Genomic DNA, 72,089 nt, shown 5'->3' with positions numbered 1-72,089 from the left:
GTGAGCCACACGTAGTCCGGAAAATAGGAAAACATGCTCTGAGCACTGGATGAGAAATGAGACTGACATCACAAATCGGCAACTACGAGATGGATCAAGTCGTCCTGGACTTAGGCTTGGATACGAATGTGTTTCCTAAGCATACATGGGAGCGCATGGGCAAGCCCGCACTACAATGGTCCCTGATTCAACCAAGAAAGGCCAACCAACAAAAGATCTTACCAATGGGCTGACTACAAGGAGTGACTATGGACATCGAAGGCATAAGTACACAGACCGACTTCGAAGTCATAGAGATTGTTGATGACAATAATCCTTACCCTGCATTGCTTGGAATTGATTGGGCCATGGACATGAAAGGGATCATTAATTTAAAGAGGATGAAAATGACGTTCGAAAATAAGTCACTGCAGGTAGTAGTTTCGTTGGCCCTGGTGGAAGGAGAGCGCTACACCGAACCCATGCACGACGAGGAAAGTGACGACGAACTAGATTGCATCTATCAGATAATAGTGCAAGACCAAGATCAGGTGCATTCCACAGACGATGGGAGAATCTCATGGAAGTGCGATAGCATCTTGACAGTGGACACCGATGAAGAAACTGAGTGATGGTAGATCCAATTGCAGGAAGTTATGAAACTTAACTGTAATACGATGATTCGATCATTGTGATGCGTAAACACAAAGGAAAGACAGCGACCAGAGAACGACGCAACGAATGAGGGGCAGCTCGTCCAGCTTGGCACTTTATGCATAGCACAAGAATAGCCTAATGAGTCAAAAGATGTGCCGCACGCACCCAGGGGGCACAGAAGCTGAGATGTAGGAGGCAGTTCCAAGTACGGATTGGAGGACGTGCGTGGCAGCCAGGTTGGTGTAGAGCGATCGTTCATCAACAACAAAGGGTACGGATGCACATCGGGTGACCATCAATCCAACCGAATCTGTGCAAAAAGAAGGCTCGCGCGGCTGGGTAGGGAAGTCTCTCTACGACCGGATGAACCAGCACAGATACAGCTCACCCTACTGGTGACAACATCCACGAAAGGATTCAATAGCTCTGGGCAGCCATTTTGCGTGGCAAAATGCAACTTGGTAAGTTAGAAGAAACAGGGGCCAGACTCCGAGCACAAAGTGCGAAGCTAGATGAAGCAATTGATAAGTTGCAATTAGAAGTCACCTACATAGACTATGTGAAGGAACTAACGAAGGGAATAGACATGGCTGGCTCTCCTACACTGCTACAAGCAGCGACCCCACTAGCATGGTTGTGATTGCACCCGGGAGTACAAGGACGCACAAACTGCAATCCGTTAGTAGAATCGAGGGAACGCAAAGGGTGCCTACAGCCCAGGCTAGGTAGGAAACGGAAGACCTGAATGGTGGGCTCCAGTAGTGCAGCAATGATGTTGCAACTCTTGGGACTCCCTTCTTTACTTTTATCAACCCGGTAGTTCGTAACAAACTCGGAAGCGACGGTGCTGTATGCACAAGTACTAGCTCTTACTGTAGGCTGTCACTTGATCAGTTGGCACAAGTTCGCTAGGAGCTTAAGCCAACTTCTATGAGTTCTTAGAAGAATATTTTAAATGTGATGGACAAAAGCTAACTCAAAAGAGGCTAGTCTACTTGCAGAAAGAAGATGAAAGCTGAAAGGAAATGCAAACCCTAATTTTACCGACTAACCCTACTTGTGCAAGAAAAGAGATGAAAGTTGTTGAAATGGATGCCATTGACTCTGGAAAAGGTAAAATGCATGTGTTTAGGCTACTTATGAAGGAAAATATGGAACAATCATCTTTTTGTATTTTTGAGTGATTTTATGCAGAATTATTATGCATGTGTTTTAGCTATTTTTTTACTGTGCAGAGGTTTACTGGATAAAGGAAATGGAGTGGGTGTTTGCAGGAGGTTGGGAAGGTGAGAAGAGGACCTAAGGAGTCCCTAGAACCCTTCTGAAGAATTACATGGTGATCAGATCTTGAAAAATTGCTCGCATGAACTTCTACAGGAAGTCTGCAGGGGATCTACAGGAAATTCTACAGGAAGTTCTACAGGGACAGGCCGAAAGTGGTTTTTAGAGGGTTGATGGTGGAAAAACGGTGGGAAAGTGGGAATGAAGGATGAATAAGGATGTTAAGGGGTCTATTATATGGTATATGAATCTCAGGAGTGATGAATATTGTTGGATCTGTTCAAGGATGAAGGAAGAAATGTTGCACAAAAATGTAGAAATTAGGGCATGTTGGGAAAGTATGGCGAATGGGTGGGGGGAATCTTGAGAGATAGACTACAGTAGGTTGTATGATGGAGGAAGAGTAGGTTGGAGTGTCTTACAGGTGTTCTGCACACTTCTTTCCAAAACTGATTCAAGCAAAGACAAAAAGAACAAAGATTTATCTATTTTGACCTAATTCTATCCTAGAAACCAGAAACATGATGAACAAAAGTTTATAGACATGAAATCACACAAGAAATATATGGAAACTAAGTAAGAATAGATCTAAGCATGAAAACACAACTGATATCAACCTTTCCAACTTAAAATCTAACACTAGCAATCGCATTGGAAGGCAAAAACAGTGTTTTGTGGCAGCGAGTGTGCCTTGGTCTCAGTTCATGGTCCCAAGGGAGAAATGAGATCAAGGACTGCTTGGTAGCATTTTTTTGGATATTTTATGTTACCAGGCTACCAAATCAACCTGAACCATGAACAACAATCTTAATCATCAAAAACAACCTAAGTAACAAAGCGAGATTTTAACCTAAATAACAGAAATTATTTTATGAATGCAAGAAAAACACATATAAATACAAGAAGGAGGTACTGGCACTTGGGTTGGGCCCAACCCCAAGAGCTACAGCCTCCTAAGAAAGCTCAGAGCTGGTGCAAAGCATAATTCATCTTCATTTATCAAAAAATAATAGTCATGTCACAAAATTGTTTACAAAAATAGCTCGAAAATGAGTTGAATGCAGCGCTGTACTAAGGTGAAAAAACAAACTGTTCAATAGCTAAACTACTAAGGCTTGAAGCCTTCCTACTTATGAAAATGAGGGCTCCCAACAGTCCTCCTTAACTTTAGGTGCTTGGCTGCCCAAATCTATAGTTAATCAGCCACTTCACTAGACCTGCTCGGCTACCCCTTGAAATCATCTTTGGTGGGTGGTTGAACTCCGAGATGATGGTGGAGAACTCAAGGAAGGGGTCATTTAGTGCAGGAGACGCCCCTTCTATAAATCCTCAGCCTTGTTTCTTCGTATTTGGCTGCCAATCTGCTCATAAATGCCTGATCTTGGTCCAAAAATGTCCAAAAATCTGCAATAAGCACGCATTAGACTTTGTGGTCAAGTGACTATTCCCATTTACTCAATTAACATAAATATATTCAAAATTATGCATAAAACTATAGAGAATGGTGGATTAAATGAGAATAATAGGAAAAATGAGCCCATAAAGTTACCCACTTTTGGGCTCATCATCACCCCCCTACTGAATGTGTTTCTCATCCTCTGAGAAACTAATCTAGTTCATCATCTTTTATTGCTTTGACTACCTCTCTGACATCCCAGGCCTCTGAGGTGATGTCCTCTTCTCTGTCATGAAACCCTGCCTTTCTGTCTACTTCCTCCCATTGCCTATGTTCTTCTTCTTCCTTGACCCCTTCTAGTAGTCCTAAGAGTAGTGGAGGACTGAACTTTAGGCCAATCCAGTTGGCCTTCAGGTTTTGCATTGACTGTTTATAAAGGGGTACTCTTGCCAAAGCCTCCCTCATTCTGGTTGGGGAGTGGTACTCTCTTATTTTCAGACTATGGGACAATGTGTTCCATCTCCTTGTGCAAGCATGAATGCAATTATCACCAAATAGTCTTTCCATGTCTTCAAAGTGAGCAATGGCCTGAGCTTGCCTTTCAACATAATCTGGGAGGACTTGAGGGTTGTTGGCAAGGTGTTGATGAGCATATACTAGGACTGAGGGGTCTTCTGGTTCTGCCCTGATTAGCAGGGGCTCATTCAGTTCTTTGGCCATGATTTGTTGAACTTCCACTACCCTTTTTGCCTCATGTCTTAACCAAGAAGCCATGGCCATGAGTTTCAAATCTCCTAATGCAATGTCCGGGTCCAATAGATTCATGTTTGGAAGTGCCAAGCTGTGTAAATAGAATTCTGCTAACTTGGCCTTATCTTCAGCTACACTAATGTCACATAAATGCATAAACTGAATGTAATTCTGGAATGGAATTGTGCCCCTTTGGGCCAATGTGTTAATTTGAAATTGTAATCATTGGTCTTTAAGATATAATGCATAGGATTTAGCAGGTTCCCTACATTGTAAGGCTTCCACTGCTCAGCTGGCCATGCAGGCCATTTGGGCTTCCTTTTCTTGCAACTGTTGTTTTAAAACCTATGTTTCTTCTGTTGCCTGAGACTCCTTTTCTTTCAACAATTTTGTCAGCATCTCAACATCAGCTTGTAGCTCCTCCTCTTTCTGTTGTTTCTCGGTTGTTTCCTTGTCTGCTATAGGTCCTTCTTGCTGTTGTTGCCCTCTCAAAATGGACAGCTTATCTTCCTTATGAACTTCATGTAGCTGCAACTATTTTTTCAGCAACTCATTCTCTTCTTGTAGCTGGGCTCTTTTGCCACTTTCTATGTGCCTCACCATGGCCAACTCTCTTCTCAATTCTTTCAATTGTTCTTCTAAGTGGCCTATGTCTGCAACTCCCTTGGATTTAGCAATTTTCATCCAAGTGTGAGTCCTAACCCATTCCTGTTCCAATGCAACGGAAAGTGGTACAGCAAACTTCTATGGGATGATCTTCCCACTTTATAACAAATTGTAATATGAGCCAAAACTAGGCTGAGGGCTTGGTTCAAGTATCTCCTCGGGCTTGTCTGCTTTTTGTGATTGTTTCGCTGCCTCGTCTTCCAGTCTCTTAGTTTCTTTTAACTTGGCTAGAGTTCCTGTAGAGATGTTTCAGCTTCCTGTAGAACTACCTTTGAATCCATCAACTTAATTTTCGCTTTCCATGTGGAGGTTTTTGGGCTTCCTCTTTCATAGGTGATAGATATCTTGGAAGGAGACTCTTCCTTATTTTTAGTGGGTATTTCCTCAACGAAAATTGGTTCCTTTGATGGTGGCTGGGGTTTGCCCACTTTGATCCTCGTGCTTTTTCTGACTTTAAAGTACATGGAGGTTTGCCTTTTTCTTTTTCTTTTTTGTTTTGTAGGTGTTCTTAATGCAGTAAGCACAATTGTTGCTTCCCTTGCCAACATTTCAGGGGATTTCTCTTTATGTTGTTCTTTTCCTTCACCTCCTATAGAAATCTCTATGCCCATTGTTTCTGCCTGTGTCACTGATATCTCAGGGTGTGTCTTTTCCTTCTCTTGCTGGATGCCTGCTTTGGTTGTGGAAGTCTTCTTTTGGGCTTTCTTGGTCTTTTTCTTTCCAATCCGTGTCCTTTTTCCCTTCTCTGTTCTTTTTGTTGTCTCCTTCTCTGTCTTAAGCTCAGTAGTCTTGTCAAATTCCTCTTTTTCCTTATATTCTTCCTCTGCTTTTCCCTCTGCTTGAATGTCTTGTGCTCCCTCATCATTGTTCTTCTCAATTTTTTTAGTTTGCTCCCCCTCATCACTGTTGGATGGGATGATGTTCTCAGCCAAAGTTCTGATTTCATCATCCCTGGACATATTTTTCAAGATTTCCCAAGTTGTGGGGATAGTATAGGTGTGTAAAGCATCTTCCACCAACATTTTGATGAGCCCATGGTGGGCCAACTGATCTGGGACCCCTACATTTATCTTTGTACCACATTCAATTAAATACTAAAGGAGGAAATATGGGATGCTCAGTTTTCTAGCTTGAGGCAAGTCCATCCCATACCTCAATTCATGTAACATCCTGAAATGATATCCATAAATGATGTTGAACCTCCCTTCACATGTGATATACTTCATTATTTGATAACTGACTTCACTCTAGAGAGGAGGCAAGCTTGTCCTTCTAACCCCGTTTTTATCTTCTATTGGATGCTCCTCAGGTAGAAAAAATGTTTTCTTAGCAACTTTTCCCAATGATTTCTCCTCTTTGCTCCAAGGGAGCCCCAATGGTAGACCGGTAATTCTACTGATGAGATAAAGTGTAAGTTCTAGGGTCAAACCCCTAAAACTAATTGTGGCATTGTCTTCGAATGTGGCCTTAGGGACATCAAAAACTCTTCAGTCACCTCCTCATCATAACCTTGAATTCTGTCAAAGAAGTCTATCCAGTTTACCCTGGTGAAAAGGTCCACCACCTCAGGGTGCTTATGCAATTTGCTAGAGTTTAAGGGTTCTTTCCTTATGAATCCTCCTGAAATGGTGTTGAGTGCTCTTTTTGTGTTTTAACCAGAAAAGAAAATGCTGAGGTGGAAAAAACAGTCAATCACTAAAACAGAGGATAGCTGAATTCATTTTTTTCGGAATCCAAGAAGGAATTTCCCGTACTTCTTTACAACATCAAATGGCAATAATTCTCCTATTTTATACTGCTATCACCCTGAATTTGACTTCCTGTTTTTGAAAAGAAAAAGAAAAATTCTACAGAACAGAGGATACGGACACAGGTTCTTTTCTCAGCACGTAGATAGATATGCACATTTATTTTTTCACACACACACACACACACAGGCTGGCCTTTACTACTGCATGTATCTTTCTTACTGGGGAATTTGAAAAAGGATGAGGAGCTTTCGGGTGCAGAGAGAAAAATAAATTGTGTAGACTCAAGGAAATATGCAGGCAGACTTTCAATTTTTCAATGCACAGGCAGACTTTCACTCTCTTTTTCAATCTACTGTTGTGTTCAATTCACAACCTTACTCAAACAAATCATGCACAGAGAAGTTTTCCTGAGCCTGCCTCATTTTGAGCTTGAATTTCAACGAAAATCCCCAGTTTCCTTTCTACAAAGCTATTCTCTGCCTTTCCTGTAGAACCCTTCCTGTAGAAATATCCCGGTTCCTGTAGAATGAGATTGTGCTTCCAGTAGAGCCCGATTGGAGGGATATTTTCAAAAAACAGGCAGAAAACTGGCGGAGGACGACTGGTTAGCTACTCTGGGAGTGGTAGATGCATACTCCAGTCGAGAATGTCGTGAGTGCAGAATGAATAAATGGTGGTGAATGTTTCAACTGAGCTGTCTTTTAACTGCGGGTGTGATTCGTGGTGAGGAGATGAGGTGGCCGAACAGGACCATTGATCCTAATTCATGGTCATAATGTTTCTACATGTCGTCTGACCGCCATCACCTCCCTTACTCCCATTATCCGCCACCACCACTACTAGTCCCTAATATTTCTTCCTGAATGGACATTACACACGTGTTGGCTGCGTATCTGATCAGAAGTTTTGAATTTGACGAGACCTCGTTTGGATTCCACGAGGATGTGTAACTAACCAAGGGTGGCCAGTTAACTGGCCACTGATTCTATTCAATCCAAACCATTCCATAGTCACGCAGCCTTGAAATATAATTCATGCAATTGAGGAATAGGTTTAGGCACTTACCTGTGCAGTCGCAGCCGTGTTATGCATATTTCGGATTTTGGAACCCATTTCTTCATTGTTGTTGCTGCTTCGATCTACATGCTCGGCCTCAGGCTATTTCTGATGTTCACACATTCAAATAGAGCTCCATGCATGTTTCATATGCCATACTTTGTTGTCCCTGTCTCTGGAGTATGTCTTTCAGAGGGATCAGCTGCTACAGGAATCCTGTAGGATTTCTTGTAGCTGCTTCTCTTTCTGAAACTCAAGCTAAAATGAGTAGGGCTACAACTACTAACGAGGTTCTCAGCTGATAAGGAATATAGATGGAAGGTATCAGGTATGGTGAGTGAAAAAACTGCTGCTTTGATTTGTCATTAAATTTTTTTGTTTGCAACATGAAGGAAACAGGATTTCTGTGTGTGACTTTGCAGGGACATAAAAACGAGTGCAATGGAGGTGTACAGAGATGAAAAAAGGGTGACATATGGTGATGGATGGAAGCAAGGAGTTTTGGAGGCCTCATAGACAGATTCCCAACCCACGGGTCCTCTTTTGAGATCGATTTCGGCTTTTCTGTAGATTCTACAAGATCCTCCTGTAGAAGATACAGAGTTTCCTATAGGAGGTGAAATTTCAGACCGAATGAGACCAAATATTGGGAAAGGGTAATGGTCATGGAGGAATGGATTGTGAGGGATGCATGCAGCTTGGTCATGTCCTCTGTCTTTTCCTTATGCGATCCTCCTAAAACCTGTAATGACCTTCCTGCAGCGTGCAATTTATTCAACAGAAATTAGATTCATTTTTCTTTTTTCTTCTTCTTCTTTTTTTTTTTTTGGTCTGAGACAGCTGGGGTGCCTCCAGGAGGTTTTCACCCTCACTGTCTGCCCTGGGCGCCTCCAAGAGGTTTTCACCCAAGGATCTTTTATTCCTTTTTTCTTTTTTCTATGTTTTTCTTCTTCTTCTTTTTTTGCTCAAGGTGTGGGTGGAGTGGAGATAGGGACCTGTTCCACTACCAGCATTGACTTACCCAGAGTTTCAATGAACTCCTGCTTAGAAAGGGGCTTCCTATAGATTTTAAATCGATTCCCATTGACGAGGATGGGGATGGATTCTTGATCAATGTTCCTAATAAGGGTTGAACCATTTTCATTACATTTCTCCACTGTATATGGTCCTAGCCATCTTGTCCTCATCTTTCCCTTGAAATCTTTGTATCTTGAATCATATAACGGCGTCCAATCTCCTGGCTGAAATTGTTTTTCTTTGAGGTGTCGATCATGCCATATATTTCTTTGAATTTGGACTACCTCTGAGTGGAGAAGGGCCTGCATTCTCTGTTCATCTAATCCATTCAACTAAAGTAATATTTCCTGTTGTGCATGGTTGAGATCTAGGTCCAGCTGAGTTGCCAACCTCAATGTGTTATATTCAAATTCTATGGACAGCAAAGCCTTCTTCCCGTAGACCAACTCATACAGTGTGAAACTTGTTGTAGTTTTCCAAGTAGTGTTATAGGCCCAGGTGGCCTCAACCAATCGGTCTGCCCAATATTTTCTGTTGCTGCTCACCACCTTAGTCAAAATCTCTTCCAAAGCTCTGTTAGTGACTCCCACCTATCCATTTTCTTACGGATGATAAGGGGTGGAAATTTTGTGCTTAATCTTATGTTGAGTGAACAGGTCATCAATCAGGTTAGAGGTAAACTGACTTCCTTGATCTGTGACTAATTCTCTTGGGTAGCCAAACTTGTAGAAAATATTTTCCCTCAAAAACTCAGCTACTTTTTCTTTTGTTGCTGCTTTGATTGCCTTTGTTTCTGCCCACTTTGTCAGGTAGTCCGTGCACACAATGATGTAAGACTTCTCAAATGGCTCAAAAGTCACTTGAGGTTGTAGGGGCATCTCATCCCTTAGAGTCGGTTTCCCCATCCTTTGACATCAGTCACATTGGCTGATGTATCTTCTGACATCTTGATGAAGAGTGGGCCAATAGTACCCTGCCTGTAGAATTTTGAAGGCGGTTCTTTTTGCTGCAAAGTGGCCTCCATAGGGCCCATCATGATAGGTTAGGAGGAATTCAACAACTTCCTCCTCCCTGACACACCGCCTCAAAATCTGATCTGGGCCAATTTTAAATAGGTTTCCCCTAATCCAAGTGAATGGAGCACTTTTCCTCACGATATTGCTCTTCTCTTTTGAAGACAGGTATGGCGGGAACTGAGCTGAAACCAAATAATTTGCTATATCAACAAACCATGGAGAGAGTACCGAAATAGCAAAAAGGTGTTCATCTAGCATTTGATCATCCACCATCCCTTCTTCACCTGCAAGCAAATCTAGTCTAGATAGAAAATCAGCAACAACATTTTCTTTACCTAGTTTATCAACAATGGTCAAATCAAATTACTGCAATAAAAGTAACCATCTAATGATACGAGTGTTTACATCAGGTTTATTCCTCAAATACCTAATTGTAGCATGATCAGTATGTGTTACACAGTAATTTGTCACTGCCTTCACTCTAGTCCATCTATTGTGTCATGTGTCCAAGTCAAACATGCTCATACCGAACAAATGCTCTCTTATGCTGCCAATCGACCCACTTTTCCTAATTTATCTGCCTCATCGTGACTATGGACTTAATATACATGCTGAAGGGCGCTCACAAATAGTCCATCCACGCTGCCACCGCGGAAGTACATCTAATTCCCGCGATGGTCCGATTTCATGCTCCAGCGTGAGATTACTTATTATCCTTAGCGATGATCTGACTGGATACACTTCTCACTAGCGATGCCAGCGCTAAAGCTCATTTATGCACTCGCGATGATCCAGATTGGGCGAATTTGTTCCAACAGTCGGCCTTCTGAATGACTCCAGACCTGGTTGTTGGCATAGTTTGTGTCACCCTTCCTTCTCTGGCATGGTAGTGATGAGCCCCAATTTTTGGTACAATTTGGGCTCATTTGGCCTACTTGCTTTGCTCAAACCATTCATCTTTTATTGCTTATGCATTCATTTCTTGGTTTATTCATGTTGTTTGTAGGAAGAAGGGTAGGCATTCTATCTACGTGACTAATACATGATGATTTCAGGTTTTTGGCATTAAAAGGGAGCAAAGACCACGAAAAAGGAGACAAGGAGACAGTAAGGTGGCACTGCTGGTTTTTAGGAGAGGATTTCCACAGTCTTGGGGACCTTCCTCGTGATTCCCACCATAGCTCCGAGCTCCAACCAATCTCCCCACCGAGCTTAGAGGCAGCCAACCGTTCTACAGGAACAGCAGTTACAACTGTTCTACAGGATCAGCAGTTTAACCTTCAGTTAGACAGCCGAGCTCCACAAATCAAGGAAACCTGTTGGATTATCATTTTGCATAAATACTGAGGCCGTAGCCTTTGATAGAAGCTTTTTGAACTTTTGCATTACTATTGTAATTTCGAAGTACGAGCTACAGCTCAGTGTTGGTTCTTTTTGTAAGCCAGTTTTGGCACGACATCAGATTTTTGGTTATGAATAAAGGCAGGCAGATTTTGATCTCATTCTGAGTTTCTAAGGGAGCTATAGCTCTCAGGTTAGGGCCCAACCTGAGAGAAATAGACCTCCTTTGTGTTGTAATGTTATTTGCCTTTCGTTCCAGCACTTCGTTTCTTTACTTTGACATGCAATTCGAATTTACAGTCTGCTGATTTAGTTTTTATGAGATTGAATAGGATTAGTTTATGGTGAATTTGCTTCCAGTTGCTTAGGTTAGAAGAGGATAGTTATAATTCATTGGAGCTCCAGAAAAAGGTTGAAAGGACCTCACTGCCATCTCTGTTAGGGATTGGGGTGTAGTCTGAACCAACCACCAAAACCAAACGCAGTTCTTTTCACGTCCATGCAAGCTGCAACAGTTACTTTAGTCATAGATCCATCCATGCACTTTGGTCTTGATCATTACTTCTTCATTCCACTTCCATGCACGAGTTTCTTTCACAAATTGCACTGTTGTTCATTGGTTCAAAATAGCACGTTAACATAGGTTAAAGAGTTCTCGTTTTTGGTGACATTCATAGACAATTTGTTTCATCTACATTGCTCCACACCATTCCATTACCTTCCTCTTCTTGTCAACCACACCTAAAGCCACTCAACCGACCTCTGTTCAGCTCGTTTACCTTCCAGCTCTTCCATTACTCACGTAGCTCCATTTACTTAACCTTTCGTTGATCCCATCCTTCCAGCCATCAACCCACTGCATGCACTCTTTCTCCATCTGACTTCTCTGCTCCTGAGCCATCACCAGTTCCATCTCCACCTTACCTATCCACCCAAGCCGTTCCATCACTTCACCAACACACAAAACTTCCACCTACAGCACATCCTGTAGAAGGTAGCAGACTTCCTGTAGAAATTCCTTAGTTTCCTGTAGGATCCCCTGCAGACATCCTGTAGGAGCCTGCAAACTTGGTTTCCGAGCATCTGAACGTTGTAGACTTCTGTGGACCAATGCTAGGGACCCTCTGGGACCTCTCCTAGCCATCCTAACCTTGCCCATGCTTTCCTTCCATTCGAACCGCTCCTGCATAGTCAAACCCTAATCAAAAGCATCATCACAATAAATCCAACCACTTCATGAAAAAATACAAAAACATGTCTTTTCAGATGCAAGTAGCTTAGATGCATGTATTTCAGCTCACTGCAAGTAATGGCATCATTGGTAGAAGTTTCATTCACAGTTTTGCATTGTAAGGGCCTAGCTAGTCAAATTAGGGTTTACTAGGGTTTTCATTCTTTGTTGGCTTTCAGTTTCTTTCTGCAAGTAGATTAGCCTCCTTTGAGTTAGCTTTCGTCCATCACTCATAAAGCTTCTTCTGTGAGCATATAGAAGTTGGCTTGAGCCCTGGCGGACTTGTGCCAGCTGACCAAGTGACAGTTGCGACAAGAGCTAGTACTTGTGCATACAGCACCGTCGCTTCCAAGTTTGTACGAACTACCGGGTTGATAAAATTAGAGATAGGAAGCTCCAGGAGTTGTAGCATTATTGCTACAATACTGGAGCCCACCATCTTTTTGGCGCCGTTGCCGGGGAAGCGGCAGAGTATTGGTGATTGTTGCTATTCTTCTATTTTCTACTACAACTTTCTGCTAAGTAGTTTATTTCATTTCCATTCTGCAAAAGTAGCATAGACATTTCCTACTTTCATAGATTAGCATTTCCTGCTTTCATAGATTAGCATTTCCTGCTTTCATAGATTAGCATTTCAATTCCGCAATTTCATTTCTGCAAGCGTAGATTAGCATTTCAATTTCGCAAGCGTAGCCTAGCATTTCATTCCTGCAATTTCATTTGAGCAAAATAGATTAGTCCTTTCCTGCTTTCATTTCAATTCCGCATTTTCATTTCAGCAAGATAGTTAGTTGCAATTCAATTTATTTCAGTTTTGCAAGTAGAAGTAGAAAAAAGCAAAAATCAAGCAAAAAGATTTCATTTCATGCCTTGTAAGAGTAGAGATAAGTTAGAAAAATGATTGCAAAACACCCCCACTACTTCACACAGCCTTCTCTCTTCTTCGATGGCTGTGATTGAAGAACCCCTGGGTGGACATCAAGACATATTTGAAGAACCTCTAGGGGAGAAGAAGAAGAAAACATTCCTCTGGAGCAAATGGCTACAAGCAGAGATGTTGGGAGCAACATCTTGTCCAAAGATGAATTTGAAAATCAGATCGAAGATTTCAAGAGTGATATGAGGCAGTTTCTTGCCATGCAACTGGATACCTTGAGGATCCAAAAGAAGCAAGAAGAAGCCAAGAGGGCTTTGGCCATTTTTTGTCCTAGGTGCACTAGAAAGCATCCTAGGAACGAATGTCCAATGCACCCTCTAGAAGTGTGTTTCATCTGTGAAGAATACCATCCTACAGATCAATGCCCTTCCTTGCCCAGAATGAAAGCTACATATCAAAGAGCCAAGGGAGCCACTGAATCACTCTGTTATATGAACCAAAGGAGGCCACATGGACCCGTACCCTACCAGCAGGAACTACAAGGGACACCCGAGACCTATTATGACCCTTACCAAGCCACCTTCATGCCTTCTTGGGGTCCCCCTGCTCATCCTTCCTGGTTCACACCTCCTCCTTATTCCTTCACAGATCCATATTATGCCCAACCAGCTGCTCATTCGTTTCACTCTTATGCTCAGCCACAGCCTCAGTGGAATGCACCTTATCAGGAGTGGAGGCCCCAGTACAACTCTCATCCCGCTCATTTTCCTCCACCACCTGCTCATCCACAACCATCGCCTCCTCCTCCACCAAGGCAACCCCAAATGCCTACCCAACCACAATGCCATCCACCTCCATCTCAATTACACCCCTCCACTCAGCTACCCGTACCATTTCCAAAGCCATACCATGGAGTAGCTCAACCCAATTGCAAAGCTGAGGCACAACATGTGCAAATGACTCCTTTTGAGCTCAATGATCTTCACCATAGCTCAGGAAAAGCCTTGCAAAAAAGAGATCATCTTGAAAGCATTGAAGGATCACATCCAGCAAAAGAAGATTCAAAAGAGGAGGTCAAAGAACCATGGGCTGCAGTTGATGAAGAGAATAGATCAGAATCAAAGATCGAGAGAGTTTCCTCATGGTTACCATCAAATCCTCCATGTACTCAAGAGAAAGATCAACAAAAAGAGGAAGATGAGAAAGTCATGTTAGAAGGTGACATGAAACATGATCCAGATCAGCAAAAGAACCAAGGATATCAAAGCTATATTGAGATATGGTTTCAGATGGTCACTAAGTTGCAGCAGTACTCTCTTCTTCAGCTATGTTTGATCCCTTCAAAGTCAGATCATTTTGTCTCTGAAATTTGGATAGTTGTCAAAGCATGCATTCCGAGCCTTCACATCATCTTGTCTCTAATCTCGATGTGCACATGGCTCCATTGGAAGTATTCTTATACTTGAAAACGATTTTGTTTTTCAAGTAGGTTAGGGTAGAAAAAAGAAAAAAAAAAAAAAAAAAAATGAAAAAAGAAAAAGAAAAAAATGAAAAAAGATGAAAATAAAAATCTAAGGTGAAAACCTCCTCGGAGGCGCCTTAGATTGGCTCATTGATTGAAAACCTCCATGAGGCGGTCAATGGGTTGAAAAAAAAAGAGAAAAGAGAATAAGATCTCTGGGTGAAAACCTCCCTTGGAGGCGCCCAGGGCAGGCAATTAGGGTGAAAACCTCCATGAGGCGCCCTAGTTGTTTTTCAAAAAAAAAGAAGAAAAATAAAAAAGTAAAATAAAACTAATTCCATTGGCTAATTGCAGGTTGCAAGAAGGATGTTTCATGACAGGAGGAGCACTCAAATCAAGGTTAAAGGAATTTTTCTTGTGCCTTCTACAGGAAGCTCTGTATTTCTACAGGAAACATCCTGTAGAACCTTTGGACGAGCCAAATCCAATTTCAAAAGTGAATCTAATGGTGGGAATCTGTTGATTAGGCCTACAAGCACTTGTGTGTCCATCCCTTGCCTTTCTCCATCATTTTTTCCACCTCATTGTGCTTCTCATTATGCTTCTACAGGAACTTCCTGTAGAAATTGTGGGAAACTAGACATGGATCTCAAAAAGTGGTTTGGCAAGCATGGTAGCTTCCTCAAAGGTTCAGAAGTCCTCCTGCAATCTTCCAACTCCTCCTCCATCATCTCCATACCTGCATCACAGTCAAAATTCATTTTGTCATACCATGCAACCAAAATGCAAAGTGCCTTGAAGCAAAAACACATAGAGCAGAATTTGTTTATGCCATAACTTGAAAACCATGCATCCATTTGACAAACCGTTTTATGGGGAATTGTACAAGGTTGATGACAACATTCCTGTGCAGTTTCATGCAATTCCGGTGCACGGTTTCCAAGAAATCAGCCTCCATCACCATCAGCCATTTTTGCATTTTCTCCATATCCGTGCATCCATTTTAAAACCTGTTTCATGGGGAGATGCACATGGGTGATAGTAGCCTACCCAAGCAGTTTCAGCCGATTCTGATGCACGGTTTCCGAGAAATCGAGCTCTGAAATCTTCAGCCATTTTCCATTTTTCTCGAAATCCGTGCATCCATTGATCACGATTTTGCTATGGGAGATGCATAATGATCGTAGGAACATGCTCACCGAGTTTCAGATCAATCCGATCTACCGTTTGGGAGAAATGGCAAAAATAAGTTCTGGTTTTGTGACCATGCAGCAGCAGCAGCTTGAACGGGCAGAGTTGAACGTGGAAACGATTGCATGCAGCTCAGATCCGGCCAGAGGACACCTGCACAAGGAAAAGCAATCAAAAATCATTAGCCAAGCCTCATGCAACCAAAGGATCCAAGCATGCAGCAGCAGAATCAGAGCATGCAGCAGCAAGAAGCTTCACAAGCAGCCGTTTGGCTTCAGGTACGTGACAAAACCTATTCCTCTATTACATGAATCTAATTCAAGAACTGCATGAACGAATGGAGTGATGGAATTAAGCCACGAATTTAGGAAGGTTCACTTGATGTCCATTTCTCTAGCAAGTCACGCAGCATGCATGGGTCAGCCATGCACGTGAAAGTCAAAAAACGGACAGTGTGGGCAGTCTAACTCCAGTGCAACTGAATCAATGAGATTTCAAGCAGAGAACAAATAGTGACCACTGCAGTTCATGATTGCAAAACAGTCACATAAGCCAGCACACGTATGTGCCACCTCACTCCAAAAAAATCATGCAGAAATCTGAGCGCTCAGCTGTTAGTCAACTTGCACTTGCATCATGCTCACTCAAAGTATACATCCTCTGCTTCCACAATCGGCTTAATCTATCGACCTCCGCTGAGTTTCCTACCTGGTTCGAATTTCACTCATGCATCGGGCTCACTCAAAGGCAGAATCACGTTCTACAGGAAACGGGTGGGGTCTTCTACAGGAAAGTGCAGCAGAGCAGAAAAGCCCGAGTTTTTCTTCATCAAGTTTGGAGCTTGAAGAAAGATGGACAATTATCATATGGCCAAGGGTGAAAAACTTGTCCCTCCTTATGCTAGACGGGGTATAATTCCTCTTGCAATACCACTGTCAGAAGACCAATCAGGTGCTTTCACAGCTCTTCTAAGATGGCCAACCAGTCCAGAAGGCATGGAGATGCCCGTTGTACGAGTTCAGAAGTATGGTGTGTCACGTTTAGCTAAGACTGTAAGCCACTGATTTCAAATTGAAAATGAAGCTCTTGAAGTCTTGCATGTGGATCAATATATTCATAGGATTCTGGTAGAAGAAGATTGGAATGGCTATGAGGACACAGCAAATAGCCTCTATGCTGCTTCAATAGATGCTAGCTGAAGACTTCGAAGTCAGCAATGCATGGTGAACCTATACATGGATGTGAAGGCTTGATTTTGTAGAGTGGTTGTTAACTTGTGCAATTTATGTCATCCTCTGCAGCAAAAGCAAAATTGTTACAAGTTTTGGCTTCATCAAATCCTCACTGCAATTAGGTCTTTAAGGTCAAGATACCTTTCTATTTACAAATAAGCAAATCTCCAGTCTCACATAGATGAAGGTTTGTGATGAATCTATTTGAAATGTGGTCAAATCAGTAGCAATAATTAGCTTCCAATTGATATGGCATGATGGTTATTCTATTCGTCCACATCATGCAGAAGAAAATTTGTGTGAGGACTCATGATTATAGCTGGCCACCTTCACTTGTCCAGTTAGCCTCCCCAATGCTGCATAGATTATCTTGGGTTCTCGGTGTTATATATCTGCTATGATAAATGCACGCCTCTTGATCTTTAGCACAATCCAAGTCCATCCAGATTCCTTGTTCACCCATTGTAATTCCTCATATTTCTTATCTTTGTTACATAAGTCTACTTGCCAGCTGCAGCATAAATGTTTTATAGCAGCACATAAGTTGCTGGATACAACGAGTCCAAATAAAAACGCATTCTGCTGCATGTTTCCCTAGCTCCATATTCCCATGGGTTCTTTAGGCATCCATGAAAGCTGCCACATTATGGCAGGTGATTCATATAGCATTTTGTTGATCTTCTGCTTTGGAAACATTCCTAGCTTGGCCATGGAGGTCAACCAGGCATATTGCTCCAATTTTATGTTGTGCTATGATCCTAATTAATGGAATCAAATCCTCAAATCACACTAGCTCAGAGTTACAAGCAGCAGGCAGTGAGGAAGAAGAGCAGGAAGGAGGAGAAGATGAAGGTTGTTGCAGCCCAGCTGAAAGGAGAATCACCCACAACCAAGCAGGATACAGTGGTGCTGTATGTTTCTACAGGAAGACAGAGACTGTTTCTACAGGAAGACAGAGGACTGTTTCTACAGGAAGCCAGCGAACTGTTTCTACAGGAAGTTTGAAAAGAGGGAAGCCAAAGGAGGAATCGGTCGAGATGTTAGCCAAAGAAGCCACCAGGGCTATCAAAGACGAGGGGAGAGATTTGGTTGCTCAGAGGATGAGCAACACTTTCAGTAGGGGGGTGATGATGAGCCCCAAAAATGTACAATTATTTGGGCTCATTCAACCTCCTAATTTGGCTTAGTCCACCATTCTCATTTGTTTATTGCATGTTTTTTATTATTTTTATGTTAATAGAGTGAATTTGGTTAGTCATTATGCCAACAAGTCTAATGGGTGCTTTGTGTAGCCTTTTTGGTCAACTTGGAGACAAAATTGAAGGTCTTAATGAGCACTTGGCAGCCAAATTCGTGGGAGAACAAGCTAGAGGATTTGTAGGAAGGTGTCCCCCTCATTTATGGGCCCTTACCTCGAATTCTCCACCATCATCTCGGAGTTCAAGGGCCACCGAATCAATCAGCTCAAGGGCAGCCAAGCAAGTCAAGTAGGACTGATGTTAACTACAAGTCTTGGGCAGCCAAGTCCCTAAATTCTAGGAGGACTGTTGGGTCCTCAAATTGTATAAATAAGAAGGCTTAGGGCCTCAATTGGGTTAGCTAGTAGTTAGTCATTTTTGGGATTAGCTAGTTAGTCAATTTGGTTAGCCAATTAGTCTTTTTGTAAGCCAGTTTTGGCATGATGTTAGACTCATGATTATTCAATAAAGGCAGACAGCTTTGGATTCAATTCTGAGTTTTTAAGGGAGCTATAGCTCTCAGCTTAGGGCCCAACCTGAGAGCAATAGACCTCCTCTTCCTTGTATCGTTACTTGTTTCCTTGCAGCACTTTATTTTCTTTGTTTTGACATGCATTTAGAATTTCCAGTCTGCTGATTTGATTTGTTTTGTGTGATTGAAGTAGGATTAGCTTATGGTTTAAGTGCTTTTAGTTGTTTAGATTAGAGGAGGAGGATTGTAATTCATTAGAGTCAAGAAAAGGTTGATAGTGCACTCGCTGCCATCTCTGGTTAGAGATTGGGGGTGTGGGCTGTACCAACCACCAAAAAACGCAGTCTTATGCTTTCATGCAAGCTGCCACATAGTTATTTTAATTATAGATCCATGCATGCACTCTTTCTCCACTTTAGTTCTCTGTTCCTGAGCCATCACAAGCCTCATTTCCATCCTACCTATTCACCCATACACTTCCTCCACTCCTCCATCACCCAAAACTCCAACCACAGACCTTCCTGTAGAAATCCCGAGACTTCCTGTAGGATCCCCTGCAGACATCCTGTAGAAGCCTGCAAACTCGGTTGCTGAGCATCTGAACGTGTGGAACTTTGGTGGGATGATGTTAGAGATCCCCTGGAACCTCTCCTAGCCATCCTGACCTTTCCCAAGCTTTCTCTCCTTCCGCACCACCTCTGCACAGCCAAACCCTAATAAGGAACAAATTCATAATCACTCCATCCACTTAAGCAAAAATACAAAAACAATGTTCTTTTTCATAGAAGTAGTTTGAGTTCATGCATTTCACATCATTAGAAGTAATGGCATCATTTGTAGACATTTGCACTCTCACTATCGCACCATAGAGGTTAAACTAGTCAGATTAGGGTTTACTAGGGTTTCCATGTTTTGGTTGGCTTTCAGTTCATTCTTGCAAAATAGATTAATTTCCTTTAAGATAGCCTTCGTCCATCATTTAGAAAGCTTCTTCTGAGAGCATATAGAAGTTGGCTTGAGCCCTAGCGGACTTGTGCCAGCTGACCAAGTGACAGTTGCGACAAGAGCTAGTACTTGTGCATACAGCACCGTCGCTTCCAAGTTTGTACGAACTACCGGGTTGATAAAATTAGAGATAGGAAGCTCCAGGAGTTGTAGCATTATTGCTACAATACTGGGGCCCACCAGGTAGTTCCATCAATTGTGCTACCTTCCTTGGTGATAAGCTCTACCTTCCACCTTTCATGGAGACTCCTTCTCCTATTTAAACTCTCACCATTGCTATGCACTACTAGTTTTTGGATAGTTGGCTAGTTGAGCAGTGCTGTAAGTTTTTGTGAGTTTTCTAGATAGCTGGTGTGAGTGTGACAAGTTCGGGATTCTTGATAGCTTGTGGAAGGTTGTGAAGTGCCCTTAATTTTGTGTAAAACTTATGAGTGAGAGAGATCTTGTATGTTGGGAGATCCATCTTCAAAGAGTGAATGCTTGAGGAACATGTTAGCTGGATTCCTCTGAGAAGGCTTGTGACGTCAAGAATTTGGTTGTAAACTTGCTCTTATTTCATTATTAATACAATCAATGATGTTTTCCTATGTCTTGTATGTAATTTACTTGATAGCTCATAACTTCTTGACCTCGTGAGTAAATAGATCATTGTTGTTTTCTGGTTATGTGCTTTGTTGTATTTCCTTTGCATTGTTTCAGGTTGATCACTCGTCGAGGAGAAGGAAATGGAAGCTGAAGTAGTGCAACGGAACTCCACCGACCACCAGTTGAGGTAGGCCTCCAACTATAACTATTTAATGAAAACTATTGTTGATCTGTCCTTGTTTGTGACTAGACCCACTCTAGGGCTAGAGGGGTTGCCTCTATCCGCAGAGGGAACACTTTCCTGCATCACAAATTAGTGATTCCACTGGGGAGTCTGTCCTATGTTCTTCCCTTGTTTGCTCTTGTTTTGATTTTTGATTTGGTCTCTTTTGAAGTTTGGGGATTAGTTGTCACTCTTTTGAGTTTCCTGGCTTGATCTGGGAAGTACCTCTATTTGGTTGAAGGATTGACTGTTTTTGATTTAGGAGTTTTTGTTCACCTGTCATTGTTTTGAACACCATCGTGGATTAAAATTTAACAGTCGCACTGTCATCGCGCTCACCCTTTTGTAATATCCTATGCATCGCATAATTACGTCTCACAGTCGTGATGGTTATGAAAATCCAACCATCGCGGAAAAGTTGTGTACTTCCGCACTGACATTGCTCTGTTGCTGCGGTTAGTTCTTTATCAGTGCTAGTTGCTTGTGTATTACCCGCGTTGATTGCTGTAGAATTGATTTTCTCAATTCTACCTCTTGAGCCCATTAGTCTTGTTGGTCCCTTACTTTTCTCACTTGCTTAGTAACTTGTTTTTCACTATTTATGGTTAAGGCACTCTCTCGTTGGCTTTGTTGAATGAATCTTGTTTTTTGCCTGTGTGACCTAGTTCATTATTTCAAGTTTCTTGAATCAGTTGGCTTGGTTACTGGTTTGCTCAAGGTTTGTTTGCATCTTTTTGTTAGTTTGATTGAGCCTTCCCCATTGCTCATTTTTGGTTGATTGTTTAGTGACTGTTATTGAACCAATCTTTGGTATTGATTCAATTTCTTTTCACTACCGAACATAGATCACAATTGTTTGGATCAACCGGTTTTTTCCACACTTGCTTGTTTGCTTATTTGTTTCTTCTAGATTTAAAGACATCAAAATCAAAAAGGATTGCATTCATTTAGTGTATGAAAGTGAAAGTGAATTTGCATTTCAAGTTTGCATATTGGAAAGCGAATGATAAAATCTCTCATTAGTACTATCCGTGCACTTTAGGAATTGATTTCTGTATGCATTGAGTGACTGCCTTTGTTGTCTTGGTTTTCTTGGTTTGGGAATGATCTCTCTACCCTCCCATAGGTAGGTGTTCATTGAAGAAAAAGGATGTTTTTGCTCATTCTAGCTGCATCCTAGGATTTGTTGTATACATACGGTAAGGCCTAAAAAGTAAAACATAATCCAAGATCAACTCTAAAATGAACTGAATAAATCTAACAATGCATTGGAACATAATGCACACTGTTTAGAGGTCTAGGCTAGAGACGTGTTCCGGCGTCATTAAAGTTACCTAATCACTATTGTTTCCACTCAAGGTTGGGTGATTCCTCCTTCTGTGACTCAATAGCGGTCTAGTACGGAATTGTGCTCCCATGTACCATCGAGTATATGTTGGGAGACCCCACTAGGTTATCATCCTATATCCTTAGGAAGCCATGTCTGCCACCTTGCAAACCGTAACGCACCGAACACAACATTAGGGAAGATTGACTGCCGTACGAAAATTCCTTGGTTTTCATATAATCACCCAGGTGTATATGCAGTTTTACGGGTTGTTGGGTAAACCTTTTGCCTAGTTTCTCCAGAGTACTCACTTTCGTTCCTTTTCGAACTCCTTAAAATAAAAGGTCCATCTGAGCACTTGTCCTTTCAGGCTCTTTAAACCTCGAAAGAGATAGAGTCACCTTTTCATCCTTTTCTCGACTCTTGAAACATGAAAAGATCAAGTTTTGTTCCTGTGTCATAAAATTTACTGCAAATGAAATATTCCTAGTAACAGTTAGAATTCTTCTTTACAGTTCGATTGTTTTTCAGGCTCGTTCCCGATGGAAACATTCCCCGAGTCTACTGGCCAAGGTCTTCCCCAGATGGGAATCCTAGTCCATTTCCTTCTTTTGGAAATGTCGGTGCTCCGTATATGGTAACATTGTCTTTGCCTAGGTTAACCATCAGTTTGCCCGTATGGTTGTTTTCAACCTCGATGGTCCCGAGCGTCATGACTCCTATTCCACTGTCTCCTCCATCTGAACCACGACATGTTGATTCCAAGGTTGAGCCTATGCCTTCTGTCACACGGAATAAGTTGATCTTGCAGACAAGATAGACCTTCCTAGAATCTAAAGAAGACCTAATGACAAGCAAACCAACCAGACACTATCTTTCTCTAAATATGCTTTAATAAACAATAGCAAACAAGTGTTTTTAGGGCCTACCTTAGGTCCAATGCTAGCTTGTGGATGCCTTCACTCCTTTGATCCAAATGAGCTCCTCTTCGCGAATCTGCAAACACAAAAAAGGCAAACAAATTAAATAACACCTAAAAAACCAATTGCATAAAACATATTTAACATGAAAGTCAAGGAGTCCATGAAACAAAATAACATAAGATAATTGTTGAGAAAAATGAGTTTGATTGTATTAATTCAAAATAAGAAGAACCTTACAACCTTTGCCTTGACGTTGTACAAGCTCCTCCCAGGGTCCAGCAAGAAGTCTCCTCTATTTTGACAAGTTTCACTCACTCCCCAATGAAATCAAAAAGGTATGTGATCTCTCCTCTTTAGGCTTAACTAGGAAGTCTTGATTTCACCAGCATTTACCCTCAAAAATATTCAACTTCTAACCTCCCCAGCAACCAGCCCAATGCTTATATTTATAGTGCAATGGAGGGAGGTTACTAGGTCCTCCTTCAAAGGGATAAAGCCCTCCTTCAAAGGGATAGCTCCTCTCATCAAGGGATTAGCTCCTTCTATTTTGGGATGCATGAACCACCTCAGAGCGAACAATCCATGTCAAAATTCCTTCTAGAAACCTCTAGAATTAACCCAAAGTGAGTTTTTAAAGATAAAACTTGCGCCTTTTGACATTCACAGAGCGGGAAGGTACGCAGCTTTTGTACACAGAAGGTGCGGGACCGTAGGTGACCATGAGAGAAAGTGTGGAACCAGAGTTACATTGATTTTTAATGTCTTTCTCTCATTTCCAAAGCTTGATTTGAAGAGCTGAGGTCTAAGACTTGCTTAGGAGGATAGTACAAGTGATGATAGACCCATACTGACTGCAAATAATCATGGTGACGATATTTTTGTGTAACAGATTGCCCCCTAAAGTGCGAAGTCTGTAGTAGATGAGGATTTCTTATCATTTAGGAAGAGTGAAGTACTTTATCATTTCGAGGATCATCTTGTGGAGAACCCGGTCGGAACCTGTAAAAATATTCAATGCAAGATATATATATGAGATCATATCATCGCTGAGGTAGGCATTCCCATACTCAGATAAAAACTGTCTAGAAACTAACTACTTTTCTGATACAGGAATGATCTTGTAAAGCATCACAAGTATAGACTCATGTGGACACAGTATGGGCGCAGCCATCTGTTTATAAATAGTCCATTATATAATGAATACAAAATTCCTCGCAGCCTGGATTGTGGAAACTAGATCCAGGGTCTTCATTTCTACTTCCCGAAACAGTACAATTCTATCCATGCGAATGAATGTGTTGATGTCGAACATGGTAGAAACCACTTGATTACCAGTCAATGATGTAAACTGTTAACAAGTGTGAGAGAAACCACCAGTGATGTCAATGGCTCTCAAAGTACCCAGTACAATCCATGAGATGCGAATAAATGTGTTGATGTCGAGCATGTCACGGAATCCTTTGATCGAAAGTTAATGATGTAAACTGTCGTCAAAGGCGAGAAACCTGCCATTGATGCATGAAGATCTCAAGGTACTGACGATTCCTAGATCATCTTTCTAGATAATGAGCTGATGTCAATAGAAAGTGATCCGTCGTAGGCAAGCCCACGACACGAAATCATAGATCAAGTTGAAGAAATTTAGTTGCAAGAACTGACTCAGGGATGGTCAAGATGGATGACAAATATTTTGCAGATGAATGGCTTATTGGAAGTGACCTCTTGAACACATAACGACACGATAGATGGTTTGGTGATAATTGACCCAACGTTAATACCCAGAAACCGGCTGAAGACTCTCAATGTGGTTTGATCAACTATTAGGCAAAGGATTTCCCAACCCAGGTGAATAAAATTATCGTGTTCAAGAGTGGTTACAAAGTATGACAAACAGGCTCATTTTTCTCTCTTTTCCCCCACCATTTCTGGCAAGTACCTCTTTATTTTTTACAAGCTTGAGGAGGATATCATTTGCTTGATTATAAGCTCATCCTTCGGATGAGTCCAACTTAGTTTAAATTCGAACCCTAAGAAGGAGTGGTTCGTTCCTGTTTGTAATTGAACAGGTCCTTTACTGTGAAATTTTAACGAGTCCAGTATAGGAGAAACTCGTCGTTTTTCAATTTTAGAGAGTCTGAAAAACTTAAGAAGACTCCAGGGTTGACCTTTTTGGTAAATTTGTGTCTCCCAAGCCCGAAAAAGTATAAAATAATACTTGAGAGAACCGCTTGATCTTTTACGACCAAGGAGTACTTTTCGTCATTAGTGCCTTTGACCCGAAAAAGTAAAAAAGTGATCAATGACACGTCGTTTTATAACCAATATCGAATTTGAAATGACAAAAATCCGGTAATCTTTTCATGTTTTTACGGTCGAAAAAGAGTGGTAAGTGGACCGTCTTTTAATTCTGTTTTAACGAGTTTAAAAGAAACACTCGGCAATCTTTTCATGTTTTAGGAGTCAGAAAAGAGCTTAAAGATGACTCTACATGTTTTTCTGTTGAAAATGATAGATTTCGCCTGAATAATCCTTTATTCTGCACAAAAACACAAACATTACTCATAACTGTTTGAAATGGATAAAAACGTCGCAAAATACCTTTTCAAAGTGAAACATAAACAAATTTGCAATTTATTTACTCAAAAAACTTATAAAAAGGGCCTTTGTCAAATCATTTTTACCGTTTGAGTTTGGGTGAGAAAATAGTGCTTTTGCTTAGAAAACTTCCCGTGAAGATTGTGGAAAATCCAACCGTTGGAATCGAGCGTCGTCTTCTCCAGGTAATCCACATCATCCTACTCTTCATTTTTAACCGTTTAATTTTTTGTTTTAGTCCTTTATTTTCACTTTTGGGAGGGTTTTTAGGCGCAAAACCCGCGCGCGGGGCCCGCAGGTTTACCATTGCGGACCCGCGGACCTCGACTTTTTCTCCATTGGGAAAAAGCTCGGGGTCCGCACCTTCCGTGTAGACAAAGTGCGGTCCCACGCACTGTGTCTAACCCAGAGGGTGCATACCCCGCCGCAAGGGTTTTGAACACAAAAATTCTCAAAAATAGACCAAGCAAAATATTTTCTACCAATTTAATTAATCTTTATACTTGATGCAGAGAGTACATCATGCTAGATTGGCGTGAACGAGAGCACGAGGACGTGGATGCTGCCGCATGGAATCATCAGCCTTCGCTTGATGCTTTGAGGGCGTGCGGACTGTACAAATTCTGGGCCATTCCTGGCATGAGGGCTTAGGTGGATTTCTTACAGTGGCTGGTTGACAGATGGAGCATACAGGACCAGTGCTTCTTCATTGGCGGCCACCAGCTCGAAATCGAGCCGGCGGACATTTATTTCTTGACTGGTTTGCCTAAGAGAGGCAAAGACTTGACTCTGCACGGGACTAGGCCAGGTGGCCAGTCTGTCGATAGCCTCCGGCTAGAGTACTGCAACAGCCAGGTTAGAGACAAAGGGATAGACATAAAGACGATATCTCGTCCTGAGCTCATGGTGATTGCATTCACTGTCACCAGACTTTGCGGAGCTGCCGCATTACATATTGCCATCGGATCCTAGATGCGTATGGCAGTTGATTGCTTTCGAGGCACCATCTTCAACTAGTGCGATGCCGTGTTGGCCAATGTGAAAGGCCAACTGACCAGGGCCAAGAACAGACGACTAAAAACCTTTGGTTATGGGGCTTTGTTCGTGAGTTTTGGCCTGGAGAGGGTTCCTATGCTGATCCCACAGCACCTTACTATTGGAGCTGGGCTTCCTTGAGAGCCCAAACTGATGCGATGGGTCGTAGTCATGGCCCGTCACCCAGACGAGAGGACAAAGGTTGCTCGCTTCAAACCTGAGTATTTCCAATGGTTGGAAAACCAGGTCTTTTCCATTTAGGATTTCCCTTACGCTGGGATAGATTTTCGTGGTGACCCAGACATGGTTCTTCCACCAGGAGAGCAGTGGGACGAGTCAGGTAAAATCCTTTTCAACATTTTTCCTATTTTTAAATTTTTATTTTTTTTGTTATTTTTCCATCGTCTCAAAACTGATAGTAAAAATTTCAAATGCAAATGTGGGTCCACAGTGACCAGCCGCTCTCCGGCCTTTCGAGAGGAGGCAACCAGTTGCACCCGTGCCAGCCCCACAGGACGAATCAGCAGAGGTTTTGGCCGAGTTGGAGGGTCATCTCGAGCGCTTGACAGGAGATATTCCTGAGACCACTATAGATGACATTCCTCGTCGACTTCAGCACTATGTGATTGGAGTCCCGAGACCTTTTAGGAGGTTCCTTTGCAAGGTGGCCCATGCAGTGGTTTCTTATAGAGATCATCACCAGTGATAGGATGATCGCCTATTGTGGGCACATGTGATATTTTTTTTTTGTACTTATCATTTTTGCTGATCATAAGGTGTTTTTCAACCTATGATCGAAGACGATGTATTTTTGACACACTCCTATATATATATCACTATTACCGGCTTATCTTGTTAATCATGTTATGGAATGATTTTAAATTAACATGTATGATTATTGCAAATGTCTATTTATCATTCGAGAAGAAATTTCATCTGCTAATGTATTTAAAGACCTCGGAATATGCTGATATTCAATGTAATCAAATTCACGTTCCAAGAGACGCACTCTCAAAAATAATCTTAATAACACTGGATTTCTAATGGCATACACTCTATTAAGTTGTAATACAGCGAGTTCAGAATCTAACCTCACTATCAAACTCCGAATCCCAAATGAAATAGATTCAGACAATAACTCAATCACTGCACTGTACTCGGCAATGTTGTTCGTTGTTTGACCGAGGCTTACCCCATGCATAGATACTAACTCGTCAGAGGGCGAATAGATAACCCAAGCTGCGGAAGAGATATTCTGTGTATTACGACAAGCACCATCAGCGAAACCAATGTATGTTTGGAGAGGCATCGACATCTGCAATATCAAGAGTAAAACCAAGATAAGCAGGAATACTGATGAAAAAAACATTCTCTAAGCTAAGCACACTGTTTAAACTAAAACACACCAGCTAGAAAGAAAAACTATCCTAACTAAAAATCTCCATACCCATTCTTTTAAGCATAATACCTCTTCAAGTAAACGCCATTTCTGGGTTTACCCAAAGAGTCCCCATCAAAGTCTACCAATTCATAAGCCCCTTTGGCTAGCTTTCGCTTGACAACATAGGGACCATGCCACATAGGAACGAATTTTCCAGCGCCTAAATTATCATTAGCTTGATCATAAACTAAGACTAGATCCCCTTCCGAAAAATTTCGAGGGGTCACATTTCGATCATACTGAGCTTTCATCCGTTTTGCGTGAGTCTCGGTCGCCAATGCAGCATCATGTCGATTCTCATCTAATTGAGCTAAGTATAACAAATGCTTTTCCTCTTCGGAAGTGGCTGGAAGTAACTCGATGGCCATTTGTAGTGACGGGATTTCGCATTCAATGGGTAACACAGCTTCCAAATCATAGACTAGTTGGAAAGGAGTGAACCCTGTTGATGTTTTTACTGAAGTTCGGTATGTCCAAAGCACTGAAAATATCATGTTGTGCCAATTCGACCAATGAATCCCAATGATTCGTCGGATCATGATAACTAAAACTTTGTTGATGGACTCAACCAGACCATTCGCTTGTGGATAATAAGGGGTTGAACTATCGTGACGTAAACCAAGCTGGCCTGTAAGTTCGGTCATCATAACGTTTCGAAAATGACACCCATGATCAGTGATTATCGCTTGTGGGACACCAAACCTAGCAATTATATGATTGAACACGAAAATTGCAGCTGTCTTGCCGTCTGCCTCGAATGTAGGCATCGCCTCAGCCCACTTAGTAAAATAATCTACCGCAAGGATGATATACACATGCCCCCCGGCTGAGTGAGGGTTACATGTAATAAAATCGATACCCCATTTGGAAAAAGGACCAACGGCAATTATAGGGTGGAGAGGAGCAAGTGGAGCGCGCATCTTACGATCAAAAATCTGGCAGTTGTGGCATTTTCGGATCGCCGTAATACAATCTTTAAATAAAGACGGCCAGAAGTAGCCAGCGTGCAATATCTTTTGGGTTGTGGCATACCCAGACATATGACCGCCACATGCTCCAGAGTGGCAGTCATTTAGAACCCTTTCAGCTTCCTCGTGAGTTAAGCAATGTCGAAAAATAGAGTCCGCCCCATGGCGATAAAGAGTATCTCCAATAATCCTGAATTGTTGGGACTGGAATCGAATTTTCCGACGTTCTGACTTTGAAATTTCTGGCCGGAAGGATTGGGTCTAGAGATAAACAATGATATTCCCATACCACGGATCTAAAGTGTTGATTAGAAACAAGGATTTGTCCGCAATGGGCTCCTCTGCCACAGTTTCCGTGTCAGCACGCGGAAAGTCACACATTAACTCCGCAAAAACTAAAGATTTCTTAGACTTAGATTTCTCAAATTCCAAGTCGAACTCTTGTAGGATAACGATCCATTTAGAGTACTTGCCCCCTAGCAATTGTTTGGTCAAAATGTAGATCATAGGGTTGCAATCGGAAATTACCGTAGTTTTACGTAGTAGAATGTAGTGACGAAAACGTTGGACAGCTTGGACGGCTACCAATGCCAATTTCTCCACATGTGAGTATTTTAGCTCAGTTGGATTTAACGTTCGACTAAGGTAATATATCACATGTTCAATTCCTGATTCATCTTCCTGAACTAAGACCATTCCAATGGTGCAATGAGAGGCGGCGAGATATAAGAAGTAATCCTGGTTGTAGTTGGAAGGATGCAACAACGATGCATGGGTCAACACGTGTTTGAGTGCATCAAAAGATTTCTGAGCTATCTCATCCCAATAAAATGGAGTGTTTTGCTTCAACAACCAGGTAAAACCCTTTGTAACCTCGGCGTAGTTAGGAATGAATCGTCGTAAAAAATTTTCTTTCCCCTACAAACTTTGGAGTTGTCGAAGACTCGAAGGAGGAGGCAATTTGATGATAGCTTCGACCTTCGAGGGATCAACGCGAATACCGGCTTTCGAAACTACAAATCCCAACAATCGACCCGTTTCTATATAGAAGACACATTTGTGTGGGTCCAACCGAATACGATAATGCCTACACCTCATAAAGATTGCTCGTAAATGGACGAGGTGATCAGCTCGATGTAATGAATGAGCAGGAAAATCATCGAGATACGGTTGCACAATGTGTTTGATGTCATGAAACGCATAAGACATCGCCCTTTGAAAATTTGCTCCGGCATTCTTAAGCCCAAAAGGTAATTTGCAATAAGAAAATGTCCCCCATGGACAAATGAAAGCCGTTTTTGGTTGATCGGCAGGTAGAATGTTGATTTGATTGTATCCGGAAAAACCATCCATAAAGGAGAATATTTTGCTGCCGGCACAATCATCAATGATTTGATTGATATAGGGGGTTGGTTAATTGTCCTTTGGACAGGCTCGATTAATGTCCCTATAGTCGATGCATATTCTTATTGTTCCCTGCTTTCTTTTAACCGGAACAATATTCGATACCCAATCCGTTAATGGGATCGGATAAATGAAACCTGCTTTCAACAGTTTTTCAACTTCTGCTTTAATTGCAGCAGCTTTTCGTGGGTGAATCTGACGCAAACGTTGCCGGACGGGTTTAGCGTCCGGGTAAGTCTTGATCTCATGAACAACAATCGCGGGATCAATTCCTGGCATTTCCTCATAGGACCAGGCAAACACGTCGCGGAATTCTTGAAATAGGGCCTTATATATTTGAATTTTGTCATCTGTACACGAGGCACCTATATGAATGTTCTCAGCAATTCCTGGCTTAACCGAAATGTCAATAGGAAAAGTTCGAGAGATGTTTCCCAAATTTAACTCTGAATCGGGATGTTTCATTGGATTCTGAGGTTCCTTGACATATTCAGTTGTAAAAATTGATGAGAAATCATTTTCAAAACGATCATCCTCAGGTAAAAACAAAGATCTGTGATGGAGATCTTCCCATGGTAAATCATATACACATAGGATTTCACAAATTTTCTCATCAAAGTGAACAAGTTCAGAAAACGTAGTTAAATACAAGGTTGATGTGAAAAGTGATTCCTCACGGACCACATTCATTAAGTCATTTTTGGTTGAACACGGGTGGGCAAAAGACTGCATGGCTTCATAGGCAATTTCATATGGACTCAAAGGCATGGAATTGCCAAATGAGTCTATCTCATATTCAGAAGGGACGATCCAAGGATCATCATAAATAATGGTGTCTGATGTAATCATATGAATGGTTGCAAATGAAGATGATGCGTTGATTGGAGGAAAAGGAAAAGTTCCCAGTAAACCGGCATCTTTAACTAATCCTACTCCAAGATCCTTATATGGGATAGTCGTTTTACCAACATGTTGAATACTCTCCAAAGAGGCTGGGTCGGATGAAAAGTAAGCCAGCTGGTCTATTGTTATGATCTTCCCATTGTGTGGAAACTTTATTACTCGAAAGATCGATGAAACGACCGTTGTCATAGCGTAAGACCAACTTCGACCCAAGAGAAGGTTGTAGTCTAGAGGGGCATCAACCACCTCCACATCTAGACTAACGGTTTTTCCTTCAACCCCTATAGGTAAATCCGGTAGAATGCCAAAAGGATGAAACCCACGGCCATCAAAGGCCTTTAGAATCGTCGGGGATTGATTTAGTGAAGGAGAACCAAGCGATCTCCAACACTGTATCGACATAATACACGTTGAGGCTCCATCATCAATTATAGTCCGATGAATAGGTCTGTTTTTTACTATCACTGGAATCTGGAAAGCCATTTGATGAGGCAAACGCGGTGTACTATTTTCTAGATCGAAAATTATTAGATTCGGGTAGTGAACATCAACAGCTCCTATAGCCGACAAAAGTAATTTACGTTGTGCTAGGCATGATTGCAGCACTTCCAAAGCCGACATTGCTGAGGGTGAAACAGCTAAATCCTCAACAATGTTATAATTTTGAGCCGCTCTCGCATGTGGATTGAAAGCTGACTTTCGAAGTATACCCTTGGCGGGCAGTTTGATTACCAAGTCTGGATTAGGTTTCTTGATTTGTAGTGGATCGGACCCGGGAGCTGAGGTTGATGGATTAGAATGGGAAGATTCTGCTTCTTTACCATCAACAGGACTCTTACTACCATAATCTTGCGATTGAGTCGCAATCCTAACATGGGACATCATCAGTATGGGTTCTTCATTGGCACGCGAGGATGAACCTATCATCTTGCTGTCTTGAGTCGGAAAAGGATCCTTCAAAACAGCAGGAGTTTGGGAACCCTTGACAATTTTTGCAACCTCTGCACGATGAGGGCAGTCTCTTGTAAAATGTTCATCGTCACAAATGAGACAAGGATAACAAGGTTTGCGCTTTTCGTCATTGGATTCCGCCTTTTCAGGTTTCTCCTTTGAACTTTTGTCTGTTTTATTCTTCTTCTTTTCTTTCTTCTTCCCACCGGATTTTGATTTGGCTGTAGATGATTCTACAACGTGAATATCGACGGAAATCTCTGCAGAAGAATCTCCTATTGGGGAATCAGGCAAAGTTATGATAGGGGAAGAATTCTTGGAAGACTTCTTCTTACTTTTAGTGTTAACCGTGCCAATCATACCATCAACGGCATGAGATCCCGAAGGAGCTGCAGCGATTTGATTTTTCTTGGGAAGATCGGGGATTTTTTCGTGTAACGTACCTGACTGAGTATAGACCAAGTCAAGGTACTGTGCTTGAGCAATGACTTGCTCCTCAGTAACAACTCCGGCTTTAGCAACATCTTCAGTGATCTTTGGCAACAAAGATTTTACAAACCACTCAGCCAAGATTTGATCCGGAATAAATACCTTCACTAAACGATGTCGACGTCTCCACTCATGAATATGATCTGAAATGTACGTGGATGTCGATTGTTTTAGCGAAGTTAACAATTCCGTGCCATTTTCATATCGGACTGGCAACTGGAAATGAGTTAAAAATGAGGTAGCTAACTGACTAAAATTATAAAAAGTGCCTCGCGGTAACTCAATGTACCACTTGGCCGCAAGGCCAATTAGAGTGCGCTGGAAAAGTATAAGACGGATTGAATCATCTGTGATGGAGTTATACACATACCAGAGGTGGTAAGTCATCACATGGTTCGACAGGTCCTCTCCTAATTTACCTTCGAACTTGGGAATGTCACTGGGCAACTTATTCGGCATTGGTGGCCAAAACGGAAGATAATTAATGGGATCGTTCATTAGGCGTGACAAGTCAAGCAAGTCCAAAGTTGCGATAAACGGTAACTGTCAATTAGGATCCCTAAAACTCTGGGTCATGAGACCAGCCCCAGGAGGAGGATATCCAGGATAACTAGGAATAGGAATCACGTTCAGGATATTGTATCTTCCCGGAAAACCAGGATTAACCAGACCGTACTGTGGTTGTTGAGGTTGTTGATAAGTGTACCCAGGATACGGTTGATACTAATAAACTGGTTGCTGGACAGCAGGACCGAATTGGTACTGTCCCTGGTACGGTTGATAGGTGAATTGTGGTTGACTTGTGACAACAGTACTTAAACCAGATTGTCCTACAGGCATCTGAACCGAAGTTTGAATTGTAGATCCAGACGGTGGTAAAGATGTCTGAGGACTAGATACAGGAACAGTAGAAATCGGAGCTGTCGATACTCTAGAAGTAGGTGGGGTAGATTGAACAGATGTAGTGGCAGTTGTAGCAGTCGTTTGAGGCGGAGTACGAGGTGTACTAGGCCCAGGTTGAGAAACTACCGAAGGTACAGAAGTTTGAATGTTAGACTGGACTGGTTGCTGGGGTGTACCAGAAACTAAGGGCTATCCAGTTTGAGATTAAAATTGTACACTTGGCTGCAACACCTGTTGGGTTTGCGATGGATCCCCCACTATATTCATTATGGGGTACTGACCCATAACTGGTTGAGAATATTGAGGACCATAACCGGGTTGAGGGTAGGATTGATAATTGAAAGGTACATTTCTCGTTCCTTGAACATACATTTGACCTTGGGGTGGTTGGAAACCTTGGTTCGAGTATTGACCTTGGGGTTGATACCCTTGAGGCACATACTGATACTGGGGTTGACCTTGAGGTATAAATTGATACTGGGGTTGACCTTGGGGTACATATTGAGTCTGGGGTTGACCTTGAAGAACGTACTGTCCCGTAGGTATGTACTGTCCTTGAGGTTGCCCCCCAGATGCAAATTGTGTACCTTGAGGTTGCCCCCCAGGCATTAATTGAGGCTGCCCCCCAGGCGGTAACTGGCCACCTTTAGGTTGAGGATTGGGAATAGAACCTGACATCATAAGAATGTCTTCTACGCTCAACGGCTTTGCACCATTGCTTCCAGTTAATAACCCTTGCTCAATGGGTTGAGGAGATGCTCCCAAAAAAGCACCAGAAAGAGACTGATACCCAGAGGGAATAGATGGACCGCCGTACAAAAAAGATTCGGGCGATTGAGTAAACATGGATGACTGTCCTGACATATTTACGGGAGTATAAAAACCTCTAGGTGTTGAGTGATAAGGAGCACGAGGTGGTGAAAGACTTAACCCTGAGTTTTCTAAATAATTAGTCAAAGAAAGATACCAAGAACTACTCCTAGGTGGACTGTAAAAAATTGATTCATGCTACCTTAGTTCAATGACAGGTTGATTTTCAGGGATAGGGATGTCTACTTATTCTTCTTCCGGAGCAAGTTCTTCAATAGAAATAAGTCCAGAAGGAAGATCTTGAGTGATTACTCTTTCTACCCTAGGTGAACCAGGACCACTAAAAGTTGGAGAAACAAACCCCGATGTCGGAGTAGCAGCAAATTCAATTTCAGGCTCAGATATTTCGGGTTCTTCACCTATATCACTAGTAGATGAAAAGCTACCAGCGATTTCGGAGACAGACACTGACTGTGGATTATATTCTGCTACTAGCGTTTGAAAATCAGGATGCACGATCAAAGAAGATTCTCCTTCTTCCGGTGACCCAACTCTACTGTCTCTAGGAGTTACGAGGACTTTTAAGCCTTCAAGTTGGCTCGGCACTTCCGGAGGAGGTTGGCCCCGAAGTCTACGGGACTTCCTCAGTAACTCAGCCACGTTTATAATCTCAGGATACTGGCCCCGAATTCTATGGGACTATCTTGTTAATCCAGCCACAGTTAAAGACTTTTAACTACTTCACACGCAAACAAAGTAAAATCTCAATAAAAAGCACCTAAGGTCTCTAAAGAACCAAACAAATTTGCATCACACACCTAAAGAATCTAGGAGATCAAACACACACAAACAGTAACTTTCCGGACCGAAAACACTAGTTGGTGATGAAATCCAACATCGAAAAGTTCAGTACAGAAATGGCGGTTGGAATAGTTACCCCGGCAACCTGCTTAATGAATAGACTGGCACAAGTTCCTCCACTTAACCGTCTCAAGTGAAGTGAACCCCCCAGAAAATGCAAGTGAGTCTAACCGACGTCTGCTCCAAGTACAGTGGGATCTTCCCACCACTGTCACCTCAGAAAAAGTCCTAAAGAATATGGCCACTAAGGTTACCAACTGAGACAAATACACCTGGGGGAACAGTCTATGATCCGATACGCATGCAAGGGTAGAGTAGCAAGCTCAATCCCCTTGAAGGCTCCTTGACATAATCCAAGGTTTACCAACAAGTGACCCCAGGCTCCTCGACAATGGTTAATCCGAGGTTTACCGTTTTTAATATGTGAATATCTGGTGTCGTTCCCAATGAGGAAGGATTGATTCCCACACTAGTTCGGACACGATCTCGTGCTTCTCCTTTAATAGGAGCTTTCCTAGAGCATAAATGCAACAATTGGATTTCTTCCCTACCACAAGATACAGCTACTTGTTTGTTTTTACTATCTTGGAGAGTTAATTACTCTCCTACTCCAAGACACTAGCCTAAGCTAAGTTGGTGTATCAGAGCCCTAGAAATAAAAATGTTACTAGGTGAATTTTACTTTAAGCGTTAATTTTAATGGTTTTTGTTTAAGTCCAAAGGTGTGGAGATGAAACTCGTGGTATGAAGACTTGACTCAAAATCACTAAAAATGCACCTAAGATGATCTAAACAATCTTTTTCTCTTCGATGAATTTCTAAACTAAGAAAGAGTTTGAGAATGCAAATACTTTAGAAACACAAATCTTTCTCAATTAAACAAATTAAAAGAAGAGATTTTCCTTTCCAAAGCACTCAAAACGAGACAACTAATTATTTCACAAAAATTTCCCTTTTTCATTTCAAAGCACTCAATCACTACAAAAAACAAACTTTTCCAAAAGAGATTTTTTTTTATATATTTTTTGCAAAACACTCAAAACTAATGAAAATGACTAACTTTGAGATCTACAAATTATAAAAACCTATTTGAAGTCAAAGCCTACTAAAAGTCTTTTTTAAGGATGTTTTACTCAGCTAGATGCAAGCTAAGGACTAATTTATGCAGAATCACAAATCAGTCAAGAACAACCAATTTCGTTTTCTTTTTGAAAATGAAAATCCAAACTCTCAAACACAAGCTTTTCGAAGTTTTGTAAAGAGAAAACTCAAAGTGGATTCCTCAAACAAGGGGAGATTTCGTACATGGTCAGACTCATAAGAAGGCTGGTAGACACTAAGGTGATCTGAAGTCCCTACAGCTTCTAAGCTCAGAGCCACTACACAACCAAAATGAAAAACAAACCCAACAAGCAAAACTCCTAGGAATTTCACCTAAAACCCTAACACTAGTGAAATTAAACCAAGGAAAGTTTTTGACAGGGTACACGCAGGTCTGGGCAATGGCTAAAACCTATAAACAAATTCTAAACTGATAAAAAAGAGAAAAAATTAAAATTTCTCAAAATTTTGACAGGGTACGTAGGCAGCCTGTTTACACAGGTGCGTTCACGCTCTGTGCACAAAGCAAAAGCACGTACAGGTACGCACTGTGCTTAACTCAGAGGGTGCGTACTTCTCCCAAAACTATGAAAAATAAAAACTAACTCAAAATTAACTAAATCCACCCAATCCCACAATCATCAAGCCAAAAACAGAAACAAAAATAGAGTTTCTCAAGTCAAAGTATAAACAAGGAAAACAATCAATTCCCTAGTGGAGTCGCCATTTTGTCACACGGAATAAGTCGATCTTGCGGACAAGATAGACCTTCCTAGAATCTAAAGAAGACCTAATGACAAGCAAACAAACCATACATTATCTTTCTCTAAATATGCTTTAATAAACAATAGCAAACAAGTGTTTTTAGGGCCTACCTTAGGTCCAACGCTAGCTTGTGGATGCCTTCGCTCCTTTGATCCAAATGAGCTCCTCTTCGCGAATCTGCAAACGCAAACAAGGAAAACAAATTAAATAGCACCTGAAAAGCCAATTGCATAAAACATATTTAACATGAAAGTCAAGGAGTCCATGAAACAAATAACATAAGATACTTGTTGAGAAAAATGAGTTTGATTGTATTAATTCAAAAGAACAAGAACCTTACAACCTTTGCCTTGACATTGTACAAGCTCCTCCCAGGGTCCAGCAAGAAGTCTCCTCTACTTTGACAAGTTTCACTCACTCCCCAATGAAACAAAAAAGGTATGTGATCTCTCCTCTTTAGGCTTAACTAGGAAGTCTTGATTTCCCCAGCATTTACCCTCAAAAATGTTCATCTTCTAACCTCCCTAGCAAGCATCCCAATGCTTGTATTTATAGCGCAATGGAGGGAGGTTACTAGGTCCTCCTTCAAAGGGATAAAGCCCTCCTTCAAAGGGATAGCTCCTCTCATCAAGGGATTAGCTCCTTCTCTTTTGGGATGCATGAACCACCTCAGAGCGAACAATCCACGTCAAAATTCCTTCTAGAAACCTCTAGAATTAACCCAAAGTGAGTTTTTAAAGATAAAAATTGCGCCTTTTGACTTTCATAGGGGTCCGCACCTACACCGTTAGGGACAGAGCGGGCAGGTACGCAGCTTTTGTGCACAGAAGGTGCGGGACCGCAGGTGACCATGAGAGAAAGTGCGGAACCAGAGTTACATTGATTTTTAATGTCTTTCTCTCATTTCCAAAGCTTGATTTGAAGAGCTGAGGTCTGAGACTTGCTTAGGAGGACAGTACAAGTGATGATAGACCCATACTGACTGCAAATAATCATGGTGACGATATTTTTGTGTAACACCTTCTTCCCTTGTTTCTTCACCTTCATCTTCTCCTTCACCTGGTGAAAGTTTCACATCTAGTAACCAGGAGACTAAGAAGAAGAAGAAGAAGTCTGATAAACATGAGGCCACCTGTGCAGCTATTGCTCCAAGTACATCTCAGGTCGGACCACCTTCTGCTCCTCCATGGAAGGTTAAGTTTCCTTGTAAATTGTGCAAGGGTGGCCATCTTCTTCGTGATTATCCTAGTATTCCTAGGATCGTAGACATATGGTCTCGCGATCTGGCTCATCCCTCATCGTCCTCTGAAGCTCATGAAGATGCTACCCTATCAACTGGCAGTGGTAAGAAGAAAGGGATGATTCGATTCCCCTGTAGGATATGTGAAGGCCACCATCCCCTTCACCTTTATCCACTCATGGATAAAGCTTTCGCTGTTTTGGAAAGTCTTACAGCTTCTTCCCCCCAACTTCCCGTTGGTTATTAGAGGCTCTTTTCATACCCTCTCCCCATTGGCAAAGATATTGGATTTGATTCTTCTCTTGTCCATCGTCCTCTTTCCAAGCCTGGCTGTGCTAAGCCTATTCTAGATCAGCCATTGGTCGCAGAGAGTGTCGACTTGGGTTCACCACTTGATCACTCTGTTTCGGAAGAGCATCATGCTCATGTTATCCTCATCTCATCAGATTCTCCAGAGTCTGAAAACGACCGTCCTATCCCCTCTGATCACGAGATTCCTTCTTCGGGTCCTGTAGAGCAGGAGGGCAATCATACGATTCCCCCACCAAGTAGTTCGGTCGTTTCCTTCGATTGGAGTCACTTGACTGCTTTCCGCCTTCCATCCTATGTGCCTTTCCAGATTACAGTACATGCCTATGATAAGGTAGTACCTAGCACTATCTTGGATGAGGGTGCATCTGTCAATCTTATGCCTTCCACTACTTGGCAAGCTTTGGGCTCCCCACAGCTTGTGCCAGTCACACAAAATCTGTTGCCATTTGACGAAGGAACCAGTCAACCTTTAGGGATCCTCCCAAAGCTTCCTGTTACTTTGGGGGGAAAAACTGTCTATATAGACATCATGGTTGTCCAAGGTGCTTTAGATTTTAGTCTTCTCCTTGGTCGTGACTATGTTTATGCCATGGGGCCCCTCGCCTCTTCACTTTTCCATGTGGTTTTTTTTCCACACAACGTAAGAATGGTGACCGTAGATCAATTATCATTCTTTAGTCCCTTGATGCCTCCTGTGCAGCCATTGTCCCCTATAGGTTCTTGCTCGCAAGCAGTGCCTTCCTTGCCACATGTCAATTATGTGGCTATCCATTTTGTCTCCGCCTCTGTTGATGATCATGCAGATGGTCTCGTACATCATGTACTGGGGGCTTTGGAACCTGATCTGTCATTAGTGCCTCATGACATGTATTCCTCCCAGAGTGTGTTTCTTCCATCCCATGACGACCTCTTGGGAGCCATGTTCTTGTATGGCCCATGAGCAGGTGTCACAAGGATAGTTTGTTCCTGTGTCAACCTCGTTAAAAAAAGAAACAAGGATCCTGGAGCACATTTTCTTGTCTTGTGTCAAGCTCGTTAAAAAATGAGACAAGGGTTATGAGGATAGTTCTTTTACTATGTCAACCTCATTAAAAAATGAAACAAATCCATTTCCAAATCGAGTCTTTGGTTAAGATCTTGTAAAATCCAAGTTGAGTCTTTCCAAGATCTCGAAAGTGAACCTTCATTCCATCCACCTCGTTGAATGCAATGAAGCTTGGGGGGCATGTACCTCGAGTTGCGTCATTATGTTGGGGCATGCGAACTTATAACAATCGTAGTTTTTCATTTCAAGCTTGTGTAAACATGAAACCGAATCCAAGTAGAGTTCTCCATGGTTCAAGCTTGTGTAAAAATGAACCCATACCTGATTTACACCTCATGATTGTCGTTTTTATCTGCTAAATTATGCTAGATGAGCCTTGGTTGTTTCATTCCATCGCCACCATCTCTTTGGCCGATCATATTCTTTCACTTGGTTGTTTTTCCTTTCCTAAGGAACTGTAATGATGAATGGTTTTATTAGCCAGCCTCTTGACCATTGCATGTTTTGATCAGTTCCACCATTGCCGGAATCAGTTGCTACCCTTTATACCACTCATTCATCTAGGAAAAGTCACCTTTAAGCCCTTTTCTAACTCGTAAAAGATGAAAAGATTGCCGATTATTTTTCCCTTATTGCCTCGTTAAAGAGAATAAAAATGGAGGTCTGCTTTTAGCTCTTTTCCGACCATTTAAAGATGAAAAGATTGCCAAGTTTTCCCTTTTAACTCGTTAAATGGAATAAGAGGTGGTCTACTTTAAGCTCTTTTCCGACCGTGTAAATACAAAAATATGGCCGGGCTTTTGTCGTTTCGGTTTCGTTATTGGTTACAAAATGACGTGGTTTTGATCGCTTTTCTACTCTTTCGGGTCGAGATCACTAATCATGAAAAGTACTCCTTGATCGTAATGGTCAAGTGGTTCTTTCGAGTATCATTTTATACTTTTTCGGGCTCGAGAGACACAAATTTACTAAGAAGCACCCCCTGGAGTTTTCTTTTCTGTGTCTTTTTCAAACCCTCTAAACATGAAAAAGACTCCGAGTTTTACCTATGTCAGACTCGTTAAACCCTGACGACATTGGACTCATCACCATGACGAGACTCGAGCTTCTCCTCCCTAGGGCTCGTTAAACTATTACTAGGTTGGATTCGACCGACAGTCGAACTTATATTACAAGCATATGCTATCCCCTTCAAGCTTTTTTTCAAAAATAATTGGGGTACTCACCAGCAATGGTGGGGGAAAATTTGGAAATCATCATTGGCATCTAGTCACTCTTGAACATCGACACTTTTGCTTCTTGTCGGGTTGGGACATCCATACATCGTCATTTGGCCTCCCGCAGGTTTGGGTTTCCATTTAGCCTCATTCCATCTATTTCACGCCCTCTCCATCGAGCCTCTGGTACCTGAACGCTGCCACGGACCCTCCGGAGTCGTGTCGCCGACATGTTCAAGAGTATAATCCTTCTACAGTTTACATCCTTGCCTCCTCCTCCGATACTCTGTTTCACCATCTATCGCTTGTTCCTTATCTCGTGTCGTTGATGGGGGAAACATTATGGCCCTCCTGTGATGGGTCGTCTCCTGTTGATCAGGTGCTCATGTCCTAAGTGTCGTAAAATGCTCAAAATTTAAAGTGCTTAGAACTGGTTCAAAGTGGAATGAATGGAAAGTGCTCGTCTTCCCAATTCCGGCGCCGCAAACGGTTCGAAAAACGGTTGTCGTATGAGGAAGTTATGGCAAAAAGAAGAATTTGTCCATAACACTAGAAATTTTATTTTTTCAAAAAAAAATTAAAAAAGGAATATTCCGCCTGCAAGAAATCCGAGGCAACCACCCAAACATTAAATGTAACTGCAGTTAATTTGGCAGAATTTTGGCAGGAGTGACAAATTTGGCGGACCCGCCATAATTGGCGGAGCTAACTGGAGTTAACTAAAGTTAGCTGGAGTTTTTCTAGGGGCAAACTGGAGAAACTTTAAATGGCCATAACTTTGGCTAGGAAAGGTGGTTTTGGACGAATTTTCTTTTGATTTTGGGTATTTTAGACCTTTTGAAGCCATTGGTGCAGGTCTTACAGCCATTTGAGGTCATTTGCAAAGTTTTTGGAGCCGTGAAAGTTCTAGGAGCCACCAAGGCCCAGTTTTGTGAAGACTGTATAGGGTTGCAGGTATCCATTGGAGGTGATCCAATAGTAAATCCTGAAGGATTCAAGTGTTCTGAATCCATTTTTACCATCTATTTCTCCTGTAGATGCTTCTATTCAGCTGTATTTTAAATTTGAGCATTTAATAAAAACAAGGACAAGCCCGGTTGGGAGCTTTGGACCCAGCAGACGTAGCCCTGGAGGGGGTGAACTGCTTTATCAACTTCTTTTGCATTTGTGGTTGATTTATTTTACAGAACAAATTCATTTTAATGTGTTAAATAGTAAAAGGAAATAACTCTGCTATGCTTAAATGGGTCATGAACAGCTGAAAATTTCATGTGTTTTCTTTCTGCAAGACATGGAAATCTTTTAAACATGTTTAATTCTGAATTGAATACCTTGCAAACAAATTTCAAGTAGTTTCAAATTCAGATCAAGTTGGTATCAGAGCTCAGGGTTTTTGTGCAAAGATCTTCTAACTGTCTTGCAAAGTATTTATGCTTACCAGGTTGAAACTTAAAAGAGGGGAAGGACAATTGACTAGAGAATGAGAGAATCCTCAGTCAAGGAAGGCCAGAGAGCCATCACCTCCACCTTCAATTTCACCCTCAAGAGTCTCAGCAGAAGCTTCAAGGATGTCTGAACATGAAGGAGAAATTCCTATCGAGACAGATCCAAGAGAAGAAGAAAGAGTCTTCAGAAAGGCTTTCTTGGACCTCACTGAAATGGTGAGGATATTGTACCAAGAAAGAAATGAGAAATTGGCTGGAGAAGGGTACAAACATCCACATGAAGGAGAGGGCTCTTTAGGAGGTAAGAAGGATGATGATCATTCCAAGAAAGGACATGGAGGAAATGGTGATCCACCACCCCCATCTTCACCTTCTTCCTCTTCATCCTCGTCTTCTTCTGTTCATAAGCATAGATCCTCTGGAAAAAGTCCTTTTTTGAAGCTTGATGTAAAATTCGAATTACCTATGTTTAATGGTGAAGTGAATGCAGAAAAGCTTGACAACTGGATTAGGCAGTTGGAAGTTTACTTGAGGATCCAGAATATGCATGATGATGCCACAAAGATTCAGTTGGCTTCTTTGAGAATGGATGGAGCAGCATTGGTCTGGTGGGAGGCCAAGACTAAAGAGGAGATCAAGAAATTTGGTAAGGTTACCTTAACATGGCCTGAATTTCTGTTAGCCATAAAAAACAGTTTTATCCTCTTGCTCACATGCAGAAGGCCATTATGAATTGTCAAAATTTCAGAAAACTTAAGGGTCAGAGTGTCCAAGACTACACCCAAGAATTCAGGAGAAGAGCTCTCTTGTTAGGGGTAGATTTGCAGACCCAGGAAACCTTGCTGAAATACATTGGTCGCTTGCATAGCTACCTTAGACACACCATCTTGATGTTTAACCCTACTAGCTTGGACGAGGTTTGTGTCCAAGCTACCCATTTAGAGGCAAGGGGAAAAAACACATTTGAAGAGGGTAGAAACAAGGCCCCCAAGGGGAAAAAAAAAAGAGAAAACCTCCAAAAGAAAGAGCAAAAAGAATGCATTTGTCAAACAGGAGAGTGAGAAAGTGATCTGTAAACACTGTTCTAAACCAGGCCATGAGGAGAAAAACTGTTGGAAATTATATCCTGAAAAAAGACCTCAATTTAACAAATCCAAAGGGAAACAGAAAACTGTTGCTACTACATATACACCACAAGATTTAGGGGAAGATTCAGGTGATGAAACCAAAATTGCAGCAATGGGTTTGAAAAACTTGAAGGGAAAAGAAATTGAAACTCAAGCCAGCACTAGTACCTCAAACTGCCATGTACAAGCTCCTAATGAGGAAGAAAGAATTGAACTGTTTCACGTGAGGGTGATTTCAAAACATACTAAAATTGACACACTTTTTGATAGTGGGTCACAAGCAAACCTTATATCAGAGGACTTGGTCAAGCAGCTTAAACTTAAGAACGTTCCACATCCGAAGCCATATCCACTTAGATGGATTTGCAAGGATGCAAATTTACAAGTTTCAAGAAAGTGCACATTGCGCTTTGCAATTACTGCACATTTTATTGACACAGTTGAACTTGATGTGGTACCTTTTGATATAGCAGGAATTGTTTTGGGAAGTCCTTACTTGTTTGACATGAAAGCTATCTTTCATCGCCATGAAAACAAATAGCATCTGTTCAAAGATGGCAAGGAGTTCATTGTTAGAGCTCATCGCAAGAAGACAAATATAGCGATGGTGAATGCAGGACAGGTAAAAAGGCTGGTCAATTCAAGTAAGAATTTTTTTCTTCTTATGATTAAGCCCAAGGTTGATGTGAATCATGAGTCATTTGACAATTGTGATCCAAAACTTAAATCATATCTATATGATGTAGTTGATGCATATCATGAGATGTTTCAGGAGCCAATAGGTTTGCCTCCTAAGAGGGAGATTTAGCATGAAATCCATTTGCATCCAGATTGTCCTCTTCCAGACATAGGCATGTACCGCATGTCTATTATGGAGAATGCTGAAATAAAGAAGCAAATCAAGGACTTGTTGGACAAGGGTATCATAAGGCCAAGTACTTCGCCATGTGGGTCACCGATTGTATTGATTCCAAAGAAATATGGCACTTGGCGTATGTGTGTTGATTTCAGGGCCTTGAACAAGATAACGGTAAAGAATCGTTACCCACTCCCAAGGATAGATGATTTGCTAGACCAGCTGAAAGATGCTCGATATTTCACTAAGCTAGACTTGTGCAGTGGATATCATCAAGTAAGAATTGAAGAAAGTGACATTTGGAAGACAGCCTTTAAAACCAAACAAGGACTCTTTGAGTGACTTGTGATGTCGTTTGGTTTGTGCAATGCACCTGCAACTTTCATGCGGGTAATGGATGATGTCTTGCGTCCTTTTCTTGATGATTTCGTTATTGTCTACTTATATGACATCTTAATTTTCAGCAAGTCTAGAGAAGATCATGTCATGCATGTTAGAAAAGTACTTGATGTTTTGAAGAAGAATCAGTTATTTCTTAAAATGTCAAAATGTGAATTTGGAAAGACTTCTTTGGTTTATTTGGGACACATAGTAGGAGGAGGTGCTTTGAGAATTGATCCTGCTAAGATTGAGGCTATTGTGAAGTGGCCTACTCCCAAATCCATAACAGAGGTAAGAAGTTTTTTGGGTGCAGCTCAATATTGGAGGAAGTTTATCTCTAACTTCTCTTCTATCGCAGCTCCTATGCATGCAGTGACAAGTGTGAAGCATGCTTTCCAATGGGGAGGCAAGCAGCAAAAAGCTTTCGAATCTTTGAAAGAGAAGATTAGTTCAGCTCCAGTCCTTGCATTACCGGATTTGAGACAGCCATTTGAGCTACAAACTGATGCTAGTGATTATGCTATGGGTGCAGTTCTTCTACAGCATGGTAAGCTTAGTGCTTTTCATTCTGAAACTTTTAATGGTGCTGTTGTAAGTTATCCTACATATGATAAGGAGTTGTATGCATTTGTACAAAGCGTCAAAAAGTGGAAACACTACTTTATGGGCAAATAAAATGTTATACATACCGACCATCAGCCCTTACAGTACTTACAATCACAAAGCAAGTTACAACAGTCACGACACTTCAGATGGATGGGCTTCTTGCAACAGTTCCATTTGGTAATAAGGTATAAGAAAGGTACCTTGAATAAGGTTGTTGATATGCTTTCAAGGCCTATTATTGGTGCTGTTACTTTACTTAAGAATGATTCCATTGTACATGATAGTTACATAGAACAATATGCATCTTATGATGACTTTAAAGATGTGTATGCTAACTTGAGTAAAGGAAATCATGTAGAGGAAAATGACTATCACATGCATAACAATTTGTTGTTTCATTTGGGCAAGTTGTGTATACCACAGGGGGAGAGGATAAGTGTCATAAGAGAAGCTCATTCTTCTCTTATTGTTGGCCATTTTGGTGTGAGCAAAACAGTTGCACATCTACAGAGGTATTGCTATTGGCCTCGCATGGTAGATTCTGTTTCAAGGTTCATAAGAGGTTGTTCATTATGTGCTACAAGCAAGCCTAGCAACAGGAAGCTTGGTTTGTATACTCCTTTGCCGGTACCTTCTAGACCATGGGATAGCATCTCTATGGATTTTGTAGGAGGTTTGCCAAAATCTCGAAAGCAGCATGATTATTTATATGTAGTAGTTGATCGTTTCAGCAAAATGTGTATACTTATGCCTTGTAAGAAAACTATAACTGCTGAACAAACTGCTGAATTATTTTTTCATCATGTATGGATTCACTTTGGTTTGCCTACTTCCATTATTAGTGACAGGGATTCCAGATTTTTGTGGAATTTTTGGTCCAACCTATGGGAGATGATGGACACAAAGTTGAAGAAAAGTACTGCTTTCCATCCGCAAACATATGGACAAACCGTAGTTGTGAACAGAACCATTGTGCACCTCTTGAGAGGTTATTGCAGCAAGCATCCCAAGCTTTGGGATAAACATTTGCACTACATACAACATTCTTACAATCGTGCCAAGCACTCTTCCACAAACACCTCACCATTTGAAGCTTGTTTTGGTTACTTGCCAAAATCACCTCTTGATTTCATTCTTGAGAAAAATGTTGCCATTGAGGGACATAGTGACATTGACAAAGGTCGTTCATTCATTGAAAGAATTCAGCAAATACATCATCAAATTCAAGAACAGCTTGAGAAGAGTCAAGGTAAGTACAAGGAAAGACACGACAAGCATAGAGTCGATCACAAGTTTCAAGAAGGAGATGAGGTATGGTTGTACATTAGTAAGGAAAGGATGCAAGGAGAAGGTAAAAAGCTGAAGCCTATTCGTTATGGTCCATTCAAAATCCTCAAGAAGGTTGGAAATAATGCTTTTCAATTAGATTTTCCTTCCTACATGCAAATGTATTCTGTTGTCAATGTGGAAAACTTACGTTTGTATGAACCTCCTTTGATTTTTGATCATGAAAATGTTGTTCAGCTGCCATCTATAGAAGATTTCTCGCCAGAATTCTTAGATGAGCTGAAAGAATATACAATCCTTGACAGAAGGACACGCACTTCAAGGAGGGGCAGTGTAGATTATGTTCGGGTTGGTTTCAAAGGCAGCAAACCGAACAAGGCAAAGTGGATGGAGGTGGACAGAGTGAGGGAGCTGTACCCTCACCTCTTTAACAGGTAGTTGAAGGCTTTTGGGGTCAAAAAGCTTCCCAATGGGGAGGCGTGATCAAGTGCTCATGTCCTAAGTGTCGTAAAATGCTCAAAATTTAAAGTGCTTAGAACTGGTTCAAAGTGGAATGACTGGAAATTTCTCGTCTTCCCGATTCCGGCACCACAAACGGTTCGAAAAACGGTCGTTGTATGAGGAAGTTATGGCAAAAAGAAGAATTTGTCCATAACATTAGAAATTTTAATTTTTCAAAAAAAAATTAAAAAAGTAATATTCCGCCTGCACGAAATCCGAGGCAACCACCCAAACATTAAATGTAACTGCAGTTAAATTGGTGGAATTTTGGCAGGAGCGCCAAATTTTGCGGACCCGCCATAATTGGCGGAGCTAACTGGAGTTAACTAAAGTTAGCTGGAGTTTTTCTAGGGGAAAACTAGAGAAACTTTAAATGGCCATAACTTTGGCTAGGAAAGGCGGTTTTGGACGAATTTGTTTTTGATTTTGGGTATTTTCGACCTTCTGAAGCCATTGGTGCAGGTCTTACAGCCATATGAGGTTATTTGCAGAGGTTTTGGAGCCGTGAAAGTTCTAGGAGCCACCAGGGCCCAGTTTTGTGAAGACTGTATAGGGTTGCAGGTATCCATTGGAGGTGATCCAATAGTCAATCCTGAAGGATTCAAGTGTTCTGAATCAATTTTTACCATCTATTTCTCTTGTAGATGCTTCTATTCAGCTGTCTTTTAAATTTGAACATTTAATAAAAAGAAGGACAAGCCCGATTGGGAGCTTTGGACCCAGGAGACATAGCCCTGGAGGGGGTGAACTGCTTTATCAACTTCTTTTGCATTTGTGGTTGATTTATTTTGCAGAACAAATTCGTTTTAATGTGTTAAATAGTAAAAGGAAATAACTCTGCTATGCTTAAATGGGGCATGAACAGCTGAAAATTTCATGTGTTTTCTTTCTGCAAGACATGGAAATCTTTTAAACATGTTTAATTCTGAATTGAATACCTTGCAAACAAATTTCAAGTCGTTCAAATTCAAATCACCTGTCAAAATCAGCTCATTATCAAGGATATTGATCTAGAGATCCCCTTTGGTACCTTAGATCTTGCATGCCTCAATGGAAAGTTCTTCGCACCTGACGGTCGACTTTCATCATTGGTCGTCGATTGGGTGATTCCACGAGTGTTCAACTTCAACTCCTTTTTCACACTTCGTGGATTCTACTAGATAGTACCTTGAGAAACATTGGAATTATTGGTGGTTTCTCTCGTGCTTGATAATGGTTTTCATCATTGACCGGTGATCAAGCGACCTTCTATCATGCTTGACCTCAGCACATCCATTCGCATGTGAGAATTTGTACTATGGTCGGTTGGGTTCAAGACCTCGAACTTAGGTTACACATGTTCAGGTTACGTGGATTTGTTTATGATTACATGACTCATTGATGGATGGCTGCGACCATACCTGAGTCTTCATGGATGGCTGCGACCATACCTTTGTTATTATCATGGTCTTATTAGCTGGATGGCTGCGTCCATACCACAGACCTAGTTCGTATGTCTTTTGGATGGCTGCGCCCATGCCTAAACTACATGTATTTCACTACCATAGATATTAGTTGTACTTGCGTGCAAGTTCTTCCAGATGGTGTTCCAGCTCAGTCAGTTTCGTAAAGAATTTCACCCCTCCCACTCTCTCAAGCTTAATACTTTAGGGGGCATTTGCTACATAGTAATTTGTCACTACCTTCACTCCAGTCCATCTACTGTGTCATGCGTCCAAGTCAAACATGCTCATACTGAAAAATGCTCTCTTATGCTGCCAATTGACCCACTTTTCCTAAGTTATCTACCTCATTGCAACTATTGACTTAATATACGCGTTGAAGGGCGCTCATAAACAGTCTAGCCACGCTGCCAGCACGAAAGTACATCTGATTCCCATGATGGTCCGATTTCATGCTCCAGTGCGAGGTTACTTATTATCTTTAGAGATGGTCTAACTGGCTACATTGCTCACTAGCGATGCCAGCGCTAAAGCTCAGTTATGCACTCGCAATGATCCAGATTGGACAAATTTGTTCCAACAGTCAGCCTTCTGGATTACTCCAGACCTGGTTGTTGGCATAGTTTATGTCACCCTTCCTTCTCTGGCATGGTAGTTCTATCAATTTTGCTACCTTCCTTGGTGATAAGCTCTCCTTTCCACCTTTCATAGAGACTCCTTCTCCTATTTAAACTCTCACCATTTCTATGCACTGCTAGTTTTTGAATAGTTGGCTAGTTGAGCAGTGTTGTTAGTGTTTGTGAGTTTGCTAGATAGCTGGTGTGAGTGTGACAAGTGTGGGATTCTTGATAGCTTGTGGAAGGTTGTGAAGTGCCCTTAATTTTGTGTAAAACTTATGAGTGAGAGAGATCTTGTATGTTGGGAGATCCATCTTCAAAGAGTGAATGCTTGAGGAACATGCTAGCTGGATTCCTCTGAGAAGACTTGCGACGTCAAGACTTTGGTTGTAAGCTTGCTCTTATTTCATTATTAATACAATCAATGATGTTTTCCTATGTCTTTTGTGTAATTTACTTGATAGCTCATGACTTCTTGACTTTGTGAGTAAATAGATCATTGTTGTTTTACGGATACGTGCTTTGTTGTATTTCCTTTGCATTGTTTCAGGTTGATCACATGTTGAGGAGAAGGAAATGGAAGCTGAAGTAGCGCAACGGAACTCCATCGACCACCGGTTGAGGTAGGCCTCCAACTATGACTGTTTAAGAAAAACTATTGTTCATCTGTCCTTGTTTGTGACTAGACCCACTCTAGGGCTAGAGGGTTTGCCTCTGTCCGCAGAGGGAACACTTTCTTGCATCACAGTATGCACAAATGTTTGATAGCCAGTGATGTAGTGTCTGAACTTGTTTAGGGAATGGACTACAGCTAGGAGCTCTTTCTCGGTTACAGTATAGTTTAACTCTGCCTTGGACATGTTTTTATTGACAAAATATATGGCATATGGTAGTTTCTCTTCAACTTGTCCTAAGGCTACTCCTATGACTTTTTTTGCGGCATTTGTGTGAATGTAGAAAGGTAGGGCCCAGTTTGGACCTCTCAATATTGGGGCAGTTACCATCTTACCTTTCAACGCATCCAGAGCCTCTTGACAGTTGTCAGTCCATATAAACTAAACATCTTTCCCCAAAAGACCAAACAATGGAGAGGCTAGCTTACTGAAATCTTTAATGAATCTTCTATAATATCCTGCTAAGCCTAGAAAACTCTGAACATCTCTTACCTTTTGAGGAGGTGGAACCCTTTGGATGATAGCAATCTTGTTGAGATCCACCTGTAATCCTTGCTAAGGAATTGTATGACCTAGCATAGTCCCTTCAGTCATTAGGAATTCACATTTTTCAGGACTGAGGGACAGGTTCATTTCAATAAACTTGGCTAAAACTTTCCCCAGGTTAGTCAATGCTTCTTGGAAGTTAGAACCATAAGGGGTAAAGTCATCCATATAGATTTCCATTGAATCATGAACCAGCTCAGCAAATATACTCAGTACTGCTCTCTAGAAAGTGGCAGGAGCGTTGCATAACCCAAAGGGAAGGGCCCAGTAGGCAAAGGTACCCCATGGACAAGTGAAAGTGGTCTTATCTTGGTCTTCTGGGCTGATTTGGATCTGATTATACCCACTAAACCCATCTAGGAAGGAAAATAAATTCTACCCCGCCAGGCCATCTAACACTTGATCTGTGAAAGGCAAATGGAAATGGTCTTTCTTAGTAGCTTTGTTAAGTTCTCAATAATCTACACAGATTCTCCACTTCCCATTTTTCTTGGACACAAGCACCAAAGGAGAAACCCACTCGCTGTCGGATATGGGGTAGATGAATCCTGCATCCAGGAACTTTTGCAGTTCTTCTTTGACAATGTCCTTAAGGGCTGGATTCATCCTCCTTTGAGGCTGCCTAACTCGCTTACAATCCCCTTTAATGTAAATGTGATGGGTACAGACTAAAGGGTGGACTAATTTCATTTCCTTATAGCTCCAAGAAAAATCATCCAAATGGTTGTTCAATAAGCTACATAGCTCCTTCTCCTGAGAGGGGGATAGGGATGAGTTGATCTTCAAGTTTCTTTCAGGACCAAATTCCACGTTCTTAATTCGGAGAGATGTCGGATCAGCCACACAGAGATCCACTAAAGCACTGGCTTGGGTTTCTTCTACCAACTCTTCTAATGGCAACATACTGGGAGGTGGATTTTGAATCAAATTCTCAATAAGATCATACTCGATTTGAGTACATCCCCTAGTGGCTTCCACTACGCATAATGGTGCAGAGTAGACTTCATTCTCATCTTCCTCCTCCAACCAGAGAGGTAAGTCATGTTCTAGCAGAGGTTGGGCAGAAGGATATAGGACTAGTTGTTTGGACATATGCCCATTCTTAATGGTCATGCTCCGAGCTTGACAACTGATGTAAGCATCTGCAGTAGCTAACCAAGGCCTTCCCAAGATGAGGCGGTACCCAGTGAGTTTTGCCTTTGGCTGAAGGACCAAGAAGTCAGCAAGGTACTCCCAAGAATCGATGGAGACCATGACATCTTCCACAATCCCCTCAGGAGTCACAGTGGAGCGGTTTGCCAACTGCAGTACTGTTGAGGTCTTTCTTAGGGAACTCTGGATGTTGAATTTGAGCATAGTGTCCCTGGTCATCACATTAATGGCAGCCCCTAGATCGATTAGGGTGTGGGGGATTATGGTGCCATTGATATGGACATCGACTACAGGACTCCCAGGGTCCAGATATTTTGGATAGATTACTTGTCCCAACATCAGGTCAGACAGTTGTCCTATGACATTGATAGTTGGGGCATCTCTCTTGCACCTGCCTGGGTGCCTGAAACACTTCTCTTTGATCAATTTGTTGTAGATTGGTACATCTTTTATGGCTTGGAGAAGTGGTATTTTTACACATAACTATTTAAGTTCTCCCAAAAGTTCAGTCTCTTCTGGGTTTGGTTGCGTGGTTCCAGTTAGTCTCTCAGGAAAGGGTGGAATGGCTTTGGGTTCACTTTCCTGTTTCTCTTCCTCATCCTCCTTAGGAGGAGGTTGGCTATCTGGGAGGACCTTCCCAGATCGTAGGTTGATCTCCTAAATCTCCACAGCATAGGTAGGGCATGTTGTCTCTCTAGTATATACCTGTTGGGCCTGTCTGTTATTGGGGTTCGGGTTCGGTTGAGCAGGTATTTGGGGTTGTCTTGGAGGAGCAGGAGGTAATGGTTGTGGTTGAGTAGGTGGTGGAGGCAAAAGAGAGGGGGGAGAGTTGTATTGGGGCTTCCACCCCTGATGAGGTGCATTCCACTGAGGTTATGGCTGAACATGAGAATGAAACAAATGAGCAGCAGGTTCAGTATGGTATTGAGATGGATACGACCAAGGAGGGGGTGTGGACCAAGAAGGATGAGCAAGGGGACCCCAAGAAGGTATGTGAGTGGATTGATTGGGGTTGTAATAAGTCTAGGATGTCCCTTGCATTCCCTGCTGGTAAGGTCTGGGTCCATGTGGCCTCCTTTGGTTCATGAAGTAGAGTGGTTCAGTGGCTCCTTCAGCCCCTTGGTACATAGCTTTAAATCTGGGTAAGGATGGGCATTGATTTGTAGGGTGGTCTACCTCACAAACAAAACACACCTCTACGAAGTGCAATGGACACTCGTTCCTAGGATGCTTTCTAGTGCATCTGGGACAAAAGATGGCCAAAGCCCTCTTAGCTTCCTCTTGCTTCTGTTGGATTCGAAAGGTATCCATTTGCATGGAAATGGTCTGTCTCACCTCACTTTTGAGGTCTTCCATCTGATTTGCAAACTCGTTTTTGGATAAGGGGGCACTGGCTAAAAGTTGACTTCCTCTACCTCTTTTTCGGGCTGCCCTAGAATGGTTTCTAAACACAGTCTTTATGTCTTCATAAGGTAGCTTTCAGATGTCTCCCCCAGCTAGCAAATGGAGGGTATCTAGAAGGTCTTCAGGGACTCCTCGGAGTAGAACTAGCTTTAGAGATTTGGGGTCAAGTGTGCACCTGGCCCTTTTATAACTGAGTTGGAAACTTTCTTCATAGTCTTCTAAAGATTCATCACTTCCGATGGTCATTCGAAAGATTTCTCCCTTTATTTCCTTTGACCTATAGTAATCCTGGTATTTATTGTTAAAGGCTTGCTACATCTAAGCCCAAGTTGTGATATTGTTTCTAGGTAACCCCATGAACCAGTGGAATGCTACATCCTTGAGGGTAGAAGGAAAGAGTTTCAACTTTTGCTCGTCTTTTGCATAGTCATAAGTTCGACAAACAACAGCAAACTCAAACAAGAAGGTATCAAGGTCTTCAGTAGTCAATCCATGGAATTGAGGTAAGGCTGAGGGACTTATGTTTTTCATTTTTGTGTCCCCATTGGTTTCTTGGATGGGAAAGGCACCTTCTACTCTCTACCCATCTCCTATATCGTTTCTATGTTCAGCCATGGTCTCAGGAGCAATGTTTTCTTGCTCTTCTTTTGTTATAGGATCTTCATATATCTCTGGAGGTTCACCTATAGGTTCTTCTATATTACTGCCCCCGAAGAAGATATAAGGGTGACTCAGTGATGTGTTGGGGGTGTTGGGTAGGAATTTTCCTAAATGTTGTCTATTCCTACGAGGAATGAAAGGAAATCTTTTTGGTTGATTTTTGTTTTTCTGCTTGTACCTGCAAAACTGAAATTGATTGAAAAGAAAATTGCAACTAACTGAAATAAACCTTGCTCAAATGAAAATTGCAGGATCGAAATGAAAGTAGAAAAGGACTAATCTATTTTGCTGAAATGAAATTGCAGAATTGAAATGCTAATCTACGATTGCAAAATTGAAATTCTAAGTTACGCTTGCAGAATTGAAATTGCATAATTGAAGTAAAAGTAGGAAATATCTATTATACACTTGCTGAAATGAAATGAAAGTAGGAAATTTCTAATCTACTTTTGCAGAAAGTAAATTGCGGAATGGAAATGAGACAACTACTCTACTCTTGCTGAAAGAAACTACTTAGCAGAATGTTGTAGTAGAAAATAAAACAAAAGCAATAATCACAAATACTTTGACGCTTCCCCTGCAATGGCACGAAAAATATGGTGGGCTCCAGTATTGCAGCAATGATGCTGCAACTCCTGGGACTCCCTTCTTTACTTTTATCAACCCGGTAATTCGTAACAAACTTGGAAGCGACGGTGTTGTATGCACAAGTACTAGCTCTTACTGCAGGCTATCACTTGATCAGCTGGCACAAGTTCGCTAGGAGCTTAAGACAACTTCTATGAGTTCTTAGAAGAAGCTTTTAACTGTGATAGATGAAAGCTAACTCAAAAGAGGCTAGTCTACATGGAGAAAGAAGATGAAAGCTGAAAGGAAATGCAAACCCTAGTTTTACCGACTAACCCTACTTGTGCAAGAAAAGAGATGAAAGCTGCTGAAATGGATGCCATTGACTCTGGAAAAGGAAAAATGCATGTTTTTAAGCTACTTCTGAAGGAAAATATGGAACAATCATCTTTTTGTATTTTTGAATGATTTTATGCAGAATTATTATGCATTTGTTTTCACTATTTTTGATTGTGCAAAGGTTTATTGGTGAAAGGAAATGTAGTGGGAATTTACAGGAGGTTGGGAAGGTGAGAAGAGGACCTAAGGAGTCCCTAGCACCCTTCTAGAGAATTTCATGGTGATGAGATCTCAAAAAATTGCTCGCATGAACTTCTATAGGAAGTCTACAGGGGATCTACTGGAAATTCTACAGGAAGTTCTACAGGAACAGGCTGAAAGTAGTTTTTAGAGGGTTGATGGTGAAAAAATGGTGGGAAAGTGAGAATTAAGGATGGATAAGGATTTTAAGGGGTCTGGGATCTGGTAGATGAAGCTCAGGAGCGATGAAGATGGTTGGATCTGTTCAAGGATGAAGGAAGCAATGTTGCACAAAAATGTAGAAATTAGGGCAAGTTGGGAAAGTATGGCGAATGGGTGAGGGGAATCTTGAGAGATAGACTGGAGCGGGTTGTATGATGGAGGAAGAGTAGGTTGGAGTGTCTTGTCGGTGTTCTGCACACTTCTTTCTGAAACTGATTCAAGCAAAGACAAAAAAAATAGAGGTTTATCTATTTTGACCTAATTTTGTCCTATAAACCAGAAACGTGATGAACAGAAGTTTATAGACAGGAAATCACACAAGAAAGCTATGGAAGAAATGAGATCAAGGACTAATTGGCAGCCTTTTTGTGGATATTTTCTGTTACCAGGCTGCCAAATCAACCTGAAGCATGAACAGCTATCTTAATCATCAAAAACAACCTAAGTAACAAAGCGAGATTTTAACCTAAATAATAGAAATTATTCTATGAATGCAAAAAAAACACATATAAATACATGAAGGAGGTACTGGGCACTTGGGTTGGGCCCAACCCCAAGAGCTATAGCCTCCTAAGAAAGCTCAGAGCTGGTGCAAAGCAGAATTCATCTTCATTGATCAAAAAATAATAGTCATGTTACAAAACTGTTTACAGAAAGAGCTCGAAAATGAGCTGAATGCAGAGCTGCACTAATGTGTGAAATAAATTGTTCATTAGCTAATTTACTAAGGCTTGAAGCCTTCCTACTTATGCAAATGAGGACTCCCAACAGTCCTCCTTAAATTAGGAGCTTGGCTGCCAAAATCTGCAGTTAATCAGCCACCTCACTAGACCTACTCGGCTACCCCTTGAAATCATCTTTGGTGGGCTGTTGAACTCCGAGCTGATGGTGGAGAACTCGAGGAAGGGGTAATTTAGTGCAGGGGACACCCCTCCCATAAATCCTCAGCCTTGTTTCTTCATATTTGGCTGCCAATATGCTCATAAATGCCTGATCTTGGTCCAAAAATGTCCAAAAATATGCAATAAGCACGTATTAGACTTTGTGGTCAAGTGACTATTCCCATTCACTCAATTAACGTAAATATATTCAAAAGCATGCATAAGAATATATAGAATGGTGGATTAAATGAGAATAATAGGCAAAATGAGCGCATAAATTTACCCGTTTTTGGGGCTCATCAACGCACAAGGGGTTCTCCCACCTGACTATCCGTAGGAGGCCCAGTCCCAGCACCCCATGCAGTTGGAAGAGGGTGCGAGACTATAAAACAGGCTGCTGAGAAGTTGCGCAACATGGCCACAACATACATTTGAAAAACGCACTTGCGTACCTGGGGATTGGCTGCCATGGGAGAAGCATGGAGAGCGACCGTTGCAGGTACTGTTCATGATATGATGGCCCATTTAAGGCACATTGGAGCGGGCGGTGGGAAATTAACGCAGAAGAGTAACTGCCAACATCACATTTATGAGCTGTAGCAAGGGTGAACAACCAATTTTAAATTTGAAATCATATATAATCATAGCAAGGGTCACACCACCACTCTTTACCGTTCCACAAGAAAGATGCCTTGGGTCCAAGACAAGTGCAAGATGAGTGACACGCAACTAGAACAAATTTTGTGGTTTCAAGCATTGCCAAAACATTACCAGGAAGCAATCCTCAAGGTGACAAACCCTACCGCAGATAGTCCACAAACAGCCACGCCACAAGCAGCTGAGCTCCCTAAATCAGCCCAGACGCCATGGACCAAGAAGGACCCTCAGATTCCAGAACTAGTAAGGAGGTCGCCACGACACCTGCACTTTAGCAAGTTCATAATGGAGGAAAAGGGTAAAGCTGTCAAAATTGAAAGCGACGAGGATGAAGAAGGTTCTCCCACATATGTTGAAGAAGTAAACCCTGAAGAGGATCCCATACAGCCAGCATGACGACCTAAGTATGTGTCTCTAGGCAAGGGGAAGGTGAAGGTACCTACAAATCTGGATGAAGTCGACACTATACTCATTACCCCGTCTCTTCCAAAAGCAGTCCCAGTAGAAAGCTCGATGGTTGGCCGTATCGTGACCATGAAATTCGAAGACTAGGACCTGGCAGATATAGTAAAGTTCCCCACTTGGTGACTGACGCACTGATGGAGCAGAGTGCAGAAGGGACGATGACAACACTACAGCCAAAGGAGTCGCTGTGAAAGGTGGAAAAATCCGGGTTGCTCTATCTCTTGTCTATTCCTCACTTTCTCCAGCCCCCTATCACAATGTTATTCATAAGGCGGTTGCTTCGTTTGGTTCATGAGGAAATATTGTGGGTCAGCAAACCCATCCGCATCACATTTGAACTTGTTCATTGGATTTTGCAGCTTCCCTGTGAGGGAAGAGACCCCCGGGAAATTGTTGATAGAAGTGGTGATGTCACGATGATAGAAAACCTGAAAAATAAGTATAAGCTCGCGAAGGGGCAGCGAGGATACATCATTGATAGCATTTCAGATAATGCAGCTCGCATTGCCACCCAGTTGCTGGCAAGGAAAGTGATGCGGAAATGTCGTGGCACTGAGGTTCTGGTAGTAGTCATTGCACTCGCTGAGGAATGCGCAACTAGAGAACAGTTCAATTGGTCACAGTTCCTTTGTGAAGAATTTCTGACCAACTGCCGAGATGTCCAGTAGGAGGGAAAGACCTTCCATTATGCATGGCTGCTTGTTAGGGTCCCACCCTAACCCCCTTATTTATGTCATAGGATCACGTCATAGTCAAGAGTCAATAAAGCCCATATTAATATTTGTAAGTGGTTAACCCGCAATTAATGACGGGACCACAGTTAGTTGCAAATGGGCCGTAGTATTAGATAGATGGTATTTATAAAACCCATGGTATTGGCCTGTGGTATTGCATGTATGAGTCATATATAAAGGATAGAGACTCCCTGCGAGGAGCATTGTGTCTTATTTTGTAATCGAGCTCTGCTCTATTGGAGGTTGCCCCCTCGAAGAGGCATGTGAACATTGCTCTTTGAATAATAAAATCATTGCTATTTTGTGTTTTGGGTATCTTTTCTTCGCATATTCTGTGTTCTGGGTATCTTTTCTTCGCATATTCTGTATCTGGGTATTATTTTGCAGGTTAAAAGCATAACAAGTGGTATCAGAGCACTTTCTAGAGCTCAGTGGGATCTCCAATTTTTAGCAAAAAAAAAATTTGGCTAGAGACATGTTCCGGCGTCTTTAAACCATGGGATCTGTCGTTGAGCACATAAACCTGCGGATTTGGGGAGGCATGCACACAGGAAATACAAGAGGTGGTCACATCTGTTGGACTCCCTTGTAACCCCTGTGGGTACCCCTTCGAGTAGTAGCGCATTAGACAGAACCGCGCATGAACTGTCTTCCACGTACCCTATAGGTATATAGGAAGCCCCCTAGGCTCCCTTGAAACCTCGCCATAGATAAACCTTCGGCCGTCTTGTGGCTACAGTACACCGAGAACAACACTCGGAGAGATTACTCGCCCTTACGATAGGGTAGTCGGGTTGTACGGCTAAGGGTATGGTCGATCCTCCTTAGTTAGAGCCCTGAAACATTGGGCCGAGTACTACTATCAGACCCTTATGTATATTGAGATCTATAGCACTTGACACTCCTCTCGACCATAGTTCCTTTTTCTATCGGGGATCACACATCAGATCCGCGTGTGCAAAGACGTGCTGCAGCAGCAGACATCAGTCCCGCAGCTCCATCAGATCCGCAGCAGCAGTTGTTCCACCATTCAGATCTCTCAGATCCAACAGATCGGAGTTGTTGTGCCAGGTTCCTATACAGGGGAATACTTTTCGCAGGACTTTTGGCAGCATTGACATTTTGAGGATTTGGCGACTGCAGTATTGATCGAGAGTCTGACATCTTCCGGGGCGCTTATTGGTGATCTAGCCCATCAGAATTAGGACGACGAGTTGAGCAAGGTGGTACCATTCAATTTATTAGTAAAAATTTTTAGGCGGTCCCAATTTTTCATCAGGTTGGTGTATGGTAGAAACTCGCGCTCAAGCGATGGCCAATGAAAGGATGGACAAAATTGAAGACACTATGACCTCCATCCAAACTGTGATGGACAACATCCAAACTGAGATTCGCGGACTAAGTCTCCAGGTACAGCTAGCACTCTCGAAGGGCAAGGAGCCAGCCCACGAGGAGGCGTATAAGGGCCATGAATACCATGAGGGTGAGTCTAGCCACTCCCCTCACGTCTGGCACACCCATCCACCACCCAGTCAGCGACCTCCCAAGTTGGATATGCATAAATTTTACGGTTCTCACACGTCCGCATGGCTAGCACAAATGGAGCAGTATTTCAAATTGAATCATATCCTGGATGAGGGGACTAAGCTTATGGTGGGGACCATGTACTTGGACAATGAACGATGGCAATGGGGGGAATGGCATCAGCGTTGCAATGGACCTTTTCAGAATTGGACCCAATTTACCAAAGCTCTTCGAAATTGCTTTGAACAGGAAGACTTTTTTTTGGGGCGTCTCACTAAGCTCCGACAGACGGGTACAGTGGATGAATATATTACTGCTTTTGAAGCCTTAGCCTTCCGCACTAAGGGTCTCACAGATGAGTTCTACATGGAATGTTTTATCAGCGGTCTTAAAGAAGCCATCAATGCTCAATTTCTACTCCACCACCCTCCCACGTGGACAGAGGCTTGCCAGGTAGCTCGTAAGGTGGAACGTGCATTAACAGCCCAATCCAGCTGCCCCAACTTCCCCGCTAAAGGTCATCCCCCACAGGCTCCCAACACGACTCAGACACTTAAGGTTCAAAAGGTGTCACCTATGGAAATGGCTGAAAGAAGGAAGCAAGGACTATGTTACTACTGTGATGAAAAATATTCCCCGGGTCATAAATGCAAGGAGCCCAAGTTTTTTCAAATAGATGCCACTGACTACAGCTCCACCGAGGAAGATCCACCACTTTAGGAACCGGAGGCGATCGAAGAAGACAACCAAAAGGAGATTGTATCTGACGAACCAGTTATTTCGCTAAATGCGTTGGCAGGAATTTCTTCCCCTCAAACTCTCAAAATCAGGGGTTTTCTTAAACATCGCCCAGTAGTAGTCTTGATTGATAGTGGAAGTACCCATAATTTCATCCATCAAAAAATCGCCGAAGCAGCGCATTGTTTTGTACGGGCAGTTTCTAACTTCCAAGTCCAAATTGCAGATGGGGGCACAATGAAATGTGAAGGCTGCTGTGAAAATGTCAAACTTCAAATGGGTGATTATCAGTTGAAAACCCACATGTTTGCCATACACATGGGGGGTTGCGACATTGTACTAGGCGCTGAATGGCTCCGCACTCTTGGGCCAATCACAATGGATTTCCAGGAGTTATATATGAGTTTTAAGCAGAACAACTCCACACATACCCTCCGTGGACTCCAGGCGGGAGCCCCCTCTGTCATCAGCTCGCATAGGATGGAAAAATTGTTAAAAAAGGGCCATCATGGAGTGGTAGCTCAATTTAATGCCATCCAGGTAGTCGAAACCATGTCTCTGCCAATTCATCCTGAGATGCAGCAGATTTTAAATAACCATCGGACGGTCTTTTACAAGCCTCATGAGCTTCCACCCTCGCGAGGGGAACATGATCATAGCATCACCTTGGTTCCAGGGGCCCAACCCCCAAATGTGCGGCCATACAGATATCCGTTCACCCAAAAGAATGAAATAGAAAAAATCATCAAGGAATTGTTGGAAGCAGGTGTCATTCGTCCCAGCATTATTCCTTATTCATCCCCAGTGGTCATGGTCCTCAAGAAAGATGGGGAGTGGCGGATGTGTCCCGAATTCAGGGCCCTCAACAAGTTGACAGTCAAAGATAAATTTCCCATCCCGGTGGTTGACGATTTGTTGGACGAACTCAATGGGGCTCAATTCTTCACTAAGTTGGATCTTCGCTCCGACTACCACCAAATTCGCATGAAGGAAGTCGACATTCCCAAGACGGCTTTCAGAACTCATGAAGGCCATTATGAGTTCCTGGTCATGCCATTTGGTCTCTGTAATGCCCCTTCTACTTTTCAGAGTCTTATGAATCACATCCTCAAACCATATCTCAGAAAATTTGTCCTTGTCTTCTTCGATGACATTCTCATCTATAGTGGCACTTGGGTGGCACATCTTCAGCATGTAGATCTACTCTTGCAACTGCTCCGCAAGCATAAATTATTTGTCAATATGTCTAAGTGTTTATTTGGCATGGAAGAAGTTGAGTATTTGGGCCACATTGTGGGGCGTGAAGGTGTCAAGGTGGACCCCAAAAAGATCCAGGCAATGCAAGAATGGCCTCAACCTAAGACCTTGAAGAGCTTGAGAGGATTTTTGGGTCTCACAGGTTATTATCGTAAATTTGTCCACAACTATGGCCGCATAGCGAAGCCCCTCACTCAACTCCTAAAGAAAAATTCCTTCTTCTGGAACGAGGAAGCACAACAGGCATTTACCGCTCTCAAAAATGCCATGTGTTCCACTCCAGTCTTAGCACTACCTGACTTCACCAAATCCTTTGTCATTGAATGTGATGCTTCGGGTACAGGTATTGGGGCGGTCTTAATGCAGGAAGGGCGACCATTGGCCTTCACAAGCCAACAACTCAGTGGGAGGAATCTGGGCCAATCTACCTACGAGAAGGAAATGATGGCCATCTTACATGCAGTCGAGACCTGGCGACCTTACTTATTGGGGCGACGTTTCCAAATCCGCACAGATCATCACAATCTTAAATATTTTTTGGAGAAATGCCTATCCTCCCCACAACAAAATAAATGGTTAGCCAAAATGTTGGGATATGATTATGAGATCATTTACAAGAAAGGGAAAGACAACAGTGTAGCAGATGCATTATCGCGCCAATTTGAGGAGGAAAGTACTCTGCTCGCAATTTCCCTTCCCATTCCAGACTGGATTGAAGAGGCTCGCAGGGAATCATTTTCCTACCCAGGGCTCTCCCAACTCATTTCTCCATTGCAGGTAGATCCTAATTCCAGCAAGGGCTACTCATGGTAGAATGATATTCTTCACTACAAGGACAGAGTCATAATATCACCAACATCCACCCTCAAAAGTCGCATTTTGGCAGAATTGCACTCATTTCCCATTGCAGGACATTCGGGCTTTCAGAAGACATATGCTCGCACCAGAAGATCATTCTTTTGGACAGGCATGAAAAAGGACATCCTTACTTTCGTAGCAGAATGTGATGTCTGACAACGCCACAAAGGGGAAACCGTCAACACACCAGGCACATTACAACCATTGCCCATTCCGGCATCAATTTGGACGGAGGTTTCTATGGATTTCATTACAGGTCTTCCAAAGTCAGGGAACAAGTCAGTCATCATGGTGGTTGTGGACCGACTGTCAAAGTATGCTCATTTCTGCGCCCTACCCCACCCGTTTACACCAACTTTGGTTGCTCAATCTTTCATGGATTAGATCTTCAAATTACATGGCATGCCCACTTCTATAGTGTCCGACCGCGACCCGATCTTCACCAGCAATTTTTGGCAGGAACTCTTCAGAATACAAGGCACTCAACTCAAACTCAGTACTTCATATCATCCGCAAACAGATGGTCAAACTGAAGCCGTCAACAAATGTCTAGAAAACTACCTTAGGTGTTTCACTTCAGAAAAGCAACACCTTTGGACACAGTGGTTACCTCTGGCTGAATGGTGGTATAACACCAACTATCATGCCACCACCAAAATGACTCCCTATGAAGTAGTTTATGGTCAACTTCTACCTTCCCCTACTTCTTATCTCAAGGGGTGCTCCAAAGTACAAGCAGTGGATCAACTCCTACAACACCGCGCAACCATGCTCGCCCATCTTCGCGAGAATCTTCATCAAGCTCAGAACTACATGAAGCAACAGGCCGACCAACATCGCTCAGAGCGCCAATTTCAAGAAGGGGATCAGGTCTTTTTGAGGCTGCAACCATATAAGCAAACATCACTCAAAGACAAGGGTTGTCAAAAGCTCTCTCCAAAATTCTACGGACCATACCAAGTACTTCAACGCATTGGAGAAGTGGCTTACAAGTTGGCTTTGCCACCTACGGCAAAAATCCATCCAGTTTTCCATGTATCGTGCCTCAAGAAAGTGATTGGGAACAATTGCCGAGTTCAAACCAGTCTACCTGAATTGGACGAAGAAGGGTCAATCTGGCTTCAACCTGAACAGGTTCTAGACACATGAGACAAGCACCTGCGCGGCCGCATGATTAAGGAAGTCCTGGTCAAATGGAAAGACACCTCTCCGGAAGATGCAACTTGGGAACCAGCCACTATTCTTCAGCAATTTCCGCAGCTTCAGCCTTGAGGACAAGGCGAGTCTTAAGGGGGAGGGCATGTTAGGGTCCCACCCTAACCCCCTTATTTATGTCATGGGATCACGTCATTGTCAAGAGTCAATAAAGCCCATATTAATATTTGTAAGTGGTTAACCCGCAATTAATGACGGGACCACAGTTAGTTGCAAATGGGTCGTAGTATTAGATAGATGGTATTAATAAAACCCACGGTATTGGCCCGTGGTATTGCATGTATGAGTCATATATAAAGTATAGAGACTCCCTGCGAGGAGCATCGTGTCTTATTTTGTAATCGAGCTCTGCTCTATTGGAGGTTGCCCCCTCGAAGAGGCATGTGAACATTGCTCTTTGAATAATAAAATCATTGCTATTCTGTGTTCTGGGTATCTTTACTTCGCATATTTTGTGTTCTGGGTATCTTTTCTTCGCATATTCTGTATCTGGGTATTATTTTGCAGGTTAAGAGCATAACACTGCTCCTGTCCATTATGTTGGTCGCCACTGACTTACCTGAAGACAGCTAGTTTCCTGTCTTGGACCAGGATTGGCCAGAAGCCATCAGATATGCTTTCCTTTGGGCGATAAGGGATGCTAGACGAATCCGAAACATCAAAATCTTTTGGATACTGATGGATGCAAATGTGCACCAATGGATTAACACACAACCCCACCTATCCAACGAAATATATGAAAGCATGAAGCATATTTCCAAGTTTAAAGCGGACATGCATTGTATCTACATCAGGGTACGCAAGGACCTGGCCCACACATGTACCTCACTCCCCTTTGTTGCCATTGATGATGTTGTCAATGCGTTGGTGGATACCTAGCCACCAGCATGGCGCAAACCAGAGGCAGTAGAGCACAACGAGGCTGATATCTGGAAATAAAATGATGAAGCTAAGTGCTCCGAAAAATAAAAGCGAAATGAACAGCTCACCGCGAAGGTTCAGGCAACCCGGGAGGCGGCACCGACGGCAGCAGGAAAGACACCACCAGGAGGGGTTGGGTCGACAATGGGAAAAAGCAGTCAGAAGGCACCCACTGAGACAGCCGTGGAAGAACCACCATCAACTACTATGGATGCCCCTTTAAAGAGGCCAACACAACCAGAACGGTTGAAGCCACGAAAAAAGGAAAAGGCGTCTAAAGCAAACAACGAAGTGACCACCTTAACCGAGGGTGATCTAAATGATATAGTAAACACCGTTCGGGACGCCACTCGGGATGCAGTCAACAAGGCCATGTTAGAACAGTAGATTGTGTTGGGGAAACTTTGTACGTAGCTATAGGAACTTTGGATTAGGATCACACCAATGGGCATCAGCGCTACTCACAGGGTTCCCAGTATGACAACCACTGAACTCTTGTTGAAGGCTCAAATGGCTCATTCCATCGTGATTCCAGCAGGAGCATTCATCACCGAAAATTTAGAGGACTGCGTTGTGCTAGGATGGATTACAGGGCTGGGAATAAATGTGGCTGCCTTACCGTTAGAAAGTTTGCAACAGCTCCAGGACAGCGCCACAATGGAGCTTCGTGCCAGAGAAGTCCGTGCCGACCAGGTACTCCAAGAACAGATAATTAATATAGAACAAATGCACCTCCAATGGGACGAAGCAGACACACAAAAGCAATAGGTGGAACAGTTAGTAGTGAAAGCCTGCTCGAGTGCCCCTGAGTTGGAGATTGGGGTTGAGCTACCTATCGAGACGTTAATACGCAAATTCTCTACCAAGTTCTGTCAAGCAAAAGAGGAGGCCACACGGATTCAGCTGGAGCTCAGTTTGTAGATCGAGGACTTAAAACGACAGGTTCCGCCGTCGACGCCCCCAGAGATCACCAAGCAGCGCAGAAACATCATTACTGTTGGGCACGAGATGCTCAAATGTTTAATGAAGGAATGTACTGACTTGTTAACCCAGTCAATTGTTACACTTGCCTCCCTCTAGGAGGATCCAACACTTCAGCGATTGGAAACCGAGGCCAGGGAGCTCCAACAGGCCTATGATGCGATTAAAGGAACCATGCAAACCGTGGCTATTATGCAGCACTTTGCTAAGATAAGGGAGGCCCAAGACATGAAAATTCAAGCCGAAGCCGCCAGACAAAAGGAAGTGGTGATTAAAGCCCGTCTCCAGCCATGGCTGGATGAGACATTTGTGGTCTCAACCACCATAGAGCGCAAGGTAGCAAATATGCAGACAGAATATGCCACCATGGAGCCAACAGAGATGGAGACTGATGTGTTTGTGACACACATGGAATGGATACAGCAAATGATGGAACAGTTTGTTGCCAGTACAAGCGACTCAGAACAAGTCACGATGATTGTGTTGGGGGAATGTTGGGTAGCAAAAGCCCCGTGCAACGGTCATGGGGCACAAAGCCTAAAATTTTGGCTAAAGATAAGGTAAAGACTCTTCGAAATGCACGGAGTGCGACTTGTAATAAGTGGAGTCAAAGGGGTATTCCGCCCAAAAATAATGTAAAGAAATGTAAATGATTCGGCCTGCCCATGGATCGCAGTCCATGGAAATGTATAAATAGAGCGAGGCTCTATGGGTAGAAGTAGCTTTTTGGGATGTAATCTTGAATATGTTATGTAATGGGTTTTTGGGAAGGAAAGTCTTAAAGCGTCTGTAAGTCCGAGTCGAAGGTATTGGGTAGTAGATAGAGTCTTTGTAACTGTGTGCATAGAGGCCTGGAAGTGTCCGCAACTATGTACGCGGCCCCCTGCAGCTGAGTGCGCAGGACGGATCTGGATGTGTTGGTGAAGAAAGTTAATAAAGATAAGTTGATTCTGGAATTCGGTGTTAAATCTGAATTATTGTGGATCTGGCTAATATAACTATTTGATCTATGCGCGTATGCTCATGTTATGAATATATGCAATTTTGTACTTCTGTTAAAAGCACGCACTCGTTTTCTTGATTAAATGTTTGCTTAAAGACTCTCATAAGTAGATCTGATCTATAACAAATCATTAAGAAAATAGTATTGAGAAGTATCCCTATTACGGATCTGTGCGGAAGCATAGCAGCGCGAGGCTGCAGAACAGTGCGCGAAGCCTCCAGACCACATTTAGACATCCCAAGGGTGTGGAAACCTGGTTCCAGCACCCTCCCCTGCTACCTCGGGTGAGACCTCAATCCGCGCTCTGCGAGCTATTGCTGAAAGATTCGATAGCTGTGGGATTTGTTTGGCTAAATAATTCTTACGAACCTGGGTCAAGCCCATATAAGCCAACATGGGCTGTGGACCAGTTTTAAGTGTCCTACAATTTGAAAAACCCTGGGGCATGAAACCTAGGTCACAAAAGAGGGTGAATTTTTTGGATCGTTAATTTGTCTAATATCCCCTATATTAGACAAATTTGAAAAATGTGTTTTATAACATAAAAATCAAAAAAATATTAAAAAAAGGGTGGTGGACCATGACCCCCGCCACCTCCCCTGGACCCATCACTATATATAAACAATTTTTTATTAAAATTTTGGTCAACGTGCCCTGACCCCTGCCGACCCTCCAACCTTCCGCCACATATACGTTACATTGAATTAACATGGGATGGCGGGCCACCTCCAGTGGACCCGGCTCACACCCCAAACCACCCACTATACATTCGCATTAAGAGTGGAGCCTGTGGGGATTGAACTTTCCCAGCACATGTGGGCCGGCCCCCACTGGGCAGCCCCATGTGTCTCCATGCCAAAAAAAAAAAACCCAACCAACCTCCCTGTGCTATTTAAAACAAAACACCACCGAAAACTATACATTGCATGTTGCTTATCGTTGTAACCAACCAACGACAAAGTGAAATACAAAAAAATTGTTATGTATTTTGGGGGGGTCGGGATTTGATCCCCCGACCTCAATGCCTCAAGCACTCCACCCTAACCAACAAACCAGAAGAGGTGTCATTGTAATTTCCACCCATCACATAATATTTAACCCTCATTTCAAAATGCGCTGATGGAGGAGGACAGAACGGAGATGAATGGGAGCAGACCAACGAGCAGAAATAGTTCTAGGAGGATGGCATGTTTTTTGAGACACATATATTTTTTAATTAATTTTTGCATATGGAACCATGAACCTAGGAAAAGAGCACGCAAAACCATGACTGAGCCAATTTTGAGGAGGGCGAGATTTCTCTGTTGTCCAAATTGGACAAATTTTATGTCGATCTTACACCTCTCAGTGATATGAACTTGATGGCATAGTCAGAATTTTGATATGAGCAGCAAATGTTTAGAAGACCCGAAGGAGGGAATCTTTGAGGAATCTAAGGGGAATCTAAGAGATTCCTTAAGCCCTAGATTTTCAATTTCTCAGAATTCAGAAATTTGACAGTTGATTTTGCACTATTCGATCCCATAAATCTAATGGTGCATTTAGATTTCCCATTTGATCATTTCATATTTCAACCACTTTTCAAAGTGGAGTGCAGGTGTTAGCATTCAACGTGCGAGCAATCCTTTCCATGAGATTCTACGCCGCGATATTGATGGTACGGCCAGCTTCAGAAGTTTGGCATCCTTTTCTTCAAATGGCCCCAGGATGTGAGGTATATACAGTGTGTTCATGTACTTCTTTTGGCTATGCATTGTGTTGTACCAATCCCTATTTGATGTTTGATGTGGGATCTTTCTTTCTTATTTGTTTCAGGATTCCTGTTTGATGTGATGCAGAATCATATGTGATATGTACTTCTTGTTATGTTGTTATTGAGATCCATTTTTTGTCATGTTGATGGGATACTCACGTTTCCTCCATGTATGTTTGAATTGAGATCCCTTTGATGCCATGTTGGTGGGATGCTCATTATTGTCATATGTGAGTTTATGTCATATTGATAGGAGTCCTTTTTTACTGAGAGTTCTTGTAGCAGAACATCTCATGGAGCCACTCCTACGTGAGAGAATTTTCCTTGTATGATAGTGACATCACCACCTATGTACATCATCACTATTGATAGCACTTAATGTAGTGGCCTACACCATATTGACACCGGGGCCCGGAGACGTAGTCCCTCCTGGACAAACTCCATTATCAACATCTTGTTATTTTATGTTGCTGATGATTGTCATGTTCCTCTTCTTTACAACATTCATATTTGTTCCTTTATGCTATTTTAAATGCAATTCTAATCACATCACGAAAGCAAAAGATCTTGGTTAAATCCAGGAGTTCAGTCAACTCAAATCAAGTTTGGTATCGGAGCGGTCTTTGAGTGGATGTGAATTGCAAGCATGAACAATGGAACGTGCAATGACATAGGATGAAAAAGAGATGTATGAGACCATGCTCAAAATTTCCAAAAGGGTGGAAATAATGTATGAAGCTCTACAAAAAGAGATAGAGGAAAAGGAGCGATTGCAGCTTCATTCATGAGCCACAAAAGAGACCCTGGAAGAACTGAACCACAACAACCAAAATCTTCAAACTGAGAACGTTGAATTAAATATGGCTCTACATGAAGAGAAAGAGGAGAAACATAGTCTACTATGACAGTTGCAAGCAAAGGACGAGGCCTTGGAAAAGTTGTAGCATGACCCATGTGAGGTAAAAAGTAACTCTCCATCTTCATGTATGTTTCCTGATGATCATTTCGCTATTTTTTAAAATCATACCACAAGAATTGTCTCCAAGCTATTAAAGAAAATGGGGTATGAAGGAAAAGGCTTGGGCACTAATGGCCAAGGCATTGTCAATCCCATCAAACTAGAGGAATTGCCCCGTCAGGCAGGACTTGGGTATGTCACAAAGGAAGTTGGGAAATGTGCCACGATAGCCAGTGAACCACCAATAATAGATGATGAGAAGCCCTCGTCAGTTCTTTCCAAATTGACATAGGAGGTAAAATATGTTTATTTCCTTTCAGTTTCATCTTCACATAGTATGATTTCTATTGGATATTTGGAGATCCCAATTACAGGGACAAACATGAGGCTCCTTACTAGGATGAGGTACAAGGAGGAAAAAGAACTTGCTGTTGATAACAAAGGCATAACTCAACCAGTGGAGGTTGTGTAGAGACCTCAATTTGTAGGCTTGGGATACAATGAAGGAGAATGCTCAAAGGTGTCAGATTCTTCCGAGATATCATCGAAATCGTCGAGGAAAGAGAATGATGGGAACACATCCCCATCTTCCCATAACAGTGCCCCTTATAGGGAAAGAGCTAAGGCAAGCTCTCATCACCATAATGATGCCAAAGGCAAGAAGGAAAGGTATAACCAATCTCGACATTTGAATGTTCATTTTGATTATAATCATTTTTTTAAAGATGAACATAAATCATGGAATCGAAAAAAATGTACCTTTTGTGGATTACATAACCATACATTTTCTAAGTGTTGGAAAATAATAGCAACACACAAAAGGAGCAGGCATGAAATACCCTCTCAACAGCAGGTAAAGAAACATGGTAAGTAGATCTGGAGGTAGATGATGTATTGCAGTCATTGCAAAAAAGGTGGCCATCAAAGGGCCACTTGTTGGAGGCTCCATTCATAGCAATGCCTTAAAGACGAAGTGTAGGTGTGTTGGCTACGTGGGGCCTGACCCAGGTGCAGCAGTGAGTTTAGCCCAGCAAATCCCGGTACTACTGGCCCTTTCGGCAATAGTCTGTAGAGCACGGACAGAGGTCTCACCCGAAGTAGTATGGGAGGGTGTTGGAACCAGGTTTCCGCACCCTATGGATGTCCTGATGAGGGTTCTGGAGGTTTGCGATCCTAATCTACGCACTGCGCTGCTCCGTGCAGCTTTCTACTCTTTGCAACCCGTGCACCCTTTGTGAATACCATATTATTCTGATCCGATCCTTACTATGCTATTATATTAGTGCTTAGTTTGTGCGGGCCCAATATTGTTATTACTTGTTCAACTTTCAAATTAGCATGCGTACTCAAAAACAATATAAATGCATAAAGATAACTAGAAGATGGAAATATAGATCTACAAAAAGACGCACAATATTCTGAATCAAACTTATCTTTATTAATACTCAAGATCAGTTACAGACCTAAATCCACCCTGCGCACTCAGTTGCAGGGGTCCGTGCACTCAGCTGCAGACTCTACTAGGCCTCTGCACACTCAGTTGCAGAGCCTCTACCTATCACTACAAGCCAATACCTTCATATCCATTTCTAACTTCTAACCATGCCTTCGCATCTGTTTATTACTTGTCAAAAACTAAGACTCCCTTTACACTTAGAGGCTCGCTCTATTTATAAAATCCCATGGTCTGCAGACCATGTGTAGGCCGACACACTTTACATTAAATTACATTATCTTAGGGCAAACAACCCTAGACTCTTGCGCTCCGCGCCCACATTTCATGGGGTCTTTACATTATACTTGACCAACATTTGGGCTTCAAGCCCCAAAAACATGTTATGGGGGGATCTATTGCCCAACAGGCCCCCAACACAATCAACGTGACTCGTCCCAAGTCACTCTGCTAGTGCGGTGATCTTTGCGCAAGTCCATGCAGCAAGTCTCGCACAGCTTGGGTTTTTGCAGCACAATGTTTCACCACCTTTTGTACTTGTAGCACGTGTATATCTGAACTTTCATGAGCAGGGTCACATTCCTATCCAACCGTACACAGCTCTTGCATCTATGCCAGCTTCCCTTCAATGGTAGTTGTGATTATGAATGCTTCATCAATCCATGGTTGGATGTGTGCTTTAAGTAGGGCTTCCTGTCGGTGTGCAGCGTCTAACTGGTCCTTCAGTTCCCTTGCCTGCTATAGTCCGGTGAGTCATTGAGTAAGGGAAACCATCTGCATGGTGCCCCGGACACTATCGTACTCGTGCTGCAACTCACGCACCTGTCTCTAGGAACTGTAGGTTTGGGTCTTCCTGCAGGTGCGTAAGTATGGTTAGTGCTTGCTCCAACATCCCGATGCACCCTTGTGTCACCTGGCCAATTTGTTCCAACCCCATCTAGATAGCGCAGGCACACTTCTCTCTGACTTCTGGGGGTGTGGAGGGTTGCACCTTCAATCACAACTCAGCGATTTGCAGGTTCAGCTCCAACTGAACCTTTGTCATTTCCTCCTGGGCCTTGCGGACTCTGGCCGCCAATCTATGGACCCGCTCTGCTACTGGTAGCACTGCCAGAACGGTCTATTCTAGAACATTCCTACATGCATCCTCTACAGCATGCTCCAATCCGCTAGCCTGCACAACCAACGCACCCCTCTGGATGCTGAGTTGGTCCATGTTGATTTTCTGCTCATGCAGGACCTAGATCGCTCGGCCTTCCTAGGCGCGGAGTTTGGCGATGACCCCATCCTACAGCTGGTACAGTATTTCGCGCGGTAGGGTGGCCAAGTTCAAGCCAACACCTTTCATGTTACTCATCGTAGCCTAGTCATCCTCGCTTGCTGTTGCTAACGCGCCTTGTCACACGGAATCTGTCAAGGGTGCGGACACGACTGACCTTCCTAGAAGTCTAAGACATTCTAATGACAAACAAGACAAAATGGAGTGATCTTTCTCTAAATACACCTTTTACAACATGAAAACTACAAGTGTTTAGGCTTACCTTATTCCAAAACGCTGTTGTTGAAGTCCGTTCTTGACGATCCGGATGAGCTCCTCCTTCAAGTCAATTCCTGCAACCACAAACAATCAAACAATTACCAAGCACTTGCATTTCATATAATAAAACATATATTCAACATGCAGACCAAGGAACACATGAAATAACTCATTAACACAAGCTATTGAGAAAAATAAACAAGTTTGTATTAATAACGAAACAAAGAAACTCTTACAACCTGGCCTTGGTGTTGTGCAAGTTCCTCCCAGGGTCCATCAAGGGTTTTCCTCTACTTTGACAAAGCTCACCCTCTCCCAAGTAGAATCAAGTGAAGACAATCTCTCCTCACAAAGGCTCTAATGGAAGACCTA

This window comes from Pinus tabuliformis, chromosome 8 (genome assembly GCF_031772625.1).
Source record: "Pinus tabuliformis cultivar Carrire ecotype Pingquan chromosome 8, CPIR1, whole genome shotgun sequence".
NCBI lineage: Eukaryota > Viridiplantae > Streptophyta > Pinopsida > Pinales > Pinaceae > Pinus > Pinus tabuliformis.
The sequence above is the reverse complement of the archived record's forward strand: the minus strand, read 5'-3'. Positions refer to the sequence as shown.